This window comes from Chroicocephalus ridibundus, chromosome 1 (assembly GCF_963924245.1).
Source record: "Chroicocephalus ridibundus chromosome 1, bChrRid1.1, whole genome shotgun sequence".
In the NCBI taxonomy this organism is placed as follows: domain Eukaryota; kingdom Metazoa; phylum Chordata; class Aves; order Charadriiformes; family Laridae; genus Chroicocephalus; species Chroicocephalus ridibundus.
The window spans coordinates 171,935,007-172,001,731 of record NC_086284.1 but is presented as its reverse complement, the minus strand read 5'-3'; the positions used below and the strand labels follow the sequence as shown (position 1 = coordinate 172,001,731).

Below are 66,725 nucleotides of genomic sequence, written 5' to 3'. Positions count from 1 at the left end.
ATTCCATGGATGTAGTTCAAGAATGCATCTTAAGGCTTGGATGAGATGTTATTTTCACCAGACAATGCCAAAAAATAATGCATTAAGACAGTAACTGTTTAAAGTGGGTCTTAATTCTTCCATAAGAACCTTCCCTTATCTCCAAATGGTGGATGTCTTCCCTTTTTATGGGATACAAGTTCTTTCTTATAAAGTTGGATGGGAACAAATGTGAAATGTACATACAGAAAGCCTGTACAAGCTATTTTAAAATGTCTTGTGTGTTTAACTGTATTTAACTGTAATAGCTGTGGGTACAAATCAAGTTTCTTGTCTGTTATCAACTGGCTATCTTTATGAAAAGTCATGGTACAGGATGTGGCTAGGCTGGTGAACCCCAACAGCTCCCTGAAGAAGAGGAGCCTGGATGTGGGCTTCCCTCAAAGTCTGCTGCTGATGCACCTGGGCCTCCAGGCCACTGCAGGTTACTGGGTGAGGGAAGGGCCTGGCATAATTCAGTGCCCTTCACCGCGAACAGGAAAGACGTCGAATGACGGCAGACCTCTGTGCTTCTGCGGTAATGCAATTAGCACACAAAGTGCCAAGTGTTAGTGCAGCCCATAGGGAGTGAATATTAATCTTTCAATGTTCCGACATCATTCCTGTCACCCTGGTGAGGAAGAACCATTTACATGTTGGGAAACAGATGCTGGTGACAGACCATAACTACATTACTATTTGAATGATGCAAAGAAGCAAATGTGAAGCAGTGGGATTACGATAGTGAATTAAGGTAAGTAGGTGAAAAAGCATATCAGAACTAGAAATGTAGAAGTGGACAAAGCTGCTGTTGTTCTGCACGTGGACAAACGGAGACCAGATGGAGTTTCTCAAGCACAGTATCATACTTATTTGAAAATTACTTCATTAGTTTCAGCTGACCAAGGAAAACCTTAACTGTAGCCTTGACTGCAAGTGATGCAACAAGCAGGAACATTCGGCAAAAGATCAACTGGAATAAAGAAAATATTTTGAACACAGAAAGAGATGTCCTGTAAAGCAATACTGAGCTTTGCTCTGTGGAAGAAGGTACAGCATGCTGAGCAATGGAGCATAATGTTTGTAAAGAGAATTTTAAAATTCATGGGAAAGGCACTGGTTGCATTTTCTCTGATTAAAGATTTGTTTTGAAGGACAAGCTCAATATTATAATAAATTAATACATATTTTGATCTTTCAGTAATAGTTGTAGTTTTACATTTGCAGTACAAATAGAATTGAACACTGGCTGCAAATACAGGATAGCGCAGGCTTAACATGGTTTTTGGCACAGTTATATTTGTGCGCCAGTTGTTTATTACATTGATTTCTGTAGGTCCAGTATACATCGTTTTCCTCATTCTATTAACAGAAAGACAAAGCATGCATATCTTCATAACTTGTAGAAAAATCTTATTAAACAAACGTGATGATATTTCACAATTAACATATGGTAAAAACTTGGGTCACGTAAAGTTCAGCTGAGATTTTTCCATTCATATACTTCCCATCTTGCTGACTGTTTTAAATTAGCTACATACATTGCACAGTCAAGATTAAGAATCACATGCCTTCCAAGGATCAGATACAAAGCAATAGATTTTCCCTTCTCTTTAATAAGATTTTTGCCATCTCTCCACTCTGTTATTTAATACTTTCCCTTCAGCATCATTTTGTATGCTTTCCTAATCCTGCCCTTGTGGCTCATGAAGCACTCACCTCATACAACTCTGTTTGGGAGAGCGGGTGGGGACGAAAGCCCAGCAAATGGAGATATGGATTCTTACGGAGCAAAAGGTGGGAGAGTGGGTGGGTCATGTCTTCTTTCTGGCCCTATTTTGTGTTTTTGGGGGGTTTTTTTTGGTAGCTCTCGTAAGTCATTAAATGGCATGTGAACATATTTCCAAGGAATTTCCAAGGAATACACAAAACAATGTGTAAATTCACCTATGACACCTAAGTTGAAAACAAGTTATGAATATGCTTCATATCTGATAATGTCAGGACATATTGTTATTTCACCTTTACAGCAACTGTGCTCCTAATTAAGCTATCTCAGTTTGTTTTCTCCAAAGTTAATTTTCTTATTCCTTATTTATTCATTTTTCTTGAATGGGAAATGTGATCAAAACCTATTCTCACCTAGTTTTCTTCAGCTTGTGGTCCACGAACAGAAATATGCCTTTTCTTTAATTCAAATCTCCATTCTTGTTAATTCGTATTTTCATGGATGGAGATGGCCAAGAATTCTGTCAGGTTGCAGAGAGAGAATCTCAAAACAGAGCTCACTGCAAGCATATCACTTCACAGTGGGTGAGATCTAGTTTTCAAATAATGTTTAGTTACAGTGATATCTTTTCTGCGTTTTCTTTCCTGTAAAACTATCCTCTTTATGACTTCTACCCTCTTCAGCATAAATGGAAACTCCTCCCAATCTGTTTGCTTTTAAACCCCTTTTCCCCAAAAGACTCAAGTTACTAAAACCTAATAAATATTATATAAACCAACTGCTTCCTTTTAGTCTTAAACCTGTGTACACACCTGGTACACAGATGTGTATCCCAAGAACGAAGATATTTGGGTGCCTAAAATTAAGAGTAGGACATATGGGTCATAGGGGCATATATCCCCGCAAAAAAGTGGTTGTGGATCTTTTTACTTTGCCATATAAAATGAGTAGTGAGTTTTTGCACTGATCACTCATTATTTAAATTAAATATTACTCTCAAGATGAAATGAAGGCTAGTTCATTTGAATTGTCTACCTGTAGCAGAAGGTAAAGAAATTTCCCTTAAGGAAAACTCCATTCCATCGCCACCATACAGCAAGACACTTAATTAAGAGATAGTGTAGTGTTTATGCATGATGTTTTCCATATCTCTAAATAATGAATAAATAGCCTGTTGGACTACGTATAGTGAATAAACAAAAATATGATATTGGCTCAAATCTCCAGTAGTAATTAGATCAATGTTTTCGTGAAGTCCTGCAGCATTTTGAAAATATTACTTAAGGCTGACTCATATCAAATGAGTTCCACTAAAAACATTTCAGTTCCAGATTCTGAAGGCTGTAGGTGCTTATTATTTTTTCATCTGAAAACTTCCATTCCTCTAACTTGAAATTTTATTTGTCCAGCCTCTACACTGCACTTACATGTTAAATGGAAAGTTTTAGGGCACATACTATAAGCATTACAAAATTTGTGGTGATCCAAATCCTTTTTTTCCTTTCTCCTAAAAAGGAAATAACAGCTTTGGAAATCTACAAAAACAGCAATAGTGGTACAACCTATTAGCAGACCACAACAGATATTTTAGTTGAGCATGTTTTTGTCATTCTGAAAAATCGTTCACTGTTTTGCTTCAAACTTGACAGCATCTATATTCTAGTACTAATAGCCTCCTTCCCATTGCTTTTCAGACTTTTTTTTTTTACTAGACTGTGCTTAAATTGATTCAAATTGTCAATAGCAAAATTCCTTTGAGTTGATTCAAAGCTTGATCAAACCTCTTTTATGATAAGAACTACACAGATGAAGGCAACGTGCTTTTTTTAAAACAGATTCCTAAACATACTGTATTTTGTGCTATAGCATTTAAAATGCACAGGTCTACGTGTAAAAGAAAGTCAGGTGGCCCTGATACCTGAACCAATTCAAATGATTCCTAATGTAAAGAATGTAAGAGGATCTCAAGGAGTTGTTCAATTTGTGGGAAAGTTGTTGTTACAGGTAAAAATTATAGTAACAGCTCTGTATTTTAAACAGTACAGGTAATTTACAGGAAAAGAAAGAAGTGGATTTGGCAGACTTGGCTAGTTTACTGCCTATTGTTTGTATATACTAATGCTGTATCAATCTTGTTTGAAAATCATTGGATGCTAAGCATCATCCCTTAATCTGAGCATTAGCAATGTCTGTCTGCTTTCAGTTCACTGCTGTCTAAGGTCAGAAGGCATCATCTACCCTGACCTCCTGCATAACACAAACCATTAAACTTCATCCTGTTACTGCTCTACTGAGTTCAACAAAACTCCTTTGCTTACATATGCTTCTGACAACATATTACCATGATCTAAGACATGAAAACCTTGGCAGTTTTCTAGTTTGATGCAAAAATCTGATGATTTTTGCCCAGTCTGGTTTCAGTATCTGGCAGGTTGTGATGGGCACCCAGGACTTTCCCATCTGTGGGCAGAGGGTTGCATCTTGAGGAAGCACTCAACATAATTTAGACTGTCAGTCGAATAAGGCTTATTTGTCACAGTGTTCATCCTTGTGTCTGTTAATGTCTACTTGCAGGCAGTACCTAGAAGTAGAGGGCTGGTTCCCAGGTGGTAGGAAGGAGGGTCAGCTCGATTAGCAAGCCCAGGGCATCCCCGCTCAGTACATTTGTCTTCTTCTGTTTTCCTAAAGGAAACTTTAGGTTTATGAATGCAACAGGACTGCCAGCTGGTACAGAAACAGTAGCTTCCAGCTCGCAGGCTGCAGGGGGAGGTCCCGAGGAGTTGGCTGCTTCTCTTTGTGCATGCAGCTACAGTGGGCAGCAGCTGCTGGGACAGTCTGCTCTATCAGACTTCAGCGGAAGTGGGAACCGCTGCCTCCTGCAAAGCTGGTTTACTGCATCATGCTGCTTCTCCATGAGACGCTATCTTCCAGTGAGTTCCTATAACTGCAATCCTTCGCCTAAAGTAATACAGCAGTATGGTGCTATATGGTTGAGTGTTAGGTTGTCCTGCGAGGAGCAGGAAGTTGAACTCCATGATACTTATGGGTCCCTTCCAACGCGAGACGTTCTATGAATCTATGATTCTATGATTCTATGCAGAAAGCAGCAGTCTGGTGTGCAGCCACATACTCCTTAGCTTTGAACACGGTGTCCAGACCATGAACATAGCATTTGGGCTTCTGCCAGTTGATGCAACCCTCAACTCGAACATATCCAGATGGTGATGATAAATTGTCTTTGGCATGAAGATGGGACAGTTTGGGAGCTGCTTAGTGTGCGGTTTTTTAAAGTACTACTCATTGTCATTTTTAAAATTAAACACCTTGGAAAAATCTACTGCTCCTAGAGAAGACCCTGTTACCCACAAAGTTTACAATCTCATGAACAAGTAAAGGCTTGATACATAATATCTATTATATTATTAGTTATTTATTAGAATATATTCTAACATTAGTTGTCACTTAATTCACTACCAACTGAATGCTGTATCAGATTTTTGCATTATTTTTTCCTGGGGCTGATGGCAGGTTTATAGCCTTGAGGTATACTATCTACTTACTTGTAGTCCAGGAACACCAACAATACACTGGTGTTCTGGTATTCCCAGGCTCATGAAAATGGACTGTAAATGAACCAAAGATCTCTTACATGGCTTCCTAAGACATTTAGGTACAAATTACTATGACAATCCAATTTAAAAATATTTATCACTAACAAATATTACTTAGTTTTTTCCCTTTAGAAAGAATATGATAATCCTCATATTATGAAATCAGTTTGATGAAAATACATCAGTCTACTCCTCTCCAAATGCAGAGAAACAATGATTACTAATTATTTTGTTACATATTTAATTTTTGCCCATTGTCTTGTGTCTGTTTAGTTGTGGTCCTTTAACATTGCTAGAATTTATTTTCCGCCTCATAAACTTCATCTTCTTCCAACTATCTTCAGCCTTGCTATCTGTGGATGCATCACCGATACCTTCAGTGCAACTCAGTTTCATTTTTGCATTATTACTAATATGTACAGAGACACTATTATATATGCTTTATGTTTCCTCATTCTTCATGTCTCATACCTTTCTTCTTTTTTTTTCCCATCCAATCGCATTTCACTTTTCTACTAAAACAAGCAAGCTTATGAATAAAATTGCCCTTTTTTGGTTGCAAAATCAAGGAAGAAAAGGTATTTGAGGACAATCTCTTAAATTCTCTTTAAGTATAGGTATTTTTATTTTTCTTCTAATTTTTTCCTCCCAGACAAATTTGCTCATCCTTTTCCTGTTTGGGGACATTGAGCTTTTCTGAAATACTGGCTGGAAATATGCTTTTGACCATATTAAATGGTCAGCTTCAGCAACCACCAGATTCCAATCCAGTGATTAACTTGCCCTTATTAATCATAAGGAGGTCCAGAGTGGGTTTACCTCATGTTGTATGCAGTACCTTTTGTCTTCAGAATTGTGCTAATGCTTTATTATTGCCTGCATGGCACTGCTAGTAAGATCTCACAATTTATTTTTTTTTCCATTAGAAAAGCTTTTTCTTTCATAAGGTACTCCATCTTCTATCTCATGAAGATTACTTCCACTGCTCTGTGAGGCCATCTTTTTTATAAGTGTCTCAGATGCTGTATCTCACACTTTAGTCCTGTGAGACAGCAAACATAGGTGTCTACATGTGTGCTAGCAGTCCAAGCGCTCCTCATGATCAGTGGAGATCTAGTAAATAGAGTTATGGAGCCTAGGGAGTGTTTCAACTCTCTAAACAGACACCATAACAGTATTCAGTTACTTAAATGTGGGCATCTAGTATCATTTCAGATGCTCTAAGGTATCCAGCTCGTCTGTATAGGTTATGAGAAAGGACTTAAAAGCCTGTCCCCTTTTCAAGTGGCAGTTGATGACAAAGCACAGTACTTCACAGTCCCTAATGACAAGGCATCTGCATTTAGGCAATTGCTTATTGTCAAGGGGCTTCAGTCAGCTGGTAACTGGGGCATTTACTGCTGTCTGTCATTCCCTGGACTGTCCAACACATCCAAGTGGGACTGGCTGCTATGACTCAGGATCTTGAGGAGACCTATCCTGTCCTGAAGTAAGGACAGGAGGCCAGGCACCTGTAAGCAATTTAGAATTATATTAGACACTTATGTTTTGGTACTTTGTGCCCTTGGAGCTCCAGTGCAGGAGATAGACAGTCTCCTAAGTGAGGTAATATCCTCACTTTGTGTAAACTGACTGAATGGTGTTTTCTCCAACAATTTTCTCTGTAGAATTCTCTTAGGTGAGTATTCAGTACAATGTCTGCAAAGAAATGTCACAGAAATAGAGCCAAGCAAAATGAGATGTACAAACCTGGAGACAGTCATGATCTATTCCTCACCAGTATTTTCCATTTTCTTACCACCTCTAAAAACATAATAATAAAAAAGCCAAAATAGGGAATTTTTTGAAAAGTCAAATAAAAGTTTAGAAAACAGTCCTCTGTTTCCATTAGATCATCACCTGAGTCCTCACTGAACAGTTTTGTTTTAATCAAGCAAAACATTTCAATAGATTGCTTATATAATTTATAATTGTATAAGTTATAGACAAGGGAAAGCACAGAAATAATTTAAGAGATTTTGCATCACAAGCTTCCATAGGCTTATTTTGAATTGAGACAAGAGCGCTCAAGGTCTAATTTGCTCTCTACCTAACCCAAGAAGGGACAAGTTGCACCAACATTTTCCTCATACTGTGTTGATTAAGTACTGTGATACACCACTGCCCAAGTATTCTTGTTGACCTCCCATAGATTTTAGACCTCTGTCTACTGACCCTTTTTTCTTTACCCCTGTATTTTTTGGACTTCAGTAAAGACTTAACAATTGTATTTGGATAATTATGTATCTGTATATTTATACACATGTATGTCTGTTTGCTAAATGGCAAACTGATTTGGACAAAAAACTGGAATCAACATCTATCTCTTTAGCTTCTTAGTAGTCTTTTTTTGGCTTTTCTTAATATTTAAAATTACTTTTGTTTATATAGATACGTTATGCTACAAAGCAGAATATTTTCAAAGATGCTGCACCATTTTGGAATGGCGATATGAAGCTAACCTAGAGGGAATTTCTTTCCTTCTCTCTTCAAATGCTGAATTGTAATTTCTTTTGGATTGTAGGTATGGAAACACCTATGAAAACATTGCAATCAAATATTGTAACTCCTCCAAACTTTCAGTCAGATCAGAACTCCATGTTATCAGCTGTTCAAAGATATAAGAAGACAGAGATAAAGTTTGCCATGAAGGTCTGAAGAAAGCATTACAACTGCTTGAGAAGAAAAAATAGGAAAGCATTCAGATAGCAATTACGTAAAAGCATGGTCAATATTTGGGTAGATCAATGCAAAATATTAATGTCACCACATTTTAAACTATTGTATATGAGCGAATGGATGACTTACCTCCCCTTTAGGCTTTCCCTACACTAGTAAATCACATAGTGGCCCTGGCACTGGCAAGTCATTTTTTATAGTATTAAGTTATAACGGGCTTTTCACTGATTCTAGCCTGAACTGAACAATTCCTAGCCATGGTTTGGGACTTACCACTCTCAACAGAGCGTTTAAATGAAGCCACCCTGTTTCATGGGGTAAAATAGCCTTACAGTAGAGACGGGGCTAAGTCACACTAGTTGGTCCAGAGCTGGAAAATGGCATGATTTGAATTAATAATACAGATGCAGATTTAGACTCTGGAATATAAACTGGGCCATCAATAAGAAAATAGTCATTCAGGTCCTAAGATCTGCCAAGATTAGCTGATCCACAATTTGAATTTTATCAAATTATAATTTCATTGTTTTCACCATTTTCTCAAAATTTGTGTGTATTTGCACGTGGATGAATGTGCATGTGTTACTCTTGCTTTACTCTGAAGTTTTGAAGAAGGTACGTGGATTATTTTTAATTTTCAAAAGAGAAACAAACATGTTCCAGAAAAAAGATCTGATTCCAAGCTTTAGCAGAGTAACAATTTTTTTTAAGTGGAAAAGCTGGTTTTGCATAGAACTGCTGACACAAACTTAGCTACAACATTACGGGTGAGCAACACTATAATTTAGGTCATGTTTCTATCCCATAGATAACTTAAATAATACAGTTATCCAGTTGCAGTATAGCAAAGTCCGTTGCTCCTGTTCCAACCTCATGAAAGCAGAATGAGACCTTCTTGTTTCCAGAGCTAAGCATCACGCATTTGCAATATCTTTGCTCATGAACAGAAGGGCTTTACACTGTGTTTTAGCAGTTTATTATGGAACTTTTATCACAACAATTGAGTAACCATGAGAATACCTGGTGTCAGAAAACAATATAACAAGGGCAATCACATTAGAAAGACCCACACCTTCTGTAAAAGAGCTTTGGCGACGCTTTTGTGCTTTTCTCATATTCTACCAAGGTTTACTCTTCCCCCTTTCTGGGGCTTAGTATTAGGGGTTTTTGAGACATGCAAATGTTGATGAATGAGCAAGGCTGGCTCTGAGCACATGAGTGAGCCTGCATCCTCATGTCCCCTCTGTCCAGATCCATCAGAGTTTTGTCTTGTCTCAGACTGGTGACTTTTCTAGGGAACCCACGTGAGTGTCATTCTTTCAAGCAAGGGGGGAATAGATGTGCAGATGATATCCCACAGTGTTTTGATTCAAAGGATGGTGAAGGGAAGAAGGAGTTTGCTTTACCAATCAGGAGGATATCCTCCTCCTGAAAGCCATCAATAATGACTTGTCATATATTCACATGTCAAAACATTTTCAGAAATTTGCCCTCCAAGGTCTTGGAAAATAGCATTTGGGGTCCTAGTTCACTCAGGTGATGGTGAACATTTTACTCCATGCCTGTGTGCCTCTCACCCTAGTAAAGGTTGTCTTGTCTATGTCCGAATGGCGTGTTAAGCTTGGAGCCGAGAGCGTCCTCAGGGAAGAACTCGTTTATTTCCCACATTTCAAGCCTGCAAACAAGGCTGTTAGAGTGACTGGGGACTTCTGAAAGCTCTGTATGTGACAACACACCATGTTCTGGGCACTGAGCACACCAGCAGGCTCTGATTGCCCCAACAAGCCCCATCCACATTCTCCAGCCATGCTGCCTCCACCTATTGGCCCAGCAGCTGTATATAAACCCAAGCCCCTGCCCTACCTGGGTTGTGGGTATGCTGTGCCTGGTTTTGAACCTGGTATTATCTTATTGACTTGATATTTGAGCATGATCTTGGACCTGCCTCCTCAGTGGACATCTGTCACTGCATGGTTGGCCAGCCTGGTTACAGTCACCAAACCAGCTCCACTCTTCTTCATTAAGTGCTGTGCAACTTGCTTATGAGGTTGCTGTGTTTGTGTAACCTTGTGTAACCGCTGGCTCCCAGCTTGCCTTTCCTTACAGAGCCACCCTCTCTTGCTGAACCCCAAAAATAAGCTCAGGGAAAGGGCAAGGACCTGAGTTTAAATATATCTCCTGGGTCAATGAGCAGTAGATGTCTAGGTAGGCAGAGGCTCTGGAAGACTATGGTCATGGCAGCAAGAGCCTCCTGGTGTACTCAGGGGTCTGGTACTGCATATGGTATCACAGAATGGTTTCGTTTGGAAGGGACCTTTAAAGATCATCTAATCCAATCCCCCTGCCATAAGCAGGGACATCTTTCATGAGATCAGGTTGCTCAAAGCCAAGTCCAACCTGGTCTTGAACACTTCCAGTGATGCATCCAATAGGCATCCACAACTTCTCTGGGCAACACATTCCAGTGCATCACCACCCTTAATGTAAAGAATGTCTTCCTGATATCCAACCTAAAACTACACTCTTTCAGTTTAAAACTCTTTCCCCTTGTCCTTTCAGTACAGGCCCTAGTAAAAAGTCTCTTTCCCTCTCTCTTATAAGCCCCCTTTATATACTGAAAGGCTGCAATAAGGTCTCCCTGGAGCCTTCTCTTCTCTAGACTGAACAACCACAATTCTCTCAGCCTTTCCTTGTAGGGGAGGTGTCCCAGCCTTTGATCATTTGTGTGGCCCTCCTCTGGACCCACTCTAACAGGTCCATGTCTTTCCTGCGCTGGGGATCCCAGAACTGGACTCAGTACTCCAGGTGAGGGTCTCATAAGAGCTGAGTAGAGGGGCAGAATCACTTCCCTCAACCTGCTGGACACGTTTCTTTTTATGCAGCCCAGGATGTGATTGGTTTTCTGGGTTACAAACACACATTGTCATCTCATATCCAATTATTCATCCACCCATATACCAAAGTCATTCTCTGCAGGGCTATTCTCAATCCATTCATCACCCAGTCTGTACTGATAGTGGGATTGGCTCGGCCTTCATGAGGTTCTCATATGTTTATGTGCTACTGCACATGCTCTCATACCAGCCCAGATGCCTGTGAGGTAGCCAAGTGGCTGTAAAGCTCTTTTACCTCCTTTGTCTCACTTGAACTGTGAGTGAGGGTGGAGGGGGTTGGGAGACATCCTCAGCTTCCTCCTCGGTAGAGCAGAGCTTTGGTAAATGGGACGTGTCTTCTCCAATTCCTATTCCTGCTATCTTTTTTCTTTTTCAGCCCTGCAGAATAATCTAAAATGATTGTGCAGTTGTATTTTTCCATAGTGTGAGCACATTTCCACATTGTAGGGGACACAGTTCTGTGGGTCAGAATTCTGACAAGGACGTTCAAAGGAAATATTACCATTTCAGAGTAATTTAGTCCTTTGACAGCAGTAAGGAGCCTAACTACTTAACTTCTTCCATAACAATCCAATTATCTGCATCTGCTGAACAGAAATTTACACAATCTTCTCTGTCTCCCTGTTACCTACACATGCAGTGGCTCCTACTATGTATCAAAAATGATTGGCATGTCATTAAAGAACTTGGTGCTGGAAATGTGCAGTAAGGGATAGAAGGGAAAAAATTACCCAGAAGGTTAACCTTTTTGTTTCATTTTGGGATGGCATGACGAAATATTAATTCACCTGGGGTTTAGGATCTCTCAATCACTTTCTGTTAGCCAACACTTCAAAGACAGTGCTTTAAGACTTCATTGCAACATACCCACTTTCTCCTTCCACATGAGAATGATGTGGATGGACAAACCTCTGAAGGATTATCCTCAGAAGTGAATAAGCCTTTTGAAGTGTTTCAGTTGTCTAGAGTTTCTAGCACAGACAAGCAATATTTAGAATGGTTCTGTCTTTCATGTAAAGATTATTTTATGCATTTTGAAATTCTTTTTTTTTTTTTCTGCACTCTGGAATTTAGTTTATTCTCTATAATCTTTTGATTCCTGCAAAGAGTCAATACCTTGAAATTAAAAGATGAAAGGATTCATCAGCAGAATACTACATGATTAGCTTAATTGGTTCTGAATTTTCCTGTTGAAAGTAATTTCTACCATGCATTTAGTAGCAGGCACATGGACCCTATTTTCCATGCCTTTATATTAGGATTTAAACACTCAGAAAGTTGCTCCATGGAGAAGCACTAGCCTAATTCATCTCAATTAAAGTCTTCATCTGGAAGAAATAATGTAACTTTTCCAAACCTGAAGTTTGCAAAAATAGTAACAAAATTCTTAAGCTTTTTCATTCAAGTATAATATGGAGTTTTATGCATTAGTTGAAAATGAACAGAAGGTGTAAGTATGATTTATCATAAATTATATACTTCAAGGTGTTGAGTCAATAACAGAAAAGGTGGGGAAAAAAACTGGAATTTTGCTTGATTTCATGCAGATATGAAAATAGAAAGATTTGTAAATTATAACCATTTATATAGAATAAAGCAGTACATATTCTACTATCCATTCTGCCAAATGCTAGGAGAAAGAAAAACTACCAAATTAATATTTGTGCATATAAGAAAAATATCATGCCATTTATCACCAGCAATCATAATTTGCAAGTATTCATCTTCTCTCCATCTGTGTGTGAGCCAAAGACAGTACCTGGGACAATTCTTTGGTTGAAACTTTTCTGGATGGAGGGGGTTTGGATAGGTTTTTTTGTCTTTTTGTTTACAAACTGCCTTTTGTACTTAGACAGTGGATGGCATCATTTGTTTAATTCCCTTTCAAAATTGAGTGCCCCTCTGTAGCTTTCAGCTCCTCTGACTGAAAACGTTGGAACTATTCCCATGTGTCAAGGTTGGTAGATACAAGGTCTACAATATTTGTTATTTTCCGAAAACTTCTTCATTGTGTTGCTTGCTGCAGCTGTACACGTGGATTCAGACATGACGATCACTGCTTCTCATCACGCTGCAGATTCCCTGATTTTGTTATTAGTTCCCTTTATTTCTTTTTTTTTAATATTATGCTATAATCTAAAAAAAGTGTGCACGTATATATGTATGATTAGAGCAATACCGTTTTTTCATAGTTTGTCCATTCTTTTTCTCACAGATGTAAGTTAAGTCAAGTCCCAGTTTAAGCAGGCAATAAGAGAGCATTAACATTCTTCTGGTCTGCTGATTTAAGACACCCACATAGAGGTAATCTCCCAAGCTTTCAAGCGGCGTAATGTACACACTGAGTAAGAGAACAGCCTGACAAAGCAATTTGGAAGAAACCACAGCTTTGTATCTCAGAAAGATTTTAACAGGCAGGGCAAGCATCCCTCTGTAGTGCCTGCGTCCAGACACATCCTCAGGCACTTCTGGTACATGAACAGCCCTGAACTTCCAGAGCAGGAAGCAGGGCAGGAGACCAAAGGCTGTTTTATGTCACTTTTAATGTATCCATTGATGAGCCTAGCTGATTGAGTGTTTGTGTTGAGTTCGATTCAAACACTAAAACAGTTTTTGTGCCTTTTCAGGAGATGCACAGATACTTTGTTCTATTGCAGCTGGAGTTCCTGGAGCACTGTTCGGGTAATGATGTTTTATGCTAAAATTTATCAACTATTTTTAGTTCCACTGTTTCAGTTTGAAGTCGATGCACTTAATATTGAACATCTCACAGCTCATGTTTCCCTTTCAGTGCTGTGCAAACTTGCCTCTAACATGATCCTTAATTTCTTTTTCTTTTTATTGAATAAACATTTTCCAACTAAATTTCCACTGGCTAAAGCCTTTTGCTGGTTTAAAATTTGGAATGGAAAAAACCCAACCACCTAGCAATAGCTTGGTAATGACCATGGAAAATAAGGCCACTTCTTTTGAAAAAAAAAAATTACATAGATGTAGAGACCAGTTTCTGTAGTAAAACTGACTTCAGAGCAATGTGTACATTCATAGAGGATGAGCAAAATAACATCCATGTGCAAAGCAAGAATATTTGACTCTGGGTGTACAAAAAGGCTATTGATGTTACAACTATGCACTCTGATTATTTAAACAAAAAAAAATAAAGGAAAGTGAATCAGCAGATTAAGAATGCAAATTTACATAGTCTCCTTTCATAAAGCCTCATAAACCTCTTTCCTCCTGGTTTTCACAATTAGTGAACAGTAATTTTGTTACTGTCCCTCCATGACACTAGATGGCACTTCAGAGTAATGGTGGGATCAGAAAGCCTTTTGTAATCTTTTCAATATTTTGCGTATGATATTATAGAGGCATTAAATTAATGCTAGCATCAAACAAAAACAATTTATCAGATTTATGCTAAATTGTATATATGAGTATGAAGTAGATAATACTATCTGTTTAAAAGAAGTAGCAAACACAAACAGAAAGAGATTATAACAAAGTAGTTCACTGATAGGTCAAAAAAGTCAGGTTCCGGGCCAAAGAGATGGTTCTAGAGGATTTGAGAAGCAGCCTGAGAAGGGAACTGAAAAAAATGTATAGACTTGGAAATCAGAGCAACATGTTGTTGCCAGAGATTTAAGAGATGATTCTTTCCTGGAAGTTAATAGAGATTTATTGTATTTATGATTCACCAATCAGGTATATGACAACTGTTCATAACCTGGTGAACTTTAGGAAAAACCATACAGCTCCCTTCTGGCCTTAAAAGACAAGCATATATGAAAGGACTAATTGATTTGTAGTCAAGTTTTGAAAAATAACATTCTTAAGCAATACATGGTTTTCCTAAGAAAAAGTTGTGTATGCACTTTTCAGAAAGCCTAAACCTGAGGGATATCACATTAATTTAAAAAAAAAAGGGGGGGGGGCGGGAATATACTACAAAAGCAAAAAGATAAGTTTATAGCAATGCCATCAAATTGCAATAAAATCTTAAAGAAGCATCACCTCTTCAAGGCATCATTTTTGTTTCTAACTCATTTAGTTAATTCAGCAGAAGATAGGAGGGGCTATTTTCTTTAGTTAAAAACCCCTTACATGGATTTTAACTAACACTCTAAGAAGATTCATGAATAGGGGAAAAAGGGTACGTTTAGATATCAAAAAAATAGCAGAAAATATTGGCCGTAATTCTGCAAAGCTCTTTAAATAAGAAAAAGGAAAGTTCATTTACTCAGTGATATTCCTAAGCAGTGTGATGGATAGTAGGTATTATGAATTTAAGATGGCAGAAAATACATTTTTGTCTCCAATTTTATTATTCTGTCTTCTTTATCATAAAAAGATAGACTTTTTAAAATATTATTAGAAAATTGGTTTTAAAAGCAAGCAAGTGCTATTATTGTGGTTTGGATTTGTTATAATTTTATATTCAGTGGAAGAAATGAGAAGCCTCTGTACATCAGTTAAATCATTCTTGCAGTTGAGGATCTGTAGCTGCACTTTTTTTATTCTCGTATCTCATTTTCACCAGCCCAAATTTTCAGGTTATTGGCATATGTTTTGTTTTAGGCTCCCTAGGAGAGTCTTCATACCTTATGGAGGGATTGGAGATGCACCGTTGGGCCTAAAGGCTTTCAGCTTTAGCTCTCTTATTTCTTTCCACCCAACTATTATAGTTTGTTTGTGTTTGTTCTTTTTTTCTTTCTTTCATAAAACCATAGAATCATAGAATAGTTTTGTTTGGAAGAGGACCTTAAAGATCATCTAGTTCCAAATCCCCTGCCCTGGGCAGGGACACCTCCCACTAGACCAGGCTGCTCAAAGCCCCATCCAGCCTGGCCTGGAACATCACCAGGCATGGGGCATCTACAGCTTCTCTGGGCAAGCTGGTCTGGTGTCTCACCACCTCAGAGTTAAAAATTTCTTCCTAATGTCTAATCTAAATCCACCTTCTTTCAGTTTAAAATCGTTACTCCTCATCCCATGGCTACACTCCCTGTTAAAGGGTCCCTCCCCATGTTTCTTGTAGGCCCTCTTTCTTTCCTTTATTTTTGTTTTGGTTTGGTTTGGTTTTAAGTGGAAGAGCCATCTGTTCTGTATTTATATGAAAAGCAGTTTTAAAAGTATTGGGTTTCCTGCTGCTTTGAAGTCTTTGCAGATGCTGTGCGTCTGTATTGGACTTAGGACAGAGTCCTATCAGTCAGAAACTGTAGGTATGGTTGCACAATTTATGGAAAACCAACAGCCTGTTTACCTTTTGAATTTGTCGTAGTCTTGCTGAGGATGTTATAGGGTTTGCTTATTCTTTTTTATTGCGCAGGACTGGGAATCAGGAAAGTCCTGTTATCTTTGTAGCCCTTGGTTGTTAGCAGGGCATGTATTTTATGAGGAATAGCTTGTGCTTTAGCACAGAGGGCAGCAAGCTTGGTATGGGACTTAACACAGGTATTACAGAGGCGGACCAGGCTCAGGTATTTTCTTCTGAACTTAAACTGCTTCTGGTTTGTAAGGAAAGCCTTAGCATGGAGAGATTTTAAAGCCAAATTTTAAAGGAGGGACAAATATGAACCCTGTGTATATATTTATATGAAGTTTTATGTAATAAGTAATTGTTATTGTTTATTGTATAAATCTCTTCCTGTGAGTTGTATCTGTATCTGCTAATTTGAACCGGGTACATAAAAACCCTGTGGAGTTCTCCAAGCTAAGACAATGCCTTTGTTCTCGGTTGAAATGCCAGTGCTTAGCTTTCTGCACGAAGTCTATCTCTGAATTATAGCAGATATTCAACCAAGAACCAAAAGGAAAAAATCTAACTGCTCATTTTCTGGAAGGATATAAGATACTGTTATTTTTATTTAAAAATAACACTCAGAAAATGTGAAACCCAGAAGTAAGAACAGATGCAAATGGGGGTAATCACTGGCTACTATATGAAGAAGATTGCTAACAAGAGTGCACATACACTCTTTCTGTGTAATGGCTTTAGAGGTTCATAATAATTTCCAATTATTTGCTACCTGAATAAATTACAAATATAAAGAGAACATATTCATTTCCTAGAAAAAATACCTATGAGTGTTAGGCATGAAAACGTTTCTTGAGGCAAGAGAATTTCACACAACTTACTCTTACTTTAGCTGTCACCATGCCTAAGATGTTCAATTTTCAAGACTTAATCATAATTAAAGTTCTGACACACTATGTAATGCCATCAAAACAGAAAATAAAGACAAACACCTTGGAGTTTGCCTGTATTACATTATTCTTTAATATAAATGACATATAAGTTTTACAAATTAGAGAGATTGACCTTGGAGTATTAAGAGGCTGCAGAAGATTCTTTTAAGGTGACATTTTTATCGAGTATATGTTTAGCTTTGTAGATTGACAGTAGAAATGTGCAGCCTACCTTTGATGTGCTTGCTACCCACTGGTATGGGTTGAAGAATCCAATTTGCATAGGGCTTCAAATCACTCTAAGAAGGTACTTCTACAAATGATGTCCCAGCAATGTCCAGCTAGGCCTTGCAGTTATTTCACTTCATATTTTGCTATACTTCTAATTTTGCTTATAACCTAAATGCCACAAATTCATCAGATGGGGAGCCTGCATATCTCTACTTAACGATTAAAAACTTTGTTTAAAAAACAAAAACAGTAAAGGATGCTGACAAATGTACAATGCAGAACAAGTGAACAGTGAACTGCTATTATTTTTGGTTTAGATATATACATGGATTGATACCAATGACTAAACCCTAATACCATACTCTGCAAGGCAGTCTCACTGAAGTTATTAACACTGCTCTTCTGACTAAGGTGAGAGAGATTTGCCCTAGAGAAATTTAGCCATTGAGCTCCAGACATAGGTTACAGGTTTCGTACTGCAGACTACTCATTATTTTGTTCAATAGGATTATGTTAGGCTAATCCTGAATAGCATTGCTCTAGAAGAATGGCAAACTTAAAAGAACTATGTGTACAATATGAAATTCTTTTATTTTTCCCAAAATAATGACATTAGCAACAACTTTATTTGCCTCTGCTAAATAGATACATTCAGAATTAGCTTAGTGTTATAGTGGATATTTTTAAACCTCCAGGGCTTGAAATAAATTTAAAGGAGGTAACTCTCACCTTCTCAAGTCTTAAGATGATTTGAGAGTCCTTTTTCCCTCTACTATTTTTTCGTGTGTGTGTGGCTATAAAAATAACCTCAATCACTATCTTTTTTTTTTTTTTTATATCATAGCTTGACAAATATTTACTCCGAATCTCATATACAGTGGAATCTTAAAACCTGTAGCATTCAGAAAACTGAAAAATACCACAGAAAGCATGCTGGAAAAGAAGGCTGAAATAAGTCAGTTAAAAGCACAGTTGGCAATTCTTTTCATGGTATGCTTGATCTTGTACATCTGTAATCATTCATTTATTCTACATCAATGGACCATCTCCACTTTAAAGTGAAGTTTCTGGTATTTGGCATTAATTGTTAGCAACAATTTTTTGAACAGGCCTATTACAACAGGTACTTTAGCTGAAACACAACCGAACTCCTTCTTCAGACATCTATTTGTAATTTCCAATCTGTACTGCAGAGCGTTCATGGATACATCGGAAAGCAGAGGGCTGGATTTCCCAGTACTGCACGGGGTTGCTGAAGAGACTCACACCAGAATAGCTAGCCTTTTTGGTGTTGTAGCCAAGAGGGCAAAAGTCGTTGATACCAATTGAAGCAATTTTGTTGTTATGAAGATAGACCACCTGAAAAGCATAGAAGTACAAAAGTGAGAAATAGAGCTACCGTGGCAAATAAGATTAATGATTTGATGTCAAATCCTTTCTTCCAAACAAATGCTTGATTCTGCTTACCTTTTGAAACACCTAGAATATATCCAATTAGAAATAATTTCTAAAGAAAGGGCAGAAACTATGCAAGGCAATCTAATAACATTGCTATCATTTGATAATAGTAACAAAAAAAAGGATTCAAAGATGTGGAATTATTCAGTGCTGTGGTTCAGAGGCATGTGCTGAATATGAAGAATATATTTGGTGCTAACTGGTTTCTCTCCAGCTCTAACACTTTCACTCTCATGAGTGCAACTGTACAGGACTCAGAGCCAAAGTAATCACTAATGATGATTTAAAATAGCTGATGAATATTACTTTGCTCCAAAGTTACCATTTCTGATTATTTTTCCCAAGCTACACGCAAGTGGTGATTTACATTTGGGAGTCTTCATTCTTTGGGAGCTTTCATTCCTGTAAAATCTTAGTCCAAGTGAAGACAGATTTTAATTGGCTCGAAGAGGCCATGTTTCTAGATATCCAGCCGCACAAACCTCAAAAATACTGCTGATGTGAAATGCATATTGCCTCTCTTTGCCCTCCTGAAGGTACAGCTTTGCAAGATACCACAGGGAAGGTTCTTGTGGAAGGCTGCAAAATGTCACTGAGTAGAATTGAAAAAATTCAACAGAAGAAATGTTCTTTGAAAGCATTTTTTTAGTAAAAAGGAAATCAAAGTACACAAATAATCCCATATTTGTCGTAAACCCTCAGACACACAGAGATATGAATGCACACCGCCAGATCTACACACTTCCATAGCCATGCCCACACAAAAATCAGAGTACGTCTTCTGTTTGCAACTTTTCCATACCTATTCAACAGTTTAAGAAACTTGCATCACATTACCCTCTGCACAAATACTGTCTATGTTTCTGTTCAAGACTGAATAACCACACAAATACCACTCAGAATCTTTCAACAGTTGCTCTCTGAGGCAGCGTGATAAACTTTACCTGAATATATTTGTGTTCACCCAGCCCACCAGGTACTCTGACAAGTTCATTGTTGTTCAAATGGAGCTCTCTCAGATGAGGTACGTTGTTAAGAGACCCATTTTCAACTGAAGAAATACTGTTGAAGCTGAGACCCAATCTGAAAAAAAAAACCAAGCAACAACAAACAAACCCAAAAATATGTTAAATTTGCTCCCACAACCGTCTTTCTTAGGTTGGTTACTTCCATATACTACTGTTGTAGAACAGACCACGGTAATTTTCAGAATTATGCATGAGGTACAAAGCCACTATGGAGAAACAGTTTAGATAAACATATTTAAATAAGTTTGACATCTGATGTCATCATGGTAGCATTTAACTTGTGACCATGGTACTGTATACTTTCATTATATGACTAATCCCACTGTAGATAGGTACTGTGTACCTCCATAGGCACCAGTCTTTCTTCAAAAGCCGAATAAGAGTTTCTTGAATGACTTCAGGAGTACTGACTACAACTTTCTTTGTCAAACTACATAACGCAGGGTGACCAGAACTCTTAAGTTTAAATCTTCACCACATTCTTCTAAGATACTTATGTAGTTAGAGCCATGTTACAGACTGGAAACAGGAGCTGAGTCATACATAATGATCTGTTCAGGAGGACACAGAAGTGGAACATACACATTTCTTCTGGGTTTACTAGAACAATTTATGTTCAATTTGGAAAAATTCTGGTCCTATCTGTGTGTTTCTGTGTTAATACTATTTCGGTTTGCACCTACCAAACTACAGAATTTTTTCAAGAGACTCTCATAAGTTACAATCCTCTGTGTTGAGGCAGGGAATTCAGTGGTAATTCTGCAGGAGTTGTCATCAACAGTGTTGTCCTTTGAGAAAATTATTTCTATAAAGGCTAAACCTACTTCATCTAGTTTGCTTTATCTTTTTTCTTTAAGCGATCTTTTTTTTTTTAATTTTGAGGGAAAAAATGCTCTGAGATTTATTAACTGACTCAATTTAGAATTTAATACAGGTAATCAGAATCCTTGTGACAAAATAATTTGCTATGGATGAGTATTTTTAAAGAAAGTCTCATTCACAGTAATCTACTTCTGTAATTCTTTGTGGCTTGTGCCAGCTTCAAAAGTCAAAATCCGCACCTGGTGTAAAATAACAGAACTAAAAATTCTTGTTTGATCTTTATGCCAGAGATTTTTCCCGAAATAATGCTGTCCAAGAATGGAAGCACATTTTAGAATTTTCATTTTAAAAAATAAACAGTCAAAGAAAGGTCTTGCTAACTAGTATTATATATATTACAAATAGCCATAATCATATTCATTTAAACATTGCACGGTTGTCAAAGTATTAAATGACAAAGGAGAGTCTAATGAGATCTCCCACTGACATCAACAGGGATTTATTTCACTCAGAAATCAGTTCACAGTATCGCGTATCTTTGCTAGGATTTGATCAGGAAGAATTTTCATTTAAAAGTTATTAGAACAAAATTCCTTTTGAGTAGAGTATATCAAGATTTAGTTAAACTTGGGGGATTTGATCCTACAGAGCAATTTGGTCTGAAGATCTACAGAATGTCTATTAAGGACTTCAGTAAAGGGTGCTTATAGTGAATGTCTTTAAAAGGATTGGGGAAAAGAAACACATTTTGGCAGAAGGCTATAAATTCTTGGTTGACATACATCTAAATATATGCTACTACATAAGCGGGTCTATAAGCAGATGTGTCACACGTAGGGAGACCAGCATGAAAAAAGCAATTAAGACTTTCATATTGGTCTGTTGAAGCAAAAGTAACCCCTTTACACACCATAAGGATGGACAAGATCCAACTCAGGATTAGCTCATGAAGGGAAACTGTTTTAGGGAAAGTAAAATTGGAGGAGTCTGTAGAAAAGTGGATCTAACTCCCACAGGCAGTGAAATTATATGTAATTACATCTCATCTAAATGTGCTACAAACAAACTCCTAGTCACTTAGGGCTGTGTTTACAAATGAAATAAGACAATATTAGTGTGTAAAATACAGGGTGATTAAGAGTGTTAGGGAAGAATATGGTCTTCATCTCTCTTCTTTTTCCCATGGGAACAAAAAGGGAAGAATTTGAAAAATCACTCTTTCTTACTATATTGACGTACTATTTCCTTTTATGTTAGTGAAGATGTAACATATTTCCAGTGTTTTAGCTGACCTAGTCACAGTGTTCTAAATCATTGAAGAGCAACATCAAAGACATATCTAAACACTTAAGAAATTCTCAAATGTTTTTTCACCTTCTGTTGCCCTCAACATCCCTGCTTGCCCATTCCCACTTTTTTGTTATGTGCACTTTAACAGGCTTCAAGCTGCTCAACATCATTATTCAGGGCTTGATGCAACTTCCACTGTATGGAGCTAGACCTTTTCAGTAAACTTTAACAGGCTATAGACTTTAGTAACATCAGCTGTATTTCCTCCTGTGGATTTCATTCCTCCATGAAACTAGCAAAGTCTTTGCTGGGTTTACATTACGGAGATTATTTTTTTTTCCCAACTGTAGCACTATATGAAGACTTTTGGAATACTTAAGAGTAATTTTACAAGGAAAACAAACAAACAAACAAAAAGGATAAATACTGGTGATCTGCTAGAACTCAAGAATTCAAAAAAAAATGAACACTAGATCTACACTGAGCTCTTTTACAGTTCAAAACACCTTAACACAGTCAGAAAAGTGACCTGCTTCTCAACTGTACTTTAGGGCAACTATTAGACTGTTGAGCATGCGTTGACGTGATCCAGGAGAGTGGTCTGGCCCCATACTAATGTTCTTGAAGTCTTAGATGTATAAATAAAAGCTATTTTTGGTAGCTTGTTTCTGTCCCATAACGGGCATGTTGCCCCTTAGATTTATCCCATATGCTGTCCTAGAGCTCTCCTGTAGCTCACTCCATTCTTCATCTGTCTGCTCTGTTATGTTCAATGCCCTCCCTTTTCATCAAATCTGTATTCTGCTTTACTTTTCAACTTTGCAAAAGAGGATTTCTGACTACGCTTAAGTTGCCTGCTCAAGCACAGGCCAGAGAGCAGTTAGGACTTGGTTCCTGCTCTGAGCAGCTCCACATTTCCACACCACAATCAACAGAGTATCTGGTTTCTCCGCACAGTAGAGCCACCATGGAAGCAGCCCAAGGTTAGATATTTTTAGCAGTCCATCAGCACTTGCTGCTTAAAACTTCATGTCTTAAGAAGGGCTTCCAACAATATTGTTCATGTGATGTTGCCTGTATTGTTTTCCAAGTGTGAATGTGAAAATTGGCTCATCTGCAGGACAACTGACTCATCCACACCTCCCTCCTCCAGTAAAGTGAATTACTCTCTACCTGAGCAGTTACAATTTTATTTTGGTTTTGGAAGTTTTCTTCATCATTTCTCTGGAGGATGTTACATTTTATACTAAGCTTCTATCATTAACAAGAACTGCTTCATAGTCCCCTAGCCTATAATTATGGTATATATAATTTTTCATTAAAATCCACGAGCAGACTTTTTTTGAGTGGTGATCAATCTGTGATCAAATATGAACATTAAACATGAATTGAAATGCCTTATTTTACAAGCTCTAGAAAGCTGTTCTAAGCCTTATCACCTGGAACTGACAGATTTAAAATACATGTTAAATTACTACATACTTCATTGCACTAAATTGCTATCCAATCTACTATAAGTAGTGGTAAATTTAACTCCTGTTGCTCAGTAAAGTTTCTTTTATTTCTGTTTTCTTCCTTGATTGTGACAAGAAGAATGATTAAGATTATTAAACTGAATGATTAAGGTGAAGACCCAGGAATTAGATACAATAATCTGATTAATGGTCTTATAGATCAATTACACTTCTATTTTCATAGAACAATCTTAAAATAGTATAGCATAGTATTAAAATACCCTGTATTAAAAGGCCCATTTTACTATTTTAGCACGTTATCTAATATGAACTAATTCACCAATAATTCTGTATGTCTATAACTGCTCTTTGGGAATTTTTCTTACATTTTCCTACAGTTAGATAAACATATTCAACAATATATTCACAGATTAGCAAGGTACAATCACCCTGAAAAAAATGATACTTTTTTATTTATATAGTGTGATTAATTTTTTGTCACTTTCTTGGACTCATTGCAGATTTGCTTTTCTTAAGAAACAAAAGAAACTGTTTCAAGCAGGTTTGGTTCCCATGTGTTTTTTTCCTCAGTTTGCAGAGGAAATTGCATGAGCAATGCAGTGTCCCAATAAAACTGCATAAACCAAAGATGGAAATACAATGAGAGTAGCATGACATAGTTAAAAAATCTAATTGCTTTCTTTATACTTTTTTTCTTTTTTTTTTTTAAATCAAAGAAACAGTTGTCCTGGGCATACTTCACTCATAATTAAAAACAACTGGAAAGTGATGTTAGAAAAAACCAATTGTTTTGTTCTCTTAAGTCAGTACACAAGTCCTTAGAAGCTTTCCCTGATACGTTATGTGCTGCTTCAATGATGATAACACTCATGAAGCCCAGAATGATGTTTTTTGTGGTTACAATTTCAACTAATATTTTATGTGAAAAGAAGAAATGAATTCTTACTTTGCCAAGTTGGTGAGTCCAGACAGACTTTCAGCATCAATTTTGCTGATTTTGTTGCCATCAAGGTGAAGTTCAGTAAGGGATGGGGGAAGGCCTGAAAGAGAAAACACCATCAAAGCACTTTTAATAAAACTGGATGATCTTTTTTAAAGGACTTGTGTTACACTGAGACTCTTTTACAGTAAGAAAAAAGATTTTTACTAGACATGGCCAAGAACAATTCATTGAATGAAACAAGGAACTTTCACAATGAGGGAAACTGAAAACAGCTAGTAACAGTTCTAGTAAACATTTATTTGGCGTGAAATAAGATCATGCTCGTAAGGTCATCATAGAACAGTTAAAAACTAACAATTCTTCTCAGATATGAATTCTAGCCTTCATTATTATGTAAATGGGACATATATGATAGTGTAAGGGAAAGAGCCTTCTTTTTATCCAGACTATGCACATACATAAATCTACAAACATTTGGCACCTAGATATTTAACAAATAACAGCAGCAGAAAATGAGATTATAAAGTTTAAGTAAAATAATTTTAATGTTATTTTAGGTAGGGCACATACTAGTTTGCAAATTCTGTTTATCAGGAAAAAAAAATTGGAACCAAATATATTAACTATGTGAGGTCCCTCAAAGGAACATCCAAAACAGGAAATGTGGTAAGAATGAAATAACAACTTATATTAACTTTCAAAAACTTTTCAGCTATTTCAAAACAATCTGCTGGCTAAAGTATGAATAAATTCAATATAATTTCCTCTGGATTGGAACCATTCTGGTTTGTTTTGTTTTGTGTGTGTGTTTGTGTTTTTTTAATAGGTTATATTGATGTTGTTCTTATTTTTTAGCAATTTGCAATTAATTACTTTTAAAACCATCAAATCTTTCTGTTTTGTATAGGAATAGTATTTTTGGCTTCAAACCCGCAGATTTGTGGGGGGCTGATTTTATGCTTATAGAACTTCTGTTAATTCTACATGAGTTTACATCTGTATAACGTTGATCAGGCTCACAAAACAGGGCTGGAGGATGAAAACACTCTTCCTCTTTGTATTTAAGCTATGAGATAAGGAAAGAAAAATAATATAAAATGTCTTGGTTTTGACGGTGAACCTCTTGTGGAGCTTCTCATAATAGAAAAACAAAATTTTCCAAACCAATAAAGGACAACAGAACAAAAATTGAAGTAGTCAAGTAATGGATACTCTAAGGACTGACTCAAAAGACTTCCATAATTATTTTTTTTTTCCAGCTGACTAAAAGTCACTATATTATACCTGTGAAAATCTCTGAAATATTCATTGAATTTCTTACCTTTTGGGATGCTAGTAATGTTGGTGTCTGCAATACGGATGTAGGAGAGCCTCTTCATCCCCTGAAAAGCTCCATTTTCAATGCCTGAACTCTTGATAGGATTGGTGCCTAGTTCTGCCAACAAAACATGGTCATGAGCTGTGCTGCAATGTAGGTACCTATATCCTTCAGGTCAAAGCTAATTTGGAGGTACAATTTATTGGAACATTTCTTGGCTTTTTACATAAAATCACTGATTGAACTAAAAACATCTTGAAAAAACACTGAGATGATTTTGTTATAATTTCTCATGCTCGTACCTAAGACAATCACTTGATTCAGTCCGTTAAAGACGGCTTTCCTCAACTTGGAGATATCATTCTCATGAGCCCGGATCTCCTGAAGAGACTTCGGCATGTTTTCTGGGAGTTCCTTCAGGTTGTTCTTGGACAGGTAAAGTCTTTCCAGTTTCTTCAGAGGAGCAAAAGCTAATGGGCTTATTTTGCTGATTTTGTTGTTAACAAGGATCAATGCCTGTGGAGTAATAATGTAGAAGACCTCAGGTGACCACTAGAGAAGTTATTTTAAGGAATGAAACATTAAAAAGTTATTATTCTTTTCTAGTGTCTTTTGATATCTTTTGACGGCCAATCTAGCAAGCTGAATAAAATGCAATGCAGTACTAAAACAAATAGATTAAGAACTTCTGAAAGCAGTGAAAGATAAACAAGGCCTACATAACACATAAAAGTATTATTTCATTGCTGAGGTATATGCAGCTTCTGTTAACATACATAATTTATAACCAAGTCCAACCCTTCCACTTGAAAGCTGTGAAGAACAAGTAATTCACATAAATCCAACATTATCAGGTTTATTTGCGCTTTTTGTTTTTCTGGTTTCATTTATTCTGAGGATACTTTTATACCTTACACATCATCACACAATCATCCTAACCAGTTTTTCCTGAACAGAAAATTCTATGACTCAATACAGTGAAGGCACAGCCTAACTTAATAAAAATATGTATATCATCACCTCTTTGCTGTTAGTCTTATAGACTGCACTTACTAGATTTCTGACTGATAATACCCTCATTTTTTGCAGAGATATAAGCCGAGTTTTTTTGGTAAGTATAACTTGGTATGGAAGGGGAGCAATTTGAAGCATCATACTGTAAGTCCTGCAGGTAGGGATCATGGACCATATTCATTCTGCCTCCTATGTAGGTACCTAATCTAGTTCTCACAATTGTGATATCTAGACTCAGGGTAACTCTAAGCAAATTAACTTTCTACACTGTCAGGAAAGAAAGGCCTCCATAAAATCTCTGTTACCTGTTATAGGTGGTCTCTGTATTCCTCTGAAATTTTACGTTATTGCTAGCTCTCTTTTAGATTAACCAACCATGACATAAAAAGGGAGAATAAAGTCCCATTACTGTCAGAAGAGTAATGCAGCTAACGGAAAAGATTTTAGATATGATACATATGAGAATGAATCTTATCATTCCTTCTGTTTGCTACCTACTCATCAGACTTACAGCGCTGCATGTTTGTGCAGTGAACTAGGTAGAATGGGTTGCATCAATAGCTATTCATATTTATTACTAGAGAATAGCTATAGAATATCTTTGTTCACTAACTCCGCTATGCTATTTTCAGAAACAGAAGACAACAGTTGCTGCTAAACCACATTTTCTGTATTGCATATACCATAGTTAACATTCACTGCTTTTTAATACACTTTAAGTATTTTCAGAATTACACTTCAGCCTGTTTCTTGGAGGAAAATTGAGCATTCAGCTCTTTCCACAATCAGTTCAGTATTAAAACAGTGCCAAGAAGTGTACCACTATCAATGACAACACCTCTCTATCATGAAAACTAAAAAAGAGGTGAGAATATAGTTTAAAATGGTACTGGATGTGTGGTTTTCTCCTTAATAGACTCCTGTTGCAGATCATCCTGAGCAAAGCAAGCAGTGTGTTCTTTACGTGGTTTCAATGAATACGCATAAAGCTGAACATATCTGGTTTTAATTTTGTATGCTAGCTAGCAATAACACATTTGCAAGAGGAGGTAGAAAAGGTCACTCACAGTTCAGCAGAGTATTTCTCTAACAATAAGCCTCTCCCAAAATAAATATATTGGTCAGTGGAAGCCATGGCCTCAACTCTCTTTTATTTGAGCCTGAGCTATAAGAACTGCCATGAGAACACATGGGGTACACACAGGGTACACACGGGGTGGGGTTTCCTGAGTCATCATTGCCAGAGTTGTGGTACTGATGTAGATTCTGCCCGTAGTGCAATACAACTGGCTGCACAATATTAGGACATGGGAAACAAACCATTTATTCTGAGGGGTACAGCTTGAATTATGCAGATGAGTCTCTTTCATTGTTTTTATCATAATAACTCAATAACTGAATGTACTATTGCTAATTACATGATTTCATTTTCTTTCTTTTTTCTTTATTTTACCATGGATTTCTTTTCCATAGATCTTTAAGTCAACATTCAATGAGTTTAGACTCATTTTATCAGCCCTTGACATTTTTATCCTGCATTCTGCTTTGAACTCCTTGGTCATTTATCTTGGTCTGCCTTATCTTTTTCTTCTATTTTATTTGGGTTTTTTTTTAACTTTGTTGCCTTTTTGATAAAAAATGTTTGGGCTATGATTATCACAGTTGATGATCTGATGTGAAATATTTCCTGCTGGAAATATATAGGTATACATCAGCTAGGCTCTGCAATGTAAATATTCTCTGAATAGTTGATGTTAAGAGGATTGTTACAGCTCTTGAGAGCAGAACTGATAGTCCAAAAATTATCTAGATATCTAGGATTAATCTGTTCTGCTTCGCCCTTTCTTTCTCCTGAATATGATCATGTCATCTTAGGAAAACACACAAAACTGTTGTTTTATTCAAACATTCAGAAAGTCTCTCAGTTAGAAACAACGGTATCTATCAAAGGTAGGCTTAAAAATACCGATTTCACAGTGGGAATGTATGTGTGGTGGTATAAAGTGGGAAGGTATCACAACCCCATAGTTTTCAACTGTTTTGTACCAGAGTATGATTTCCCACTCACATCTCACTCTGCCAGTCCCTGCTCCCGGTTTTTTAAACCTGGACTATTTTTCCACACTGTTGTGCAGCTGTAAAGAAATAAAAATAAACCTACACATCAGAATTTGCAAGAGAAGTTTTACTGTCTCACAGAGCAACAGCAAATGATGAGGATAACACACCAGCATAGCACCTGGCAAGCCATACCCCTGGGTTCCTTTCCCGCTTCACAATAACTCTATTATATGCAAGACTTAAAGAACGAAGTTATTAGCCTTGGAGCACTGCTGTTTACTTTCCTCAGAATGTGCCCCGTATGGTTTGCATGTAACGAAAGTTAAAACAAAACAAAACAAAATAAAATGAAATACACAGGGGGATTTAGAGGTCAGTGAAAACAGGAACTGGAGGAGAAAAACCTAGGGAAAACATCTGCAGGCAGTGCTATTGAGGAAGGGATGTTAGGCAAAAACATGCCACATGGACTAACTATCCTGAATAAAGCCCAGATGGCATGATGGGGCATTATATTCACCTTGTCAAAGGACATATAAAAATTGTGTACAGAGAGTACTTGGAGGGGAAAATAAGGGTCAACCTCAAAGTGCTGGAAGTGGTGGAGCCCCTTGGCTACAGACAGCGCTTGAGATGCTGCTAGTATGAAATGATTTGGCAGATTGAAGAAACGTGACAGCCTAGAACAGAGCTAGAGGAATCGGCACTTTTATTCAAAAATCTTTTTCCACACTCCCATTTTTGGTGGAGAAAAGGATATTTCTCTTAAAATAAATGTACCCCCAAAGAAAAAAAAAAAAAAGCGAAACGTGTCACCAAGTCCTGATACAAATGCTGAGCACACCAATGCACAACTTTCAGCATGACTTGGTATGGGTGCTAAGATATTTAGCCATAGGTAAGAAAAGAGGAAAGAAAGCAAGGGAAAACAAACAGGCACAAATACATCGAGCATTAGTCATCGCTTAGTCAGGCTTCGAGGGCTCATAGCAATTTTCTATGGATAAGAGAAAATTTAGCTTCTATCCTCATTTGCTTGAGATAAAGTCATTTTACCTTGTCATATATAGCATGTGAACATTGCACTGTAAACCTTGACTCTGTTATAATATGTCACTGTGGTAATACCTATAGACCACCTTATCATGACCAGCAGTTTAAGCAGTGCTCAGAGAAGAAAAAAAATCCAGGTTTTGCTCCGAAGATTGTTTACTTTTTACTGAAACACCTCTGATATTAGAGTAGTAAGAAAAAAAAATAAAAGTCACTGTATGACAGGAATAGATGTTGGCTCAGTTGAAGTCAGTGGGAGTCTGGCCATTTAGCTCCCTCTGGCCTGGTTTCTACCTCAAATATTTATTCCCAAAACAAAAAGGAGGATTCACAATTCAGGAAAATTTTGGAACACTTGTTGGCAGGCTTTTGTCAAAATACACCCTGACAAACTGCAGAGGGAGCGTGTGGCAATCATGTAGGAACTAACGTAGGGTTGTTCTTCTTGGGGGTTAGCAGAACTTACAGGTTTTGCCCTGTCTGGGGGTGGGCAGCAGGGGATTGCATTTTTTTGTGTAAAACTCCATTACGTGAGAATGTCAGGGGATTGTTCTGAGTGGTTTTCATCCCTACTTCTGGTCTTCTTAGTTTAGAATATGTTGAAGGGAGAGCCTTGCCAAAATCAGAATTGAACTGTAAAATGATCAGCAAATTGTTATCAGACGTAATACACGGTGATACATCTGTTTTGCCAGCTGGGGATGGTACTCTTACCTAACATCAAATCTTTAATGATGCATGTGTCCTTCAGGGTTTAAACTGAAAAGTCAATCTGCTGACCCAATGGAATTTCTTTAATTTCCTGGGTTATGTATTGCATTATTACCTGTTTTTTATTACAGTTCTGCTAGGAACGGTAATGCCTGAAGAACTGTAAGCTCAGGAGTCAGGCTTCCAAATAAAAATAATAATAAATTTGGCTTTTCTTGTTTGCCTTATGGTTTTAGTTGTTAAGTCATACTCATAACCTGGACATATAGTCCAGCTTTTCTGCCAAATTATTAGGAGTGGATGTACACTTAGGAAAAGGGAAAAAAAACCAAACCAAAACAAAACAAAGAACACCAAAAATATAAAAGAGAACTTGACATTCTTCACTAATTGCGTCATACCAGGAGACAGAATTCTACAAAATAAGCATTAATTTTTAAATTAATTTAAAAAATCATAAACATTCATAAACTTGAAGGCACCAAGAGCCCCTGAATCCAAGGAGGTCTCTGAACAGAATTTCAGATGTTATGTCTCTTGAAGGTCCCCTGATCTACAGTTATGGCAGGAAAAGGGTAAAGGTATAAAAAACCAGGATGGTGCAATTATTCTTTATTTGTTGTTACTTAAAGTCTTTGGTAGGGTTTGGTAGTAACCTTACCAGACCTAGAATCAAGTGGACATAGCTAAGAAGGGCAAGGAAAAAGGGATGACATAGAAACAAGAGGGAAGAGATGAATGAACTGTGAGGGAAGGAGGTGTCAAGGCATTGAAACAACAGCCCCCAGTATAAATGAAAGACGACTGTGGAAAGCTGTTTGATCACGTCGATAGCACCTTGTTGAATAATCTCGCAAAGCCAAGAAGCCTGCTGCAGATCCAGTTCGCGTGAGTTTGAGCTCTCACTGATAAGTATTGTGTTACATGACTTGCACACGTGACCAGGGAACAGATGGCTCTGCTTTTTCCTGCTCCAACAAAAAATAGTCCTAATGCTCTAGACTTCTACAGAATCTTTCAACCCTGTCCTTGTCTATTGAGGCAAGCATTTTAGTTATTCATTATTCATTTTATCACAATTTGCTTGTGTACTTTATTGTTGTACTCTTTAAAATTTCCTTTTTTCATTAGCTTAGTACGCTGATTCCAGAATTTTAAGGACCTAAAAGCATTTTCTTCTGTTGTTTTCCTTGCATGAAAAGATCTTTACCCTCTGCACAATAAAAATATTTTGCACGTGTGTTGTGTATTGCACTTCGCTTGTTTCAGTGGAAAATTTCATTGTGTGTTGAGCACAATGTAAAAGAGAGTCTGAGGAAATGAGAGCTCTCTAAGGGAGTGCTGCATTTCAGAAAGGTTATTTTTTTTCTTCTCAGAATATTTGTTAGAAACCTACAGCTGCACCAAGTGGAAACAAAAAATTTAAAAAATGGTATTCCCCAGTCCTGTTAAGAATGTCTGCCATTGATGATAGTGGGAGTTGAGTTCAGAGGTAAAAACTGGAGAGATATCTGTCTTTGGTTTTTTACAGTATCTTGATGGTTACTGACTCTTCATTCTGCAATTTGCACAGCATTATGTTTACTTAACATCTCTTTTAATTATGCCTGGGAAAAGGGAGCTGAAGCTGTAATGAGTCATCAGAAGACTGTGTTCTTTCATTGATATTGTTTGATCTGTTAGGAGCTTTTCTGTATCCCTGGAAGATGTTCTTAGACTTTTCTTCAGTTAATCTGGGCTCCTGTCCTTCCATAGGGAGCCTCCTTTTGATTAAAAAAAAAAAAAAAAAAAAATGCACGAAACTTTTCGAATGTAATACATTATTTTTCCAGTGTTTCAGTTTATTTGCCCATACATTTAGTGTTGATAATCCCTTAGTGTGGATATATCATAACCTTAGGTCCCAAGTTTAAATATTTTATCTCTTTCGTGCAGGGCTTTTCTTTCGGTGTAAATACAACTGGTTTTAGCACTGTTGTATGCACCATCATGGCTTTGCATAGTTCTGCCAGCTTAGATGAAGCAATGTTCCATTTGATTTCAGGCCAATAGTGCATTTGTCTTCTTTTGCTGCACTGACACTGTGCCATTGAAAAATTCCCGTTGGAAAAGCAGGCAGTTGCTATTTTGTTTGTGCTGTTCATATAGTGATCTAGTACACAGTAGTTTCTTTTACCTCTTTTTCCAAGTTCCAGGCGTTATGCTGGTTTGCTTTGGCTTTGCCACACAGCATGCAACTCCTTGTGCTGTTTTTGTAGACTCCTCCTTCACTCTGCATGAGGGCTTACTCATGTAGTATTTTGGATTCTTTATTGTGTCCATGGGGTCAAAGTACTGTACTCTATCCAGAAGTGTCAGTCTGCCTGGAAAATCCTCATGGTTTCATAGAAGATTTTTTTCCTGGCTTTTCCAACAGCACCTCGCTGATTGTTTTGCCACAGGTCTCAATCACAAGCAATTTTTTTACATAATAGCAGACAGTTCTCTGAAACCGCAAAACTCAGTCCTCAGCCCTAAAAAAAGCCTGTCTTGATTTTTTTCCCTATTTTCCCAAGTCCTCCAGTAAAAAAATATATCTTATCTTTCATTTTTAAATAGTGTGAAGTGTCACTGAGTTTTTATAGTACAACTTTAGACACTTTTTCCCGGATGAATTTAAAACTATAAAAATATCAAGTGCACCAAAACTGTTGACTCTGGTGTTTTCTGGCAGGCATCTATTATTTGCAGATAAATATTCCCTTAGTTGCATCCTTTTCCAATTGCTTGCCATATTTCCACAGCTGCAAATTTTAACTTCTCTTTTACCTACTCAGGAAAATTTTCTGATACAAAGAATATTTTTTTTTTAAGTACAAATTACTACCCTTTTGTTTCTTTTTCAGAGCATAAGCAGATACTTTTGTGCTGAAAGAGAAGCCGGGGGAAATTATAGGTAGATCCTTTCTTTTCTCCTTACTCCATCTGGTTTTCAGTACAAGTTGAAATTTAGGTTCAACTCAACTTGTTCATGAAAATCCCTTCTAAAACTATTACTTATGGGGTTGGTGATGTCTATAGAAATTAGGAAGGAATTTAAAAGGCATATTCAAAAGGAATAAACTGAATATACTGTTCATTTTTTTCAAGAGCTATGAAAATTGGGATTTAAGGAATTTTTCCCTTAAGTGATAAATTCATGCAAGAGGTTAATTTTAGATTTTGAAACAGTAATTATTTATGTAAACCTTGCTGTTTTAGTAGAGTATAAGAAGGTTTAGTAAAGTCTAAGAAGCCTAGAAACTCTTGAACATCACACTGTCAAGTGTAACGCTAACACAAGCCATGTTTATCAGGGAATATGATTAAAAGCATATACATTATATATATATTTTTATACATATGTCTCACACACACACATATATCTCCTTAAAACAAAAGTGACAATGGAGCTCTGTCAACAACAAAGCGTTTGAGTTATATTTATCTAAAAACAATATTCCCCTTTCACTATGACTCTGAAGAATATTTAATTGCAAAGTTGGGAATGGGAATCATTCCCAGATATTACAAAAGAATAAGAATGATGCCTGCTGAGAGTAAAGATGGTGCCTAGTTACATAAATGTACTGCATGACTAAAATATTATTTTGGGGAGGAGATGAGAGGATCGGGTTTTGTTCCTGAGTAAATCCAGGAAAACTGTATTGTTTTGAAAGTAATTTGTTAAAACGGATGTTACTGTTGTCACTCTTCTGTATGATTTCCACTGGCCCCTAAGCATGTACTGGGTACTTCTGAGAGTTAGACAAACAAATTATCTCTTCCCTGAAGAGTTACCTATTTAATTCACTATTAAATTATATCTACTGCAATAAAAGAAATAAAGTAAATCCTAAGAGTTAACCTCAATGAGATAACATCGTTCACAGCAGCTTAATTCACAGCAGGATGTATAACAGAGACCCAGACTGAGTTCCAAGTATGCAGAAGTCCTTGAGGTCAGTGCTTTTCATCTGCAATACCATGGTCTGACTCATTTCATGCAGTGTCATGAAGAAGGATTGCAAAAAGATTAATTTCACTGACAAGTCTTTTCTCTTTTTTAGCACTTTGCAGATGATCTTCACTGAAGACACAGGACTTCTCTCCAAGGTGGAAGAAAACCAAAACAAGTGGGGCAGGAATTAGGGTGTCCAATCTGTTCAGCAGCCAAGCAGAGGAATTGAAAAAAAAAAATTCTGGGACACAAGTCAGATGAAATGTGATGTAGAAATACCTACTTCTCTGAGTTGACTGTAGAGGTTATCTATGTAACTAGCTTAACTGTAGACATCTATGATAAAATTAGATAACATGAACTTCATCATGATTTACTCATGCAGGTCCCTCTACTATGGACAGTCTGGCATTGTGCCTATTTCTAGAATTTTTTAAAAAATTTTCTTTTCAATGTTGCATTAAAAGAAAAATTTAAGAGGGAATTTGGAAATAATTAAGGAAATAAATGTTTATAGGATTTTTTTTCCAACTATGAGTGGCTGAATGGAGATTATTTTTTGAAACAGTGCTTGTTTGGATGATGGCATTGGCATCATGAACGGATAAAAAGTGGGAGCTGGCTTCTTAGTTGTGAATGAAAACAATAGAATAGAAAGAGGCTATAAGGACGCAGGAAAGCAAAGCCAAGTAGTTTATATTGGTTATAATCAAAAAGGAACAAATGGAATAATAGACAGAATAAATTGAGTTGGTGAAAAGCTAGAAAAATAATATTTCAGAAATATGCCTGAGTTGGGGTATTACTTTCAAAGGCAGAGAAGTAATAACCTTTTTCTGATCTGGAAAGAAAGAGATATTTCAACAAAATTGAGGCAAGGCTATGAGGTATAAATTTTAAGATGTTGATGAAAAGTATAGAAATAAGGGAGGAGGACCTCAGACAGAGAAACAAAAATTTGGAAACAGAGGAAGGTAGTTGTCTGATGGAAACTTGGAAAAGAAGAGGTGAACCAGAAAAAAGGGCAGTCACGGAAACCAGGGAAGGAAAATATTTCAGCAAAGAGGAAAACAGACGGCGGTGTTGGAAGAGACTGACAGGTAAAGGAGGATGAGGATGGAGTTTTGCTAGGAGAAGGTTACTGCAAGAACACAATTTCATTGTAGTGCAGGGGGCAGAAGATCGATTTGAAAAGATTTTTAAACTAAAATTACTACAGAAAAACTGCTAACAAACATGGTATATACAAAAATCTGTGAGCTCAGAGGTGGGAGGGGAAGGAATACGGTAATAAGTGAGTGAGGTGGCAGGGTTGAGATGGATCTGCTTTTTAAATAGAAATAACCTAGTCACTGTGCCAAAGGGACCAAAAACATACATAAATAGGTGAGAGAAGTTATAATGGAGATCAGGAGACCGAACGAACAGGAGACAGGTATGAAGAGCTGAAAAGAGATGAGAAACTTCTGTAGTATGAGAAGAGAGTTTGCAGGAGAGGAATGGGAAAGGAAATAAACACACTGGGCTGGTGGAGGAAGATCAGAGAGTATTTCATCAGTTTTCCTTAAAAAACTGAGTACTAGGCCAAAACCACATTTGTCCCCATTTATTTTTTTGGGGGGGAAATGGTAGTTCATTTATACACTTACATGAAGATTCTTCAAGTTCTTGAAATCTCCTTCTTTAATTTCAGTGATTTTGTTGTTCTGTAAATCCAGCAGAGTTGTGTCAGGAGGAAGGTCTTTTGGCACTTTTTCCAAACCTAGGGACAGTAAAAGGAATAAATAATTGGCTTTGAAAGAAACTTTAAATAGGGGTTAGTACTTTCCTTAGCAGCATTTACCTTTCAGTAAACACCATTTCTAGAACTCATTTCCTGAAGAAGCTTAAGAAGACTTATCTTAAAGTATTTCTGTCTCCAGCCAGTCAAAGGGAGTTTTATTTTGCTATGACAAATCAAAATTTATTTAGTCACATTTCCATTATGCCCTTTTCTGAGAATATATGTGAGTTATAGCTTGAAGCGAAGGATTGAGTTTAGGAAAATTATTTCCAACACATTTAATTCCACTGAATTGTGTGAATAAAAATTGCTTTCAGAAAGAGGTATGGTATTTATTAATTTCACTGTGTGTTAGCTTTTGTGGACAGAGAACATTTCCTGCTATTTAAAAGGTAGTGGGCTTTTTTGAAAGAAGTACGATAGTTAATTATAATCATTTCCAGAAAAAATACTGTTTGTTTGACAGTAACTGAATAACTTGCAGTAAAGTCCACCTTAAAAAAACCCAGTCCACCTCCCCCCTTTTCTTTCATCTGAAACTATGTCCAAGTTTTCTGGAGAACAAATCTCTTGGTTTCCCTACAACTGCCAAAAGAACATCAGACAGTTTAAATTAAAGACTCTCTTTGGGACTATTTTCTGAATAGCTGATATGTAAGTCCGATGAAGTCATGGAAATGAAATTATTTAGTGTTAAATAACACTTGCTTTACCCAGCTTTCCTTTCATACTGTGACTTGGAATAGAGCAAATCTTTTATAGTCATTCTGATTTACCACAAAATTAAAATGTTTTTTTCTAACTAGTCTTTTTTTTTTTTTTTTTTAACAAATGTGAAATGCTAAATGAATGGTTGGTAGAAAAAAAATTATAGAAACTAATAAAGTCTCTATATGGGCATCTAACAGAAGTGGACTTCTCTTATTACCAGTAAAGTTTTTAACAAATATTTCTGAAGCTATATTTGAACTCTCCTGGGAAAGATCTCACTGCAACTATCACCAGTGTCTCCCCAGTATGATGGTGGACTGTGTGATACTGTTCTCAGGTGAAAGATATATACCTATATATATTAACTTTTTTAACCTCTGTATTTTAATCTCAAGCATGGCACTGCAAACACATTGAGATATGCTTGCCCAGAGATCATATATGCTTTGTCCACAAAGGCTGTGGAGTCTCCATGCTTGGAGATATTCAAAAGTTAACTGGACGCAGCCCTGCGCAACCTGATCTAGCTGCCCTTGCTTCAGCAAGGGGGTGGAGTAGACAAACTCAAGAGGTGACCTTCAAACTCAACCATTCTGTGATTCTGTGATGTTTAACGTTCATCACAAATGTGTTTTCACACCTGAAATGTAGGTTTCTCTTTCAAAATCCAATGTTAAGTAGAACTCCTTCTCTTTCAGTCCTTTACAGAATATACGTGTGTGTATATATATATCTATATGTAGAGTAAAAAAATGGGTGGCTCTTATTTGGAAGGATTATGGCAAACGATGAAAAGTATATGTTTGGTACTATATTTAATCCTTTTACCCTACATAAAGAGCACTATTCTATAGTTACTACTATAAAACTTTACCATAAACTCTAGAGAGGCCACAGCGATGTATCCTGGAGCTTTTTACTACAATTAGTGATGCACTAAGAATTCATTATAGATTTGGTCATAGTCTTAAAAATATCTGCATGCAGATGAGGCCTCAAATTCATCTTTAGGTGCCTGGTCTGAATCTTCCAAAGTGTTGAGCATCTCACAGATCCCACTGGTGTCTGTTACAGCTGTTTGGTGCTTGGCACATTCTGGAAACAAGATTGCTTTTTTAGTTATCTATATATGGGTGCAGGAGACCCAAACTTTTGAGAAGTGCTTGCTTCTTTTAATCTTACTTTTGAATTCATAACATTAGTCTGTATAGATCACACTCTGTTGTTCTACCATTAGAAAAGTTTCAGTTTTGAATTAAAAAACATCCTAGCTACTATTTCAAATTTATTTTCTGACCCATAAGTTCTCTAACATTAGCTAAAAAATTATTAAAATATTTGGATCTGATATTTATTAAAACTGAGTAAAATATAGATTAACCTGGTTGAGTTTTAATCCAGTCCAAAAGTATTAAAAAGCACAACCATCTAGCCTGGGATTAATTAGTAAAAGCTTCTACCATACATAAAATGACAAAAGCCAAATCTCACATCTCATCCTGTTTACCTTACTGATATTCGGTGCATGAATATATGATACAGACTAAGATTCTACATATTACTAAAATAACCTTTCCTCATTCAGGCGTGGACTTCATTTTTACTGAAGGCAGTTGCAAAACCCTCATTACCTTCAGAAGTTTAGGACTAGAGTTCCAAATATATAAAAATGTGATACCGTATAATTTGTATGTTGGTTGTCTTTGGACAGTTTTTGTCCTCAGCGGACAGGAATGATGTCAGCAACTAAAAATTCTCTCCCAAAAAGCACTACTTTTTCAAGATCACAATTTTGTTACAAGAAGTTCTTACAGTCTAGCAACTTTTACAGATTTTTTCACATATAAATACAAAAAAAAAAAGGTTTAATTATTTGCACTCAAAGTAATAGTACTATGTTCTGGTTGTCAGTATATTTATATTAGTAGACTGGTAACTGTAAATAACTGCTTACGGCAGAAACTAGGGCACATGAGAGCTATACAGCTGTCCTTTATGTGATGTCCTTGGAACATACTTTGTAAGAACACTTGGATTGCCACTGAAGGGGTAATTTTCCAGAGACTAAACTTCAAACTAAATTTCCAACTGTACATTTCAAGCTTCATATGTCAGCTTCTAAAAGCTAAAGTGTTATCCCCGAATAAGGTAGAACTGACAATTTCCCAGTGCAATGAAGTTAACCTTTAAATGTTTCATATTATAAGGGTAAGACAAACTTAACAATCAGATATCCATTTGTGAAAAGTGATTTATAAAATCTTCCTATCTTGTACTAGAAACTAGAAGGATATACAATACAGTAATTAGTTTTGCATGCAAAGAATAAAGATTTGCCATCCCTGAAAGCCTTAAACTTGTTTTGTTACCTATCTCATGTATATTCTTTTATGCATTTCCTGAAGTTGTTTTTAAAAATGTTTCAGAAAACAGCTATAGAAATTATATTTGAATTTTTTCTTGCTTTGTCTGAGTTTGGGAGAGCAAAGCATGGTGGAGCACAGGATGCACCCCAGATGCTGAAGAGACATTGCATTACCATTAAACAGTTTAGTACATCCTCCAGCTGAAAGCTACAACTGGAACTCTCCAGCGGAGGAAAAGTTTATGAATGGGTGGATCTGGACACTGCCTTGTAAAATCAGCAGCTAAATAATTCAGGACTAAACCTGAATGTGTTTGAGGTGTGGACTGGATCCAAGTGTTTCACCACTTGTCACATCTACATTGGCTTCAAGGGCTGTGCTTCAGCTTGCAGGTCCATGTCTCTATACAGGTAGATGTATCTCCAGATAGACACATGTAGGAGGAGCACTGGTGTAGTGCAAGCTAGCCCCTGTGCTGGAGATTCTCGGCCTGCAGAACAAACCTTCAAACCTTTCTGGTCAGGACAGGTCAATAGACAGCCAGTTCAGACGAATGGGGAAGCCTGAATGAACACAACAGCATGACAGAATTTAAACTGAATCAAGAAAATCATAATCCCACTGGAAGTTGAAATGCATCTTGGGTCCTGAGATAGAATTACTATTTCCTAGGAGGATTTTTTCTCCTCTGTCTGGGAGACTGAGAAGTTCAGAGGGGAACTGTGGGCTGTCCTTACAACTTCTGAGAAACTCAAGTGATGCTCATATACTTCTGAAGCCATGTTGTACAGTATGACTGCGTGTCCACCTACAAATGCATCCAGTGAAATTTATGTAATAGCAACTGAAAGGGGGAACTGGTGTTTCGAAATGTCAGTTGAGTCAACTCTCAATCTTTTTAAGAACAGTTCACACAAGTATTCCAGCTCTTGTCTGTTATTTTTTTATACATTAAAGCTTGCTTCTTAAAAAGCCGTATGAAAAATCTCTCATAGCAGGATGACTTTTTATGTGACTAATCAGTGCTACACAGATTATAATTCAGTTCCCTGGAAATATTTCAGGCCTCTTGTTCCTAACATTAACTTATAACTGATTAAAGATTTAGATTCTTCTGCCTTTCACACCGTATGTTAATTTGAAGATACATATGTCTTTATTTATTTTGGTTGAATAAAACTAAGTCAGTTATTATTTAAGTTGGTAAATACTTCTTTTAAAATTTCTACTTATTCACAAATAAGTAGAAATGGTATAGCTCCACCCTTCCAATATCCTTGTTTACACTGAAATTAAGAGCCTGAAGATTCTGGAAAGATAAGGGATTTAATAGACCCATTCACGTATCCTTAGTCATAAAGACCATTTCAATTTGCACTTAAGTATTTCTCTGGGAGGAGTCATGACTTCCTTACAGAAGCTGAACAGCCATCACTTCCTACAGCACAGGTAAAATTTGTATTATTCTCTGCAGATTTCTATAAGTAGAAATTTCCTTCTGTTCTACGTTATCAACCTGTAGCACTCAACGGTTCCCACCAGTGCACATGTATGTGTGTAAAAATGCCTGCATCTGAAAACACATAAAAGACAGAAGATGCAACAGAAGTGCAAAATGGAAAAAGTGTGTAAGTAAGCTTGATTTATTTCCTGTTGTTAGTCAGGATCAGCTGAACTTCTATTATCCCTGGCAGAAATTTTTCGAACTTTTTCTTACACTAGTCGCTAGACCACAGAATTTTGGAATAACAAACACAATCAAAATGTATTTATCAAAATCCAGCAGAGCTGGATCATCAACGGATTTCTTTCATGCAGACAACAAGGGCCCACACTCACTTTTGGAAGCACTGAAAGGCTCATCTACAGTCAGCTAGAAGACGTTTGGTGGGGAGAGGTTAACAGGACCAGGAATCCCTCCGTAGTGGGAGGATGGAGGAGAAGGTAACTTTGCAGAAACCAGGCTTGTCTCTGTGGGATCCTATCCGTGTGGCGTGTAGATTTAAAAAAAAAAAAAATTCTTAAGCAAATACAGTGTCTGGCTGTTTAGCTGTAATTGCCTCACCTCCTGGAGAGGACAGAAGGCTGATGGATCTGGAGATTTTATGAGACCAGAAATTAGGCAGAGAAAAGCCAAGACCAGTATAATTCAGCTATTACCCAGTCCCTGGGAGAGCAGCAATCAGTGGCTAGCCATCTCCTGTGTAGCACTGCACCAGCCCAACTAGCATATAGTGCCATTTAGACAGCCAAACAGGTGTAGGAGATGTAGCAAGGATTTGGGAACAGTGTGAGGACTAAGGGAGGTTAGGGGTTTTGGTATACAAGACGGGCTTTATTACTTTTGCAGCTGAGGGAATAACCTGCTCGGCTACAGGAGCTGTGATCAAGCAGCCGTGGAACTGTTGAACCCACAAAAGGAGGAGGGTGGCTTTTGAACCCTTCTCGCTATGGAGGGGTTTCAGTCCGCTGCTCCAGTTTCTCAGAAGTGAGAGCCACAAGTTAGTCTGCAACTTGGCACGGGGCCACATTTCTGCTGAAGCCATACGACTATGCAGAAAAGGAATGTAAGATTTATGGGGCCAGCGAGGGAGACTAAGCAAATGGAAGTCTGAGTCTGTAGCCCAGAGATGAGGACACTTCCCTGAGAATTGCATCCTTGCAACATTGAGACCACATAGTCAAAATAACAAATATGTGAACAGTGCCAATTCTAAACAACTTTAACAACGCAACAGAGCTTGTGGTTTGATTTTTTTTTGTTTTGTTTTGTTTGGGGTATTTTTATTTTTTTCCCTCCACCTATCTGTTTTACAAGCAGAGATGGGGCTTATTGCTCTGAATAAACCTTCCCTTCCCCAGCTGGAGAGAAGGGGCCAAAAGGCAGAGAGGTATCTGAACGCTGTAGCTCAGATACATGTGTTATTACATTGCAACACTCACGATTATTATCACAGGGGCCATAAAATGGGGCTCTTTTCAAGACTCCTTCAGTTTCCACAAACAGCTGCTGCCAGCTGAGGAATTTGGGCTGAGCTACATGTAATTCCCAACCGTGATCTTCAGCGGCTGCTCTCCCGGCGGAGGCAGCCTTCTCCAGCAGCTGCCTGCGCTGCCTGTGCAGGCTGCTCTGGGCTCTCCCCTGCTCCCAGTACAGCCCTGCCGCATCCCACTGACGGGCAGCAACCCTCCACGGGGGGTCAATGCCCTTAGTAATGCCCTGAGTGGACTCTGGGGTGAATGAGGCAAACGGCACGTTTACAGGGTCAGGATACTTGGTCATGGAAAATAACAGGAGTCAAGGACTGCTTTCTGGAAGGATGGCAAGTTGCTTAACACAGCTTTGAATGCTTTGACTTAGAAAAGTTCACTGACGCTTTCCCAGGCTCTGTGCTTCAGTATTTACTGGAAATTTGTTCTCTATTGTGTGGGATTTGCAAATATGAGTAATTTCATTATTTGCGTCCTACCATCCATAAAATAAGAAACAATTGTCTCTCTTAACAGAGAAATATCTACAGCCTCCTTCTCTCTCCCACTTTCAAAGTAAAAGTTTGTTCTCCACCTTCCCCTTGCTTGCTATGAAATCAACAGCAATATTTTTTTTAAAAAAGACTGAAAAATTAAAGAGTTATTTATCTCAAGTGATCTTTCTAAGAGCTAAAAAAAAACCAAACAGTGCCCATTGGAATGCATTAAGACTCTTAAAATACATCTCTTTAAAGGTAATTCACAACCATTTTTCAGACTTGTTTTCTTCTCTACAATCCATAAGAGTCATGTTCCATTAAGATCCATTTTGGACTTATTTTTATCACAGATTATTATTTTTGTATACCTCTTTCCCTTCCCATAGGAAAAAACAAGAAACTGAACATGAGGAGGAACTTCTTTACTTTGAGGGTGGCAGAGCACTGGGACAGGCTGCCCAGAGAGGTGGTGGAGTCTCCATCTCTGGAGACATTCAAAACCTGCCTGGATGCGTTTCTGTGCAACCTGCTCTAGGTGACCCTGCTCTGGCAGGGGGGTTGGACTAGATGATCTCCAGAGGTCCCTTCCAACCCTATGATTCTATGATTCTATGAACTCCACCCCATGCTGAGGTGGCCTCTCACAATCACTGACATGTTACTACACTGGGGTTTTTCCCAAGCATGTACAACATTGCTTCCCAGAACACAGCGAGTAGCACAGCAAAACAGAAACACATTCACACATTATGATTAAATGCATAATTCTCCATTCTGATAGTAGTAAGAATTGTAAAGGCCCTAGCAAACGTTTAAAAATTAGTGCATTGCTATAACTCCTCTTTTCTATTTCCACCCACTCTGTGTAGTGAACACATATTTCAAAGTATAACGGATATTGCAAGCTACAGATGTTATAAATTATTTTTCAGTGCTGGTCACATTTTTGGTACAGACAGATTCAGCCTCCTGGCCCCAAAAGCTAATACCTAAGAGTAATGATATATTCTTGAAACTAAAAATTAAGCAACTTCCATTTCTGTGTTCTTTCTAACTTTCTGAGACTTGTCATTTCAAAGGTCTGGAAGGTATGTGCCTTCTCAAGAAGTACAGAAGTATTTTAAAAGGCTTAAAAATATTTTGAAATAGTCATGAGACTTCAGGGATTAAGACATTAAGTAAAACAAAAAAAAAATCAAATATGAGTTTTCAGAGCTCCTAAAATTGCCAGCTTTACATTTCCCACTGTCACGGTTACAGACATAAAACATCCCATCAGAGAACAGCAACCGTCGCGTGTGATTCATGCAATCTGCCAGCACCATGTGCATAATGGCTTCAGTTAAAGTGGATGCAGTGCAGATGCACTATCTATGAGTACTCATGCATTAAGGTGAAACATTTATTTCTTACGAGTATTTACAGTAGTCAGAAGAGAGCATTTCAGTGACTCAGAAAAGTGAGCATTATCTAACAAATTACATTTTGAATTAGTCTGTGGAGTAATATAATTTGAGGTTTGCCTGGTTCGTAGTTTAAGCAGCAGGCAACAGATACCAATTTAAGGGTAGCTCCCTCAGTCTTTACTTTGGGATTTACCAGAATTAGCACTAACATAATGGAGTAGCCATAAAGAGTCATTTGGGGGGGTGGATCTTCTCTGGTTTCAAGTAAACCTACCCCTTCCTGTTCTGACCACATGGCCACTGAACAGCCCTAGTTTTATTATGACCTGAGGGCAAAGATATGTTCCCGGTTATTTTGGGTACTTCTAAACATAACATGGCCATTTTTCATAAATGTTGTAGGATTGTTTTCAACCTACTTTCACACAAGCAAACAATGGAAGGAGCCGCTGTGACTGGACATAGCGAATAACATTTAAATAAATGTTGAGAGAGGATATCCTGACTGAATCAGGGAGTCTGCAGACCTGCTAGTTCCCTTTTTCTACTAGATGATGTTGTATATATCCTTGTAACTCTTAGATATTTTAGGTTTGTTACTTTTTTATTTTATTAGTCATTTAGTGACCTTCCCCAGGTCAGTTATCACTGTAATAGTCATCCCCTTCAGTACAGACGATGTAAACTCTCTGCCATAGAGAGAGAAAATAAAGAAAACAAATTTTGCCGCCTAACCCTGAAAACAGTAAAATTTCCATTCAATTATATCTGAAACTTTCTGTACATCCCCTTTTCTAACAATTTCTATTATAGCTTCCCTTGAAAAAGCATGGTTTTCCCTTCCACGTTCATATTGTCCCTTCTTTTCTTGAAAGGGTTCCTATCGTGTCTATCTTCCTATCCTGGTCTTCTTCCATTGGCTTTCTCCTCTTTCATTTTTCTTCTAGGATCTGTTCAGTATCTAGTATCTGCCTTTTTTTCTTTTCTGGACTGCTGCTAATATAAAAACTTTATTAGCACCGTTCGCCTTTCCTTTTCCATTCTTACTTCCCAGCAGTAAAGAATTAGTGTAATCTTCCCAATCTGAAGGTGTGGAAATCAATGCTGAAGAACTAATTGAACTTACGGAAAGAAATGGCATCACAGCTGAATGAGATAACATAGCCTTTTAGTCCTGTTTGGCTAACTTGCTTATACCTTTGCTCCTACATCTCTTAGGTAGAGATATTCAGCAAAGAGTTTGTACCACGACAAACACTCTTCCATGTCACCCTAAAATATGAATTCACCGAGAGCCTGTTTAGTTTCTGAGGCCCACACTGGAGCAATAGAAGGGAAAACCTGCAGTCCAGTGTAGAAACTGACGTCGTCCTAGGCTTTCACATTTTACACGGTGCAGGCAGAAATTGGGGCTGGGATGACCTATTGCATGTTTCTGTTGTGCTGATGATGTATTACAGAACCAGATTGTAGCCCCATTTACATTTTCACATGTTTCAAATGCTTTAGTATTTCTGTAAATAATCTGTCCATTTGTTGCTTTTCCATTAAATCTAAAGTTGCCATGAAATTTGGTGGGAAGAAAAGGTTTATTGTTTTCACTGCTTTTTAAAATATGAGTATATATTGCATTCCTTTTCTCATTGAAATTAAAACTGCAAGCATCCTCTCCTTAACAGATTTTTATAGCAACTCAAAGCACTCCAAATAGAACCCAGGAAACAAACACAAAGCTGGTATGGGATGCTCTCCTGGGTGCCCTCTCACTTAAGAGCACGTATGCAGAGAACAAACAAATTCTTTAAATACCGCTTATCACCTTTTTCATTCCCTATTGACTGCCTAAGAAGTCTGCAGTAGAGTTGCCTGTGTAGCAAATGTAACCCTGCTAACAACAGGGTCATTTGTACAGAGCTGTTCTAGTCCCATAATTGGTCCCATAAATTGAAAATTACAACTCAATCCCCCCCACTGCGGAAAAAAACCCCGGTCAGACACAGTCCCTCGTGTTAAGGCCCTCTGTGTCTGTGTTCATTGTTTCCATCTCTTTGCTTGCAGAGAAGCCAATGAGCGAGTTCTACTCCGTCTATCTACTTCGCTTTCATAGCAGACATAGTAGGACAAGAATGATCTGTGTGAATGAGACCTTAAATACAATACAACCAAAGAGACCTAGAATTCCAGCATTTGTCAATATTGTCTGTCAGGGCAGGCAGGTAAAGCAGGAAAAATAAGTTTAAAAAATGCAATATATTTTGAGGGACATATTCTTAGATTTTAAATTTAGGAAAAGATAAAAGTATATTCAGAAAACTACTCTTTGGTTTTTGTTTTTGTTTTTTTTTTTCTGTAACCTGATTATCTTCTTTTGGCTCACACATGACAGATATGGGTAAAGCAAAATACAGACCAGTGCATCCAAAGTTGATAAGGAGGGGACGCTCTCAAGTCTGTGTTAGAAAGAGGTGTTTTGAAAATCTGCTTAAAACTAGAATCTTTTCTAAATACCATGGTAACTGGACTCTGTGAGCAGAGTTTTCCTGAGTAGCTGGAGGTTAGTATTGGCAGTTCCTTGCTGTTATCATTGGTGGCTTCACATAGAAGCCAAATTCCTAGGTCTCCTCCCTGTTGGCAGTGGATTCTCAGTGAACATTGGGAAGGAGCCTTTGGACTATTTAGCTCTTCCTAAGACTTGGCTGGGAACCTTTCGCAGTTGAATAGCACAGGCTTTATGCTGTGAAAACACGGATAGTTTTTTAAATATTTATGTCTTACCAAGTAATAAAAGTGTTAAGAAGATAATACACATACTAAAGATGTCCATAACGCTAGTAGGTGTCAGCAGTTATTACTTAGTATGTTTTAAGCACTGTAATCACCTGCTATGACTTATAATAATTGACACACATTTCACTAGCTATCTATCAGCTATTTATTTGTGCACTGGGACATTTTAAAAATAAACTCTTGTCACAGTGCAAACCAGAAAACAGTCGCTTCTTGTACCACTTGCACTTGGCAGTCAGGATTTCCATTCCTGCCATTAGGCTTTCTTAAAAAAAAAGAAAACTCACAGAGTTGGTAACTGTTACCTTGGAGTAAGCAGCTAGTAAAGAAGGGATGTATTTAGAGTGGATTAATTTTCACCTAGAATCATGTTTATCAACTGGAACTGGAACATCAGCAATCCAGGCTGCGATGCAACAAGGCCTGTCTTTTACTGTTACACTGGTGAAAGCTAATGACTTTTTGTTACTATAAAGCAGTCTACATCCAGGCCAATATATTTTTTTTTCTTGACAACTTTTCAAGAGTGTTTTCTAATTATTGGGTTCTTGAATTAATAATTTTTCAGGATGTACCGAGTACAGGGCTTTAATTGATGCTTTCTTTAACTTCCAAGGCATCCCAAAAATTGTATATAAGCAGAATATATACAAAAAATTTAAAAATCCATGGCAAATTTGTTAAAAAATAATGCTGGTAACCCGAGTTTATTTTTCCCATGTTTTAATTTTATCACACATAACTTCGTCAATCTGAAAGTAAGTTGTATAGCCTTGAGTAGTCACTGGGGCCCTGTGTTGGCAGCTTAATTTCCCAAGAATCCTTTCTGTCACCTTAGACAGGATGAACTGCCCCATAGGGTGGCTGCCTGACTCTCCCCATGGCTGTGAAAGGAGCCAGATAACTCTTAGATAGCTAACATCACCCGAGATCACTCCTATGTTACGGATAATACCTGTAATACTCCATATAGATCGTCCAGTCTGATCTCCAACGTGTTAGAGTATTACTGTTCAGCCAGTTAGCATGTGGAAAGGTTGATTACAGCATAACTTCTGTTTGTCTAAGTAATGTTGTCCAAAAAGGCATTTAGTCTTCAGTTTTAAGGCCATGGTATTGTGTTGCAGAGGCTACTCTCAGTATAAGTGACAATATACCTTCCCAGATTTCATGGTTGCATTTTTATTGATAATGTTTTTGTTAAATGATCAAGTTTCATGGAGTCAGGGGATTTCATGAGGGTCTCAGCTTTTATTAAACATAAAAGGAATAAGTCTCTAGTCCTTATTGTTAACAGGAAAAAGTGCATAAAACATGGAACAACTTGTCCTAAAGGCTCAGCAATTACAATGTAAATTAACAAAATCTTTTTTATTTAAAAATTATATTTGTTGATGTCTGGCCATTTAAGGATCCATGCTTTCTCTTATTACATCTTTAGAAACCTGTAAGATTTTGAGCTAAACATTTAGCTTTAAAAATTATAGTTTTGAAAGGTTGGTAAACATTTAAGTAATGACAGGGATTCTAAAGCCAAGTACACAATAGTAAGTAACCCTATCTGTTTTCTTGAACTCTTAAAATGACTGAGACTGATCACCAATGAGGCATGTATTATTTTTCTTCAAAAATATTTTATGTTGACAACAGAAATTCAAATCAAGGTATATCTCAAAGGAGATCATTTCCTTTATGATGAGAGATGGGGTTCCCAAATGGAGTCGTGATCAGAAAATAGGTGTTCAGATGTTTCTGGAAGATTTTATACAATGAGTTAAATCATCTTTTGTCAAGAATTAAATTAGCTGTTGTCAAATTACCACGGTTCACATGTTGATAGAGTTTAGACACTCTATGTGTTCGGATAAACTGCCTCATGTTACTGGATCCCTGGAATAATGCTTTACGTATCTATGAGATTTTCACCCACTGATCTCAAAGTGCTTTTCAAACGCACACTCCAGCACCCATGCTGAGCTTTAATATACCCTTCTTTACAGCTGGAGAAACCAGCATTTCTGAGCTGTGAGTAAAATTCCAATTTAAGCTGTAACACTGCTTGAACTTTGATTACTGACATTCATCTCTTGCACACTTTTTGGAGACCACAAAACCTCCATGGATGCTCACAGCAAGAGGACTGGAGGGACCCCCCTACATCCCGTGAAGTCTCCAAGGAAGGCGATCTCATTCAATCCTGCAGAACACAGACGCTGCTCACTTTGTAAGGGGCTGACAGACTTATCTGAAGGTGAAATAAAGCTCTGACCACCACCTCTGAAAGCGCTTATGGAGCTTTTTGCATGCTCTGCAGGGCTGAGTAATCACACATGTGTCCTCCTGCCTATCAAGGCACTCTGGGAGGAACCTTTTCCTGAGACTCCCTTTGGGAGGATGAGACTTTAAATGGAACGGTTAATCCTTGCTAGGGCTTTTACGAGGTGTGCTTGCCTGGCCAACTGACTGCATATCTTCCCTGTATTTATTACTTTAAAACATGAAGAGCTGCCTCTTACCAGCTATATCAGCTAGTCCTCATCTGTAGTGTGTGCTAATAAGGAAGATGTTCGTGATTTCTATGGCAAGTCTGGCACAGTAATGCCTTATACTGAGGCATGATTATAAAGGGAACCTGTGGCTCCCTTTTAGCAACAGGAAGCAGATTCAGAAAAGGCAGGACTTTTACAGAGATACCACGGTGGCTTTCCTTGATGAGATACTTGAGCCTATTGCACAAAGGTAATACATCTCATATAAGGTAGGCACATGGGGCTCTGCTCTCGATCTGTCAGTAACCGCAGCTCGGAGAGAATTCTTCTTCAGGGTGTGAGAAGACGGCTTTCTCCTTCCTGCTAACTCAGCTCTTGGCTTGGAGGCAAAATAAATTAATTCGGAGGTATGTGCTTAGGAAGATGTGACTGAAGCTTAAAAGTTCAGGAATGCAAAACTTCAGCTGACAAGAGTGTAATTGGACCACTGGGCATTTTTTCCCTGTTTTTATTGAATTTGGATATTATTTTTTTTATTATTCCCATCCAGTGCTCATGAGACAAGGGGCAAACCTGATCTCTGGACCCTGGATGTGATAGTTCTCCTGTGGTTTACTCACATAACTCTGTGTCAGGTAGTTGGCTTTTTCCTTAAGAAGCAAGAGTCTACAAATAGCAAATGCCCCTTTGGTAACAAAAAGAAGCACGCTGAGGAAGAGGAAACCTCTCCATAAGTAGCCCATGTTAGGGCCCCCCAGCTGCCTTGCTCTGACATGCCCTCTGCACCCAGGGGTTCATGGCTGCAAAGAGCCCTACCTCCACGCCAGAGACTGGGTGGAAGGAAGGATCCTGATCCAGATTTCAACTTTCCTTTGTGGGACTTAATTTAGTAAGCTCTTAATATATCCCTGGGAGGAGTCTTGTTATTGCCTGCAGTTTTTCTTCAATTAGTGCCCATGGGACTAGATGACTAAATTTGATAATTTTAGGGGAGGGAGATAGCTAATTTTTTTGGGTCGTAAAAGCCCGGAGCTGAAGGGCAAGTCGGGCCAGGAGAGATGGTTTGCAGGGAGGTGGAAGTGGTTTCATGGCTCCTGCATGCACATTGCCTTCCTGATCACCGTGCCCCAAGCACCCTTCATCCCACAGCCCAGGAGCATGCTCGGTCATCCCGGCGGGACCTCCACAGTTTGCAACAAAATTTTGAGATTTTAGGGCCAGCTCCTAGCTATCCTCAAGTCAGTAGGTAAACCTGACCTTGTCTGAGTCACATAGAAATGGATTCAAGGCTGGAAGAGAGGAGAGCGGAGGGCAGATTTACCTGTGAGCAGGCAGCACACACAGCTGCCCTGTCCCTACTGCAGGGGTGGCCACGGGACCTGCGCCCCGATGAGCCTCCCACTCGGGCCATGACCCAGGAGGGGCTGTCATAGCCACATCTGACAGGGATGGACTTAATGCCAAGGCTGGGGAACTCTGCATGATTATTACTTCCTTGAGCTCTGCCAGGGAAATATTATTTATTTTTCAGGGCTGCATATTTTGAGCCCAGAGAGATCTCTCTTCCTTCGTGCCCAGAGGCCGGATGTTATCAGCTCAGCCGCTTCAAAAGCACAATCTTTTCATTGCAGTATCTGCATCATGAGGGTTTAAATCAAGCTCAAAATATATCTCTTTCTTATCAGCCCTCTCGAAATTATCTCTGAAACACAGAACTGGGGCCTTAATTGCTGTATTTCTGAGTCTCCTTGTCAGTATGGGACTCTATTAACCTAGAAGCATCTGTAGGGAGTGGACTGTAGAGCAACCCTTCAGAAACCACGTGTGTGTGAAGGAGAACTGAACGAACATGGGAGCAAGTACAGCAACAAAGGGTCCCTGTGTGAATATATCTACTTTTTTACCAAGTGAAAGCTCCTTACGTTCTGTAGAATTGAAGCAGACTGGGTACAAGTTCCCAAAATAACTTAAATTCCATCAGCATTAGCCAGTGTAACAACAATAAAAGACCTTCATGGCATGTGGGGCAACCTCCTCTCCACTCCCCACGCCATGTTTGCTATTATCTGTCACCTAAATGGTAAAAAAAGAAAATATCTTTCAACAGGGACAGTACTGTGAAAGCTTTATGAATGCATGGCTAGGTTAGTCCGTGCTCATTTGTGCAACTTGGCTTGCATTATTCACTGGGTCTTTGCCAAACGTATCTGTTGCGTAATTATGTGGCTTGCTTTAATAAATTCACAGAAGTTTCTAGGGATGTAACTAATGTTTCCCTCTCCTTTTTGTAATTATATGACACCCACCACAATGAGACTCAGGTCCTAATTGGTGAATTTGTGCCATGGTTTACAGCAATTATCAAGCCAATGCTATAACACAGGAAAATAGAAACACCCAGCTATACATTTAAACAGCTGAAAGAAGACTTAAAAGAAAAAAATCTGTAAAATTATATGAGAAATTATTTGTCTGTCCACTGAATAAATTGCCTAATTTCCTTGTGAGCAAAACCGACTTTAATTGATTTTCTGCACTGCGCATTGACTTAGGCTGAATAATACAGGCTTAAACCAAGAGCAGTCTCACTGAAGTCAACTTCATTACTTGCATGGGGAAGTCAAATACAGTGATGTCAGACATGGCTTCACATCCTGCTGGTCTGACTGTGCAGACGAGCCCTGCTATGTGAGGGAGTAAGGGGAGTTTGTGAGAAAGTTTCTCAAGGTTTCAGCTTGAACAGTGTCTACGAAAGATATTTAATAAGGAGCTCCAAAACGTGTTTATTGCTTTGGAGTGTTTCCAAGTCCTTTCCTCCAAAGGACTGGTTCCAGCATATATGATTCAGGTTTGGTTATTCCATGCTCATGTATTCCAATGGAAATGGGATGATTTCTATGTTGAGGTACCAGACAGTATGATTAAGAGTGTTGGAGCTTGGACCATGCAATTTAGAACCTTTTAAAATGTTTCCATCCCCACATCTGACCTCGCCAAATTTATTTAATATGTATTTGAAGGAATAGCCTTGAAAAGTTATTTTGTCTGCAATAGAAATCTGTGGTCTTTGAAGAACAAGTGATACATACATACACAAAACACATTAAAAAAATCAAACATTCTTCATGGTCTTAACAAATGCCCATCTTGTCGGGGCTTTATGGCCTACTTCATATAGTACCTTCTACTTGACAATAGCTGTAGCATATTTCTTTGACAAAAACCCAGTTACAGCGTGGCAGTGCATAGCAGCCTCACCACCTCAGCTGCAAACCCGTGGCTAGAATGTTAGTATAGACTCTATGAAGATACTCTTGGGCTTACCTAGGTCAGAGCACTGCACCACGCGAAGATGGCACTGGCAGCGGAAGGGGCACACTGGTCCAAATCCAGATATGACGGGATCATCTGTTGGAGGCATATCGGCCGACCCTTCATCCTCCAGCATAAAGTCAAAGAGGCCCTGCTGGTGGAACGGCTTGGCCAAGCATGCTGGCAGCAGTAGGACGAAGAGAAGAGACAGCTTCATGGCTTAGTTCATGGACTCCGGGCAGAACCTAGGGATCAAAGCAGGAGATTTACAACAAAAGTAGCAGTTTCCCATAGCTGCACAGTTCCTGCTGAAGGAGGTCCAGCATATCCACCAATTGCATAACTGTTCCTTTCGATAAATGAAAACTCAATTCTGAAAATAGGACAGTTATGTGATAGGAGTCTGGTAACTGCTTGTCAATAGGCTTTTCTTTTTTTTTTTTTTTTTACAGAGCAGTTTAAAGGCAACTGTAAACACATCTGTTTGCATATTTAGAGTAATATTTATTAGGAACAGGCAGCGCTGTCAACTTTGTTATGCAAAACAGTCAAAACAATAAGCCACATTTTCCATGTGTCTGTTTTCTGCCAACGTAACAGTCTATTTGATTTCATTAGCATTTGTTTCATAGCAATGAGTTTGTCTCCTGGGGACAAACCTGAGGTTCCCAAACTCACTGTAATGCAGTATTTCATGGCCTGAGAAATATATTTTTTTTTCAAAGTGCCAGCTTGCTGTGTGTTTTAAATTATAGCCTAGTAAAACTGACTGAGAAAGAGTAGGATCTAGTGACGGGGTGGAGAGAGAGGGGAAGATCTTTAGTTCTTTAAATGAGCTATACTTCTTTTTTAGTTTAAACAGCGCAATAAAATGGAATACAATGTTGTGTTATATTGGATGTTCTTGGCTTGCTTTCCAGATTTTTGGCTAGGGGATTTTATGATATAAACAATGCACCCTGAAAATCCTCTGCTTTGCACTGCATAAGCATTTGAATTGATGCTTGTAGTATTGTCAGCACACTTTCTAATGTGCCTTCAGGGCCTCATTTTGCAGATTTTCATGTTCAGGGGCAGCTTTATGCAAGTATGTATTGCCATAGATATTAACAAGGAAAACTGCTTAAATACGTGTTCTCAGGACCTAGGCCTAAATGCATTTCAACACAACATTGTGCTACCTGTGTCATTGTGCGCTAAGGAGAAATTACAAAACAACTGTTTGCAGGTTTTGCATTAAGGCTGTATAGATCACCTAATTTTCCGAAATTTTATTTATTTTTTTTTTTTTTACAGTTCATTATACAAAAGAAAGCTTATCTTTTACAAACCTTCATGGATCTAAAAAAGAGCTCACAAAGAAAAAAATATGAAGAATCCTGCCTTCAAGTTGCCAAGTGACAGAAAGGCAAACTTGTCATTTATTTAGGAGCCTTTTCATAAAATGGATGGCATAGTCCTGAATACAGATATTGCTCTCCATAATGAAAGCGAAAATGTTACTTGCTTCTTCAGGTCAGTAACTTCTGAAACGCCTTGTCTGGGCACTAGCTGTGATTGATTTTTTTCTAGCAGAAATTATCTAACAGTTAGGGGCGTGGTATGGCATTTCTCAGCTCCATATTGACTAATGGAAAGATAAAAAAATGGGGAAGAGGCAGAGGAGGAGGACCGCCTCTCTTTCTGCATTGACATGTGGAACCTACCAGGTAGATGACTACAATGGTCAGCTGATGTGAGGTGAGAGTGGTATACTGAGGCCTCTCTTTCTAGAATAACACATCCAGGTACTCTAATAGGAGTGGTTAGTATAAAAAAAACCCTAAATAAATAAAAAACAAAGGCCTGGAAATAGATACAATCTATATTGTGCCTGGGTTCAATTTCCTTTATGAATTTCTACCTACAGATGCCAATAATGCAATCCTGCAGAAACTTGTAGGGCTGAGTCTTGAGAGGATGATAAGGTTACCTCATAAAACATGCTAGTATTTTAAAATCATAACTTACAATTCTGTCATCTACGTAACAGTAAGACAGGTATCTACGACCTTCAGATGTCCCAAAGACTTCAAAGTGACTTCACATGGATAAAGTACCCTTTCTGTTGCCTCATAAAGAGACATAGTTGGTTGCTTAGTTGGACCTGAAAGCACTTTCTATTCCTGGAGCAGACATATTACCTACTGCATACACTGAGGGGTTTTGCAGACCCCAATGTCAACTAGAGCATTTTAGCATGCCCTGTTGGCCCAACTCGGTGCTGTGCAAACTCGTGCCATGTAGCAGGGGCAGGCTGTGTCGCCATGTGGGCCATCCTCCTGCGCTCCCTCCTGCCCTGCCCCCCCCCACCGACATTGGGGCTGGGTCCCTTCCCCAGCAACACCCCCAGGAGCACACAGGAACAAGGAAGGATGTCACAGCAAAGTGGTGTTAATACGTGGTGGTGAGTTCTTACCATGGTTTAAACCAAAAGAAGATTTTTGAAATAATCATTATTATGTATGAATTATTGTAATACAACAATGCAATTTATTAATAGTCTGAAACAGGACGACAAATTTGCCAAATCATCACCATTCATTGTAATAAGCTGCCTTGTGAAAATGATCAATAAAACATTACCCCAGTACAAATTATTTTTCAGAATGTACATTAACATCAATAAACTTTGGGTATGCTGCACACCAACCCTGGCATGGCACTGGCAGTCAGTACTTTTTAAAGAGCTTCCCCTGTTCTTTTTTATGTATTCATGTATTTTTAAAATATTTTTAAATATTTAAAACTGCTTGTATTCCCCCCCAGGGTCACTGCTGAAGCACCGTCCGTCCCAAGAAAGCACAATCAGGATCTTATCCTGGAGTTAAATTACTACCCCTCAAAAAAAAAAACAAACCCAAAAACAATGCAAAGGCACTTTGGAAGTGTCTTCACACTTCTTGTTCACATTAATATTGATGACTTCACTTATCTCAGTTAAACCCTGTAGTAGGCCTTTTCCTTTGGTCTCTGTTTTGTCAAAATGATAATGAAATCAGTAAGAGCTGTGTATAAAGGAAAACTGCAGGACAACAAGGGATATCAAGGATCTAATTTGAGGACACAGCAGAGAAAATAGCACACACAAGCTACATATTAATCAGGAAACAGGAATAGATATGTGTCTGCATATCTTTATTCGTATATGTATTTGTACCACAGGCACACACATCTGTTCCTATTGTTTGCATGTGTAAATGAACATAAACAGTTAGAGAAAAAAAATATACACAAAACTGTACTAGTAAGAAATGTTTACATTTCACTTACAAAAAAAATAGAGAGGGGGGAAAAAATCTGAATTCTTAAAGGTCTGTGAAACAATATTTATGTCTGCAGGACATAACTGTTTAAATTTGCTTTAATTATGTGTTTACAATGAGGAAGACTTTTCCACAAACAGAGGAAACTATACCATAGACTTGGCCACATTTCAGTTTAAAATACCACTGGAAATGTGCTTCATCAGTTCACGTCACCACTCTATTGGTGGTCTTCTTGTCAGTTTACCCTAATATTAAGTTTTAAATATTAGTTCACCTACTGTCAGAAATCTTTCAAAATGCCACAAAAAACACATTAAACAATATCTGCAGTTTCAAAAAAAAAAATCCCCTACATTACATGTTTTACCCATTTTGTGTAATAAAGTCTAGGTGTGCAAACATAGGAGCTGGAAGTTTTAAAGAGATTCAAACTCTGTTAATAGGAGTTTAAACTCCAGGAATTTTCTTTTCTACTATTTCATTCATAGGAACCTTCTTTAAATGTGAATCCCTGTTTGTACACTGTAACATAGCACATTCTAACATTACAAAGGCATACACTCAGCCCGTCTAACTGATTACTACGTATTTTTTTCTCTGAAAATTGAAATTATATTCATTAATATTTGGAATACATATGAAGAAACCCGAACGAAAAAGAAACCACAGAGTGCAGTTTAAAAGAGAAATGTAAGAACTCACGCATTTTTTACACTCACTCCATCACTGATTCTAAGCACTGGCTTGCAAACAGAGAATATACTGCTGCAAAAGTTTACAGTAAAGAAAAAGAAAGGACTATAGCTGTGCTTATACAAATCAAAACAAGAGACAGAGCAGTCAAATAAACAGTAGGAAATCTGCACAATCCTTGAGAATGCATTCTCATGTTCCCAAGAAACAAAAGTGCTGGATACAAAACTTAACATTGCTAGACATTTAGTAGGATTTTTTCCTTCCTTCTCTTAAAATTCAACTAGTTCTTGCCGTAGACTTGCCTGAAGTTTTATTAGTACAGCATAGTTCAGGAGAATTACTGAAAACCGTACCTTTTAATCCAGGGATTTGCAACAGGAGCTCTCAAAGCTGAGATGTAATTAAACTAAATATTCAACCCAGGCAAAAGGCTTTGCAGGTGTGGAAAGGAGGAGGGGGTAAGTTCAGCTCAGTGACTGTCACTTGGTGGAAAACCCTCCTGCTTCTATTCCATAGCACAGTTAAAAAATAAGGTTTCTCTCAATGAACACAATCCAGGCTGACACCCACATTAGATCATATGGTAATGATATGTCTCCTGTATTGTAGCCAGAAACTTTATCAGCTCTTTTGCTTTCTTTTCCTCCTTTTTCTTTTTCATTTGCTTTATTTCTTTTTCATATGTTTATAATCCCAAACTACTTGTACACTAGAAGACAGATGCTTAGCTGTAATTCATCTTACTTACTTTATTTATGTCCCTGCAACATATATTTAGGAAAGTTTTCTTGGTTTTAACTATGTTTTTTTTTCTGACTCAATACTGAGAAAAATTTCTGGCTGTTCCTCTTGTTTATAGTATTTGTAATTCAAGGAAATGATATAAAATTAATCTTGGAGGTAGTCAAAGTGGAGATTTATATCAGAAAAAAAGGGTAGCTTTAGGTGAAACTATTTAAACAGATATCAACCTGCCTTTGCTTTTGCTGTAATCTCTGTCAAACCAAGCACTATATAGTGTAATATAATATTATCCTGTCTAATAATAGAGTTTTTATGTATTTCTTCAAACTAAAGCATGTTTTTGATATGTATGAAAATCATGTTTTCATTAGTAGAACAATTCTAACATTTGTGGTTAGAACTGCTTTATATAAACTTTGCTTTTTTTTACTGCTTTCTCACCAGGACAGCAAAGCAGAGGGGAAATTAGCTTTAAGTGGTTTTTTGGGGTGGTTTGGTTTTGGGGATTTTTTGGGGTTTTTTCAAGAGACAGTGGAGAATTTTTAAAGCATGAAAGGAAAAACACATCTGACTCATTTTATTCAGACTTATATTTTATTTTACTAATTTCTGTTTTGATGCAAATATCAATGGAAGCTAAAATGCAGTTTCTCTATTCCTGCGCAATTTTAAAAGTCTAGCAAACCGAAAGGGAGGGCAAATACAATAATTGCTATTTATTTAGTAATCCAAACACATTGTGAACATATGTAGCTTCCCTGTGCTGTTAGCTGTCCTATCTAAATACTGGAGGCTTGTGTCTCTGTGTTTTGACTTGTATCCTTTTATTTCTGCCCCTAGGCTAAGACCAGGTGCAAATCTGGAATTAAAGCCTGTAAAATGTGAAATGACGTTTAAAAGAAGTCTGAATTTTTAGAAACACAATAAACTCTTGACATTTTAGCTATTCTCTTCATTTAATTTCAAGAAGAGCCAATAAAACAGCTCTTATAATTGCTCTTCTTTGGTGGAAGAAAACATGGTAGAATAATTAACTGCTAGCTTTGGTCAGTGTAGCACAAAGGTGTAATCAGACATCTTACATTACAGCTTCTTCATACAGTTCACTCTAAAAGTTAAGGATCGTTTATTCACCCCTAGTCCTTGAGCTAACTTCTTTCCCCTGCCTCTCCACTGGATGCAAGATTGTTAATGATTTTTGTTGTGACATTTTTCTACATATGATTAGTGGTGTTCCAAGCTTTCATGCTTACAACAAAGCCTTATCTTTGTCCAGAAGTGTCGCCATGAGGCTTGCTGAAATCTTGGCTGCATCTTAGTAATGTCAGTTATTTGAACCTTGGTCACCAGCTGCATCTGGTGTTTAAAAACATTTCAAAGCAAGATTTTGATGAGGAACAGGTCGGGGTGAACTTGTTGTCAGTTTGCTTCACAAAACCCATTCATATCCTTTCCCAGTGAAATCCTAATACATTTGTTCTGATATCTGTTATGGGGTTGAAAGGTGCTATAATTTAATAGCTTAGTCATCTCTTTAGAGGCACAGGAGGGGATGGACAGCCACCTCTCCTTCTTTTTTGTCTTAGGCATTAGGGAAAGTCAAACAAAAACATGAAGATCAAGGTGGGAATAGGTGGAGCACAGGGTGCCTGCCGGGTGGACTGGGGGCTTCCAGTCTACCTCCAGAGGAACTGCTGCCCATAGAGGGAGAATTTTCCTACTTTTTCCGTATTAAAGTCCATCTCACGAAGCTCAAAGGGGGAAAAGATGTTACCACCTTTAGAAACCATGAAAACACTTATGCTGCCTGTTGATACCCAGGGGCAGAAGAAGTGTTAGGCATCCAAGCCCTCCTGAAATGTAAAGCGGAGAATGCAGAGGACTGAGCACCTGAATGGGAAAGGTCCTACGACACTGAATATTGGTGATGTACCCCATCAATTGTTTTCAGTCATTTGTGTGCATTTATGGGAATGTGGGATCCTTTCTGATACAAGCATTCCTTTAACCCCACTCTTTGCCCCCTGCTATGTCACTCAGAAGATAAACAAATTTTTAAGAAAATAAACCATAAACAGTATTGTCATTATGTAATTTTAAGGCCCATGGCCATACACAGGGACTAACATCGATAAACTCTCCTTCTCAGTCTGACCTACTTTGACTACAGCTAAATCAATATTAAAAAATCATTATTAGAACAATCTTGTTTTCTATATGATTTTATTATTCCAATTTAACAAACTACAGGGCTACATGCTGCTCCAAATACTGACTCCCAGAAAGTTACAGGCAACTGCATGTTAATGTTATTTATATAACAGTCTTTTTATTAAATTTTGATGGATAGCATCTGCTTCATTTGCTCACAGCTTATTTTGTGGACCTTTCAAAGGGCAGTGGTGGGAGAGAAGACAGGAAGCCTGCCTGCTGTTGACTTCTCTGCCTGGGTCCAGGGGCAGTCTCTGCAGGAAGGAGATGAGCAGCTGCCTTGCAAGGAGCAAACATGCCCTGGGGGAAGAGCTCCTGGAGCGCGGGGCTGGGCTGGTAGAGAGGAACGTCCAGCAGGTGCCCAGCACTGCCAGCACAGGTTGCAGACTCCTCAGAAGAACAGGGAGCCAACACAATCTACCCCTGGGGGGTAGAAAGAAAGGCTTTTTTTTTTAGGGAGCCTGGGAAAAAAAAAAAGAAGTAGCACTTATTGCAATCCAGAATGGTACTGGAATAAAACTGAAGCAGGAGGACAGGATCTGTCCTGCAGGAACATGGTGGCCCAGAGATTCAGGTTCTTACTCATTCTAAGTTTCCACTACAGAAAAAGGCGTCATTCTTGGGCTGCCTTCTAATAGTTCCCAGCTTTGATGATCAAAGACTGGTTAGCATTATTGTGGTTGTTGTGGTAAGGAAGAGGGGCAGGCAAATCTGCCTCGAAGTCCTCATGAATCAGCTACGTAACTGCCAATCACCATCAGGAAGGGATGAAACCAGATCCACTGTTTGGCTGCCTCTCAGAGGCCTTCTCCACCTCCTCTATCTTTATATCTCACGCCCAGGCTTTAGTAGCTCCCTAGCATGGCATCCTCCACGTTCTCGAATATACTACTGCCTGTGTCTCCTCCCCTTTCTACAATAAGTATAATAGTTTCTTCCAATCACCTGTAGTAAACTGTTATTTACCATAGCAATGGAGTTCCTCTACTAAAAATGTGAGTAAATATTGACCGAAGCTTAGTAAATATTGATTCAGGTAAATATTGATCCAGGCATAGCCTGACACGGTAGCTAAAGAGACAGAAATGTAATTTCTGGATATTCTGAGTATCAAAGTTTCCTTCAGTGCTCTGTGACCTCAGAAATTACAGTCCTGAACTTCTTGACATTTCTACAGATCAAAAGGACCAATTTATCAGATTTTGGACATGTGCTACCAGTAGCATTATTTTTATATGGCTGTGAAAGCACTTCTTGTATAACTGTTTGAACAAAATGCAACCCAGCTTCAAAAGACAGAGCCCTCTCTTTGTAGGAATAGTCTCTTCCGCCACTCTCTGTCTTCCCTTCTCTACCTTTCCCACTCTGCAAGAGCATGTACTTTGTACCCCTCACAGTCATCTCCCTGCTCTCTTCTGAAGGGAGTCTGGGGGATCTACAGGTCACTCTAGTAAACAAATTCAAATTGTCCTCCGCAGAAGTATCCGACATGTGATCATGTCCTTTACTTTGGTCTCTTTTCTTTGGAAAGGCCAATCTGTTCCTGTGCTCAAAACTGGCTTTCCTTTCCACTGGCGTTTCTGTTCTCTCCTGAGAACATTTTGTCCAGGTGTATCCAGCAGCTGCAGGAGCTAACTACATATACATGTAGCCTTACTACTCACTATGGTTTCAAGGTGGTGTTCCCCAGGGCTCAAGACTGGGGCCAATTCTGCTCAGTATCTTTATCAATGATCTGGACAAGGGGATTGAGTGCACCCTCAGTAAGTTTGATGATATCAAGTTGGGTGGGAATGTTGATCTGCTTGAGCGTAGAAGGCTCTACGGAGGGATCTGGACAGGCTGGATCGATGGGCTGAGGCCAGAGGTATGAGGTTCAACAAGGCCACGTGCCAAGTTCTGCACTTGGGTCACAACAACCCCATGCAACATTACAGGCTTGGGCAAGAACAGCTGAAAAGCTGCCCCACAGAAAAGTACGTGGTGGTGTCGGTCGCAAGCTGGCTGACTATGAGCCAGCAGTGTACCCAGGTGGTCAAAAAGACCAGATAGTGTGGCCAGCAGGACTAGGGAAGTGATTGTCCCCCTGTACTCAGCACTGGTGAGGCTGCGCTTTGAATACTGTGTTCAGTTTTGGGCCCCTCACTGCAAGAAAGACATTGGAGAAGAGAAGGTTGAGGGGGGACCTGATTAATGTTTACAAGTATCTAAAGGATGGGTTTAAGGAGGACGGAGCCAGGCTCTTTTCAATGGTTCCCAGTGACAGGACAAGGGGCAATGGGCACAAGCTAGAACATAGGAAGTTCCGTTCAAATACACGGAAAAACTTCTTTACAGTGAGGGTGACAGAGCACTGGAACAGGCTGCCCAGGGAGGTTGTGGAGTCCCCTTCTCTGGAGATTTTCAAGACCCGCCTAGATGCAGCCCTGAGGGATGTGCTTTAGGCAATCCTGCTCTAGCAGGGGAGTTGGACTAGATGATCTCTAGAGGTCCCTTCCAACTCTGAAGATTCCGTGATTCCGTGATTCCGTGAGGTGCTGGTGCCTAAGGAAGGGCAATGAAGATGGTGAAGGTTCTCGAGCACAAGTCTTATGAGGAGTGGCTGAGGGAGCTGGGGTTGTTTAGCCTAGAGAAAAGGAGGCTGAGGGGAGACCTTATGGCTCTCTACAACTACCTGAAAGGAGATTGTAGCAAGGTGGGTGTTGGTCTCTTCTCCCAAGTAACACGCAATAGGACAAGAGGAAATGGCCTCAAGTTGCACTAGGGGAGGTTTAGGTTGGATAATAAGAAACATTTCTTCAACAAAAGAGTTGTCAAGCATTGCAACGGTCTGCCCAGGGAAGTGGTTAAGTCACCATCCCTGGAGGTATTTAAAAGACTGGTAGAATCATAGACTCATAGAATCATTTTGGTTGGAAGAGACCTTTAAGATCATTGAGTCCAACCATTAACCTAACACTGTCAAGTTACCACTAAACTATGTCCCTCAGCACTACATCTACATGTCATTTTTGTAGATGTAGTGCTGAGGGACATAGTTTAGTGGTAACTTGGCAGTGCTTGGTTAACGGTTGGACTCGATGATCCTTAGGGTCTTTTCCAACCTAAACAATCTGTGGTTCTATGATTCTATGAAATGCTCTGAACTTAACTTCCGCCCTTGAGGAGGAAGCATGTCCTAAATATTTCTCACACTTTTGTAATGTAGACGTACATTTTGAGTTCACTGTTACCTCTCTCGCTCAAAAATGCAGCAAATAGGTAAAACTAGACTTTGTATGAGTCCTCCTACCTCCTAGCCATCCTAAACACGAAGTGAGAGAAAAGTAAATGTGATCGTGGACCAAAGACCCCAGAACCTCCCTTTGACTTTACCTCTTCACCTTTACTTAATGGTGAAGAAAACATATGCGAAAACATTTGCTATCGTACACACTGGTATACCTCTGTATTAGTACTCAGGTGCTCCATTTGCTGTGTGTCAGTGATAGACAGCGTTACATTTTCTCCTGCCTGGCTTCTATGCAAGTGTCAGCAGTCTTCTGCCCTCCAGAAAATTTCTTACATGAAGGAATGCACTGGCAGATGCCCCTCACCAAAAGTACCAGGAGGCCACAACTCCCTATGGAAAAGACCTTCCCAGGAAAGAGTGTCACTCTGGGAGTGTGGGCCACAAAAGAGGGAGTGATGGCTGGGGAAGAGAGAGGATTAGTTTAGGTAAGAGGCAATGAAATTTCAAGTGAGCAGCTGTTTCATCAGATTTTGGCCTTTCTTTATATTTTGCAGTATCTTGAGTTGCAGTCCAACCATTTTCAAGGTTCAGATGAAAAATCCAAACCTTAGTTCTCATTTTGATGGCCCTTAGGTCATGCTCTGGACAAGAGTCATCATCCCAGCTGGATTACACAATGCCCTAGAAAAGGATGACAGTAATTCATGCAAATGTTGGAACTATACTCCTTGCATGTCCTCTGTTAGTCAGGGGTTATGAACCAGCATTCAAACTGAGACACATCCTGTGCAGCTCTGAACAGCCTATTCCCAGATTATGAAAAACATGTGAATAGCCAGGTCATCCTTGATTTCCAGTTTAGTCATCACAGACAGTAAAGTTTTTCAGGGGGAGCTAATGACAGTGTTACTGAGGAAAGTCCTGAAAAAAAGGTGTGGAATAGGAAAAAAGGACCTTTACAGTAGGATTTGTGTCTGTCTGTCTGTATTAAAATGCTCATTTTTCTATGTTGGCAATCTGCTGAGGAAATAAATAATTTCTAACTTCAGCTAAACATACAAAACAGTGACTTTGAAGATATAAGCAATGACATCACAAAACTTAACAGTTTTGTTTGGATTGTGTGACCTCACTATAGAAAGGAACTGTTGAGATTCTTAAGGTGGATGGCGATGAGTTGCATGAGAACCAATCCTGTCTAAACAGGGTGTGCCCAGTGGGGTTCAAATGAAAAAGACGTGCTTTTCATAACTCTTGAACCTTAGAAGTAACTCACTGCATTTGACTCAATTTAAAAACATAATAAAGAAAAATAATGATGTGGGAGCAGAGTCCAAATAGCACAGATGATATCTAGCATTCAGGATGGAGAAGTCATCATGAGAACACTGTACACTGTACTTGAATTTTACCTGATTTGAAGACATGGAAAGGTAAAATATAAGTCTCTTCAAGAAAAGCAAAATGGATGTTCATAAAAAAGGGCAGTAGGAAGCTTTTAAATTCATTTTCACACCATCATGGCTCAGAATGAAAAAAAAAAAAAAGTCTGGAATATTTTTAAATGTTTTTCTACCAGTATAGAATCAGATTTCTTCCACTTCCAAGATCACTTGGAATTAGGGTTATCAGCCACTAAATACTTCCAGGTTACGGTATTGTTCAGGGAACAGTCTTCAAAATATCCATTGCATTTCATTAAGTATTTGAAGAGTCATTCACTTTAACTTGCCATTAACCAGATACAGACTTCCTTTTGACTACTATTTAAAGCATATTCTACTTGTATTCTTATAAATAGGCTCTTCAAAGGATTCCTCTGATGAAGTAATTGCACTGAGGTTCTTCAACAGTAATTTTCCATAGTCAACCTGGATAAAACGTAGTGAGGTTTTCTAAACAAAACAGGGTTTCATTCTACATATAAAAACTTTTAATGTGATGGCAATTCCTTCAGCTATTGAATTACAGTGGAATGTTTACTCTATCGGTAATTAGAAAAAATGAAGGCTATCCTTTTTCTGCATTATTCATTGTTGTATTTCCTTCTTGAGAACATGTTTTTCAGTTACTTCTTTGTTCCATACTGTGTTCCTGGAGCAACATTCTGTTCCAAAAAGACCGGTTATATTTAAATTTAGAGGATAACACACATGTCCATTGTGTTTCAACTGAAGAAAAGTTAAACTATACTTTGAGTATGAATATTCTCAGTTTGCAGTTATTTGTGTCACTTTTGGATTTTTGATTGGTTTCTTTTTTTAGATCTGCATATGTAATAGATGAATTTATGTGCATGCTGGGACACATCTCCAGGAGACATAAATCATACCATCTTATTGAAATTGCAGCATCCTGTGATTTATGCCATTTCAAAATCTATCCACTGATTTTCTTGACTCATCTTCATGTATCATAATATACCAGGAACACAAACCCTTAGAGATCTAAGTCAACATTGGGAAAAGTGACTAACAGTTTTCCAAAATATCTCTAATAGATCTGATTTTCAAAGAGACTTTCAAAGAGCAATTTTCGAAAATCAGGTATTGCATAACGCACTGGAGGATGGACACAGAAAACAGCCAGGGGACCACACCAACTAATTAGTTTTGAAAATCTCAGTACATTGAACTAGTTTGAATCTACTAACTAAATTTAAGGATGGAATTATTTTGCCTTACATGTGAAAATTAAACAGGATGTTTCAAAATTAATGTATCGGCTTTTTATAACAAGATGGAAAGCTTGCCTCTGAAGAAGCCACACATATGCTCGCAAGCAAAAATAGAGTCAGAGACTGTTCTTCATTTATAAAACCAAAACCAGTGCAAATTGGACCTTCAGACTTGGACAGGTTGGAACAGTCATTTGTCATGTTTTTAAGGATCTTCCACTGTGTTCTTGCAGTCGGTGTCTCTTCCAAATTGTTTGAATCAGCCTCACAGAGCAATTACCTATCTTTCAGTCACACTTAGAAAATTCAGCTCTCGAAGGAGGAGTTCACACTGTATGTAACCCATTCACAGCCTGCAATGCCATTTTTGTGTCAATTTAAAATGAGAAACTTTTGGCAAAAGAAGCAATGGAATTAAGTCACAAAAATAAACAATTATTCTTCAAATTATAGGATAGATGAAAGAAAAGCAAGTTTTAAAAACACATCCAACAAAATTCTAGTAATTTAGAGGACCCTGTAGAATCTTTCAGGCCTCACAAAAGCCTTACTTTTTTGGCTTTATTGTGGGTTTTTTTTCCCTCCTATCCAACTATGGCTACAATTTAGGTTGTATTTCACCCTAAAGGACCGTAGTCTGAAGTGCCTATCTAATAATCACAATATATTTGTCAAGGGCACATCCAGGATAAAAACCTATATGGTTTACAAATAGTCCATTTTGCAACCTCGCTTCTCCTTCTGGGTCCCAAAGATGTTGCATTCCCCCAGCTCCAACAGAATAAACCTCTGGATTATGTATTATAGCAGGCTTGCAGGGGCAAATTAGGGTTGCTTAGGGTTAAGATTACTTTGACACATTTTTATTTTATTCTGTGGCCTTGAAGCACTAAACTTGATGTCACTTGAAGTCAATGTGATATCTTCTACCCTTTGTTATAAGCATTACCAGGACATGCAGGAGATGGCATTGCCAGGCTGAGAGGCTCAATGG

General features: G+C 38.2%; 1 protein-coding gene across 1 annotated transcript; it reads right to left on the bottom strand.

Moving 5' to 3' along the window:
* Positions 1 to 18,144: 18,144 nt before the first annotated feature.
* Positions 18,145 to 57,435, bottom strand: DCN (decorin). Its single transcript, XM_063322811.1, has 8 exons — positions 57,221 to 57,435; positions 52,876 to 53,108; positions 36,189 to 36,301; positions 26,024 to 26,237; positions 25,725 to 25,838; positions 24,407 to 24,500; positions 19,790 to 19,928; positions 18,145 to 18,746 (listed from the first exon to the last, which is right to left on the bottom strand). Exons 2-8 carry the CDS (start codon positions 53,078 to 53,080, stop codon positions 18,552 to 18,554), a joined length of 1,074 nt encoding a protein of 357 aa, XP_063178881.1. The 5' UTR covers positions 53,081 to 53,108; positions 57,221 to 57,435; the 3' UTR covers positions 18,145 to 18,551.
* Positions 57,436 to 66,725: the final 9,290 nt, after the last annotated feature.

Excerpts from the sequence above, each read along its gene's own strand:
- DCN (XM_063322811.1), bottom strand. The coding sequence starts at position 53,080 with ATGAAGCTGTCTCTTCTCTTCGTCCTACTGCTGCCAGCATGCTTGGCC. Across the intron at positions 25,839-26,023 it reads GAATCAAGTGATTGTCTTAG|AACTAGGCACCAATCCTATC; the intron begins GTACGAGCATGA and ends TTTTGTTGGCAG. Across the intron at positions 18,747-19,789 it reads GTGAACACAAATATATTCAG|GTGGTCTATCTTCATAACAA; the intron begins GTAAAGTTTATC and ends TATGCTTTTCAG.